The sequence below is a fragment of the Nomascus leucogenys genome, chromosome 18 (assembly GCF_006542625.1).
Source record: "Nomascus leucogenys isolate Asia chromosome 18, Asia_NLE_v1, whole genome shotgun sequence".
Taxonomy (NCBI): domain Eukaryota; kingdom Metazoa; phylum Chordata; class Mammalia; order Primates; family Hylobatidae; genus Nomascus; species Nomascus leucogenys.
This window is the reverse complement of record NC_044398.1, coordinates 42,324,726-42,395,344: the sequence shown is the minus strand read 5'-3', so window position 1 is coordinate 42,395,344 and position 70,619 is coordinate 42,324,726. Positions and strand designations below refer to the sequence as shown.

Here is a 70,619-nt window from a genome sequence, read left to right as displayed (position 1 = left end):
GATCACATTTGACTCAACACAACACAATTCCTCATGAAAATAAAGTGATCAGCCAACTCCCAGACTAGGTAACATAATGAGCTCCTGTCTCTACCAAAAAAAAAAAAAAAAAAGCAGGTTTGGTGATGTGTTCCTATGGTTGTAGCTACCTGGGAGGCTGAGGTGGGAGGATTTCTTGAGTTTGAGAGGTCAAGGCTGCAGCAAGCTGTGACTGTGCCACTGCATTCCAGCCTGGGTGACAAAGTGAGAACCTGTCTCAAAAAAAAAATTAAAGAAAAATGATGCTAGATGGAAATGCAGAAATGCAAGAGGGAATATAAATATAAAATATAAAAATTAAAAATAAAAGGACCTACAGGTGATTCAGATATTGAGGTTAGCAGATAAGGGCTTAAAATGAGTTATTTAAAAAGATTAACATATCCAAGATATAGAGGAGAAGGTGGAGGAAACAATGCAGAACAATTTCACCAGATAATTTGAATTTAATAAAAAGAATCTAGTTGAAATTCTGCAGTAGAAAAACATTCAAAATTAATAATGGAAAAGAATAGATTTAACAAGCAGATTAGACACAACAGAAGAAACATTTTGTAAATTAGAAGACAGCTCAATAAAAAATATCTGAATGAAACCACAGAGAGATTAAAAAAAAAGAACAAAGGGGTGTAAGAGTCATGAGGTCCACAGCGAAAAATGCATATATAACTGGAGACATATAAGAAAAAAGAATGGGGCAGAAGAAATATTTGAAAAATAGTGGTCAAGAACTATCCAGAACTAAGAAAAAGACTTCAACCTGCAGATTCAAGAAGCTCTGTGAATGACAAATACATTAAATACAAACAAAACCATACCTAAATATATCATAGTAAGACTTGAAAATCAAAGACAAACAGATAATTTTAAGAACAACCAGAGAAAATAATTTAAATTAGTAGCAATAAAACTGAAGTCAAATTCTCAATAGAAACAATAGAAGGTAGATTATAAGAAAACAATACTTAAAGTGTTGAAATAAAATAACTGTCAACTTAGAAATTTATACCAAGAAATATATTCTTCAAAAATAAAGATAAAATATTTTGGTGAGATATTTTGCAAAAAACATTGAGTAACTCTACTTCCAAGTAACTTCACTAAAAGAAACACTAAAGGGAGTTGTTTAGGCAGAAGAAAAGTGATGCTAGATGGAAATGTAGAAATGCAGGAGGGAATAAAGGAACATATAAGGAAATATAAGTGATTGAATATTGCCTGTACAAAGCAATAATAACAGTTTCTTATGAAATTTAAAATGCATATAGAATTAAGATGCATGCCAAACTTAAGATAAAAGGCATGCAGATGATAAAAGAAGTGAAATTGTTCTAAGGCATTGGTATGATCAGGGAAATAATAAAAGTAATTATATTGGACTACAAATACCTAAGAATACACATAATTATTAGAGTAACAACTAAAAGGGTAAAATATTGTATGGCGAACAAGTTAAGATATATATATTTATATAATATTTATAAAATTAAGTAATATTTAGTAATTTATAATAATTAGTATTAATGTAATATAATTAATATATAATAATATAATTAAAATAAATAATATATAGTAAATAATAAATAGTACTGTATGGTAAATATATAGTAATTATATAATTACTATATGTAATAACTATAATTAAATAATATATAGTACATTCATATATTTTAAAATGTATTATATAGAGTATATATAAATACACTATATATAAAAATTATATAATTAAATAATATATTGTACATTTGAATAGATTATATAAATATCTATATAGATTAAGTAGATTATATAAATATCTAATATATAATATTAGATATATAAATATATAAATATCTAATATGTAATATTAGATACACTATATAAATATCTAATATGTAATATTAGATACACTACATAAATATCTAATATGTAATATTAGATACACTATATAAATATCTAATGTAATATTAGATACACTATATAAATATCTAATATGTACTATTAGATACACTATATAAATATCTAATATGTACTATTAGATACACTATATAAATATCTAGTATGTAATATTAGATATACTATATATAAACATCTAATATGTATATTTATGTAGTTAATTATTGAATATTATACATATAAGATGTTTATATATAGTATATATAAAGTTAAATCCTTCTCCCCCAAAAAAAGAGAAGAAAAGAAAAGAAATATATCAAATAGAAAAAAGTTAAACCATATAAAGAAAAAAGACGGTATATATAAACATATTTATCTCTGTAACTATGTTAAATATAAATAATGTAATTGTGCCAATAAATAGACAATCAAACTGAATTAGAAAAGTAGAAGACTAATTCACCTACATGCTATTACAAGCAAACAACTTGTTAAGGACACAAAGTTTAAAAGCAAAATTGTGGGAAAAGGTATTAAGAAAACAGTGAAAAAGGGAAACTGATATAGAAATTAATGGCAAAGGACACTTAAGGCAGGAAAAGTCACTAGAGAAAAAGGAATATTTCATAATTAGGAAAGAATCAATTTACCAGGAAGATATAACAATTCTCAATCTATATGCACCAAATAATATAGTTTCTAAGTATATAAAACAAAAATTGACAAAATAGAAGAAGAAACAGAAAAAACACAATTAAAGTAGGAGACTATAATACGCCTCTCTCAATAACCAATAATATAATCTAAAAAGGATATATAGTAAAGATAAACATTCTGAAAAGCTTAACTGAGAAATGTGACCCAATTGATGTGCATAGAATCCAACAACATCAAAATACAAAATCTTTCAAGTATACATGGAACATTCACCAAAACTGGCCATATTTGGGGTACAAAGTAAATCTCAATACAAAATAATCAAAATTATTCAAAGTATGTACTCTAAGCATAGTTTATAGAGGAAAATTTCTGGCCTTAAATGCATATTTAGAGGAAAAAGTACATCTGAAATGTTATTTTTTAACTTTCCTCTAAATAAGCTAGAAAAAGAAAGTAAATCAAACTTTTTAAAGGCTAATAAAAAGATAAAATAGCAGAATTCCATGAAATTAAAAAAACAAATGAAAATAGAAAACTCAACAATTTCAACAAAATAGGACTTTTTTGATATGTTAATAGAATTGATAATGATAGCAAGACTGATAAAGAAAAGAAAAAAACAAAAATTACAAATAACATGAATGAAAAAAGGGACATCATTCCAAATACTACAGATATTTTTGAAATAATAAAATGATATTTTGGCAGTTTTTTGCTTAATTCATATATATCATTCTCTGGGTTCTTCCCTGGAAGGACTATACCAATAGGAGTTCTTTGTTCTCTGTTCTTCCATTTGGGGGTACCCTGACAGATTGGAGATTGGAAGGAGAGTGAAGTCAGGGTATTTATTCTAACAGCTTCCTCCCTACTGTGTCATTTCAGAGGAATGGAGGCTGGATGCCTCCATCAAATGCCCCAGCTCCTCTCAATGGTCATCCTCACCATACAATTATCCTTCCCCCTATGACAATCATTCCTTCCCCTCTTCTCCCCTCTTTAAGCCTAAGGGTGGTTCCAGCCCCACTGCTACTAGCCCCAGGGTGCTGCACTGTTTCTTGTGATTTTCCCACGTCTTGACCATACCTTTAATAATTTTCTTTATAAGAGATAGTTTCTTTAATAAACCCTCTACAGACAATACTAATTGGAACATAGCAACTGTTTCCTGCTGTGACTTTCACTGATACAGCTCCTTTGTCCCCAATATCCTTCTCCTAACATATTACTTTATCTTAATTAGCAATGTCACATTTCAATAGGTTGTCCAAGCCAGAGATGTAAAAAAATCATCCTAGCGCCCTTCCCTTCTCTTATCCCTCATACCTAGCCATTGCTGAGTCTGTGTGATTCTTGCTTTTTTTTAAAAAAAAATCACTTTTGTTGCTCCCCTCTTCTGTCGTCACAACCAATGGCCTCATTAATCAGGCCCATATCTTTTCTCTCTGAAAAAAAAAAAAAAGCTGCACTCTTTCAATTGGCACCTGCAAGGTTGTTTGCTCTGTGCTCTACTTGTGCACTCATCAGTGGAAGGATGAAGGGGGCTGAAACCTCACTTCTCCTCCACATTAAATGTTATATGTCTTGCAGCAGGGTCCTGTTAACTTGGAGGAAAGGATTCCTTTCTTATTCATACAAAAACAATGAAACTAGTGGTGGTCCTGAATTTAGCAACCTACAACCCATGTAATGTTCTGACCACCAATATAATCCAGCCAATTGTGGGATCTAGTAACATAATCTAGAGCCTTGCTTGGCATAAAAAGCCCACAAAGATGTGGTCCCTGCTTAGTTCAGATTTTACTAATCTCTACTTTGTATTATTCTATTCTCCAGCTATGCTTACCCCTGGCAAGTCCCTAAATGTGACATTCTATCCTAAGCTTTCATATCTTTGTACAAACTGCTCTATCTCTGGAATACCCTTCCTCTGCTCCTGTGCTGTGTGGGCTTCAAGACGGTCCCTAGTCATCTCTGCCTCCTAATGTTCACATCCTGTGTGATTCCCTCCCTTGAGTGTTGATGGAGGGGGGGCTCTAAGTTAATTCTAACCAATAGAACGTAGCAGGCATAATGGAATATCACCTCTATGATTATGTTACATATGATTGTAACTTCTACCTTGCTAGCAGACTGTCTCTTGCTGGCTTTGATGAAACAAATTGCTGTCCTATGAGCTGCTATATGAGGAGGCAGGCCCACATAGCAAAGAACTATGAGAAGCTTCTAGCCAACAGCCAGAAGGAAATTAAGGTCCTCAGTCAGTAGAACACAAGAAACTGAATTCTGCCAATAACCACATAATTGTGGAAGAACATCCTTCCCCAGTCAAGCCTTGAGATGAAATTGCAGCCCCAGCCACCATCTTTTTTCTCCCCAATTGTTTTCTTTTCCTTTTTAATTGACACATAGAAACCATACATATTTATAGAATGCAGAATAATATTTTGACTTATGTATACAATGTATAATTACAAAATCAGGGTAATTGGCATATCCATTACCTCAAACACTTATCATTTCTTTGTGTCGTGAACATTCAAAATTCACTCTTCTAGTTTTCTGAAAATACAAAGTAAATTATAGTTAACCATATTCATGCTACAGTGCTACAGAACACTAGAACTCATTCTTTCTATTTAGCTGTAACTTTGTATCAGTTAGCCCTCTCCTTATCTCCCCTCCCTTTTACCCTTTCCAGCCTTTAATACCCACAATGCTACTCTCTACTTCCATGAGTTTGGTTTTTATTTAGCTCCTACATATGAATGAAAACATTCAGTATTTATCTTTCTGTGCCTGACTTATTTTGCTTAACATAACATCCTCCAGCTCCATCCATGTTGCCATGAATGACAAGATTTTATTTCATATTTTTTTTGAGACAAGGTCTCTGTCACCCAGGCTGGAGTATGGTGGCATGATCATAGCTCACTGCAGCCTTGAACTACTGGGCTCAAGTGATCCTCCTGTCTCAGCCTCTTTGAGTAGCTGGAATTACAGGTGTGTGCCACCATGCCCAGTTGCTTTTTGTATTTTTCCTAGAGACAGGGTTTCACTATGTTGCCCAGGCTGGTCTTGAACTCTCAAGCAATCCTCTAACCTCAGCTTCCCAAAGTGCTGGGCTTACAGGCATGAGCCCCCGTGCCCAGCACAGGATTTCCTTTTTTATGGCTGAGTAGTATTCTATTGTGTACACATACCAAAATTTTTTTAATCCATTCATCTGTTGATGGACGTTTATGTTGATTCCATATCTTAGTTATTGTGAATAGTGCTATGGGGGTGCAAGTATGCCTTTGATATACTGATTTCATTTCCTTTGCAAAACACTCAGTAGTGAGATTGTTGGATTGTTTGGTAGTTTTAGTTTTTTGAGAAACCTCCACACTGTTTTCCACAATGCCAGCCAACATCTTGATTGCAGCCTAGTGGGAAGCCAGGAAGCATAGGACCCCGAGAAGCTATGCCTGAACTCTTGACTCATAGAAACCATAAGATAATAAATGTGTGTTGTTCTAAGCTGCTAAGTTTGTAGTTATTTGTTACGCAGCAATAGATAACTAATACAGCCTCTGAATTCAGAAAACTCTTGGTCATCCGAGGCTGGGATGCTCCTTCCTCTTGATTCCAGTACACCAAGTGCATTCCCCATCATGCTAGCCAGAGACTTGAGAGCTGAACTCTGTCCATTGTAATTCTAATCTTTCTTTCTTTCTTTCTTTCTTTCTTTCTTTCTTTCTTTCTTTCTTTCTTTCTTTCTTTCTTTCTTCATTTCTATTTCTTTCTTTCTTTCTTTCTTTCTTTCTTTCTTTCTTTCTTTCTTCTTTCTTTCTCTTTCTTTCTTTCTTCTTTCTTTTTTCTTTCTTTCTTCTTTCTTTCTTCTTTCTTTCTTCTTTCTTTCTTTCTTTCTTCTTTCTTTCTTCCTTTCTTTTTTTTCTTTCTTTCTCTCTCTCTCTCTTTCTTCTTTCTTTCTTTCTTTCTTTCTTTCTTTCTTTCTTCTTTCTTTCTTTTTTGAGATGGAGTCTCGCTCTGTTGCACAGGCTGGAGTGCAGTGGTGCCAACTCAGCTCACTGCCAACCTCCACCTTCTGGGTTCAAGTAATTCTCCTGGCATCAGCCTCCCGAGTAGCTGGGATTACAGGTGCATGCCACCACGCCTGGCTAATTTTTTGTATTTTTAGTTGAGGCAGGGTTTCATCATGTTGGCCAGGCTGGTCTGGAACTCCTGACCTCAAGTGATCCACCCTCCTTGGGCTCCCAAAATGTTGGGATTACAGGTGTGAGCCACTGTGCCCAGCCTCATTTTTATTTCTATGTTCCTTTTCTCCACACTCTGGATGTGTCTCCTGAGCTCTCTTTTACATCATTCTGTTGTCTAAAATATCTGCATTGGTCTCTGCTGCTTTCAGTGTGGATTTCAATTGCCTGGATTTCAATTTTAGATTTTTTGCAATCTTTCCTAATCCAACTGTTTTCTTATTTTGTCATTTTGCTTTCTGAACTTGGCTTCTCTCATATTTGTGAGGATGAGAAGCATTTTGCTGCATTTCAGTAGATAGTTTTCAGAAGTATTGTACCAGGTCTGGTGCCAAACTCCCATCGTTTCAGTCTTGCTTCTGATTCCAGCAGTGACTGAGGCAAACAACTTAGCATGGGCTTTGACTCACCTCACACCATGAGCTTCTTGCTCCAAATATGCCCTGCACATCCTTTACTTTCTATTTTTGGATGTCTTTGTCATCATAGACTGCAGCCCTCTCTCCAGCACACAAGAATCATCACAATCTGGAAGTATGTGGGGGATTTAGTGTCCTGGGCAGCAGCCCTATCTATCAGAGCCAATGGATAAAGACTGCTGCTCCCTGTGGGTCCTTAGATAGACAAATGGGAGAGACACTCTATAGGCTCCTTTGAATGTCCTGATGAAATTAAGTTCCAGTTGCTCTCAGCCTTTCTTCCTTTTATCACTTTCCCAGGGACCTCCCTTCCATTCTCTCAGATTTTCTCCCAAATAAATTATCCTATATATATATTCTTGCTCAGTTACTGTTTTGGGTAGCATCCAAACCAAGCCAAGTATATTCTTCCTTTCTAATGCCAGGACAATTCTTTTTTACTACTCTGTAGTATTTGCCAGCAACCTAGATGACCTGGAAGCATCTTCTTGCCCAGAGCCTCCTGATGAGAGCCCAGCCTAAACCTTGATTTTGGTCTTGTGAGACCCTAAGCAGAAAACTCTGTTGAGCCCATCCAGACTTTTGACCAATAGACCTATGTTGTTTTAAGCTACTTAGTTGGTGTTACCTTGTTTTCTCATTGATCTTGAATCATAGGAGCAGGCCAAGAGATAGAACCTGTACTGGGTTAGATAGTGTCTCCCCAAAATTCATGTCCTTCCTGAATTTTAGAATGTGACCTTATTTGGAAATAGGGCCATTGAAAATGTACTTACAGTTAAAATGTGGTCTTATTGGAATAAATGGGCCCTTAATCCATTCTAACCGGTATTGTTATAAGAAGAGAAGAGGTACAGACACTGAGACACACCAGAGAGAATGCTTTGGGAAGATGGAGGCAGAGATTGGAACAATGTGTCTATAAACCAAGGAATGTTAAAGATAGCCAGCAGCAACAAAACCTAAGAGAAAGGCATGGAACAGATTATTCTCCTCCAGACCCCACAGGAAGTACATGGCCCAGCGTACACTTTGATTTCAGACTTCTTGCACCCAGAAATGTAAGGAGACAAATTTCTGTTATTGAAAGCCACCCAGTTTGTGTTACTTTGCTATAGCAGGGCTAGAAAACTAATACAGGACCTAACTGTTTTTCTGCTCTTTTTATGTGGTCCTTGTTTCATCAATCAAAGCCTGAGCCTTCCATGTAACAAAGTCTGGACCGTATTCCTTAATCTAGGCTTATTTGTTCATAGGCTGTCTATCATTTTGAGGTTTTGTTGAGAGCATGGGTTTGTATTATCACCTGTGTGTTCAGGAAGATATCAGTGGGCGGTTGAAATAAGCTCTTTTTGAGACTGCTCTAGTAGTCAGGGCTCTCCAGAGAAGCAGAATCAGTCAGATATATATATAGATATAGATACATAAAAGGAGATGTATTTTATTTTATTTTTTGAGACAGAGTCTCGCTCTGTCACCCAGGCTGGAGTGCAGTGGTGCAATCTCAGCTCACTGCAACCTCTGCCTCCTGGGTTCAAGCAATTCTTCTGCCTCAGCCACCCTAGAAGCTGGGATTACAGGCATGCGCCACGGTGCCTGGCTAATTTTTGTATTTTTAGTAGAGACGGCGGTTTCACCATGTTGGTCAGGCTGGTCTCGAACTCCTGACCTCAGGTGATCCATCTGCCTTGGCCTCCCAAAGTGCTGGTATTACAGGAGTGAGCCACCACGCCCAGCCTATAAAAGGAGACTTATCATGGAAATTGGCTCACATGATTATGGAGGCTGAGAAGTCCCATTATCTGCCATCTGCAAGCCCAAGGACCAGAAAAGTAGGTGGTGTAATTCCATTTGAGTCCAAAGGTCTGAGAACCTAGGGGGCTGCTGGTGTCAGCCTCCAAATATGAAGGCTCAAGAACCAGTAGTATCAGGGCCTAAGGGCAGGAGAAGATGGATTTCCCAGCTCCAGGAGACAGTGAATTCACCTTTCCTCTGCCTTTTTGTTTTATCCCAACCCTCAAGGGATTGGATGATGCTCATCTACATTGGTGAGGGTATATCTTCTTTATTCTGTCTACAGATTCAAATGCCAATCTCTTCCCCACATACACATCCAGAAATAATGATTTACCAGCTATGTGCATATTATTTAACCCAGTCAAGTCAACAAATACAATTAACCATCATAACCACTCTGTAACATGATCATTCTGAATGTTGTTGTTGCACATTTTGGAAACTTATTATAATTTTTTTCTAGGACCATGTGAGGCATTAATTAATTATCAAAATAATAAATGTTGATAGAAGATAAGTAAGTCCTTCAATCCACTACATAAACTTTGCCTTGGCTTTGGGGCTCTGGAGGTTTAAAAGGCCAGCTCCAGAAAGGAAAGGCCTAAGCCAGTCAATTTCCCTTCAATTTCAGAAAGGAAATAAAAGAATATATGATTGTCAAGTTGTATTATTTGGAATAACATACCCTCAGCATCAGAAAATGGAGAAGAGGAAACTGAAAAGAATCTGTGTAATGTGCAATAGCCCATATACTTGAGACATTCGTCTACACGGCTGCCAGAAAGATCTATTAAAAATGCAAATCTGGCTGGGCGCAGTAGCTAAGGTCTGTAATCCCAGCACTTTGGGAGGCCCAAGGCGGGTGGATCACTTGAGGTCTGGAGTTTGAGACCAGCCTGGCCCACAGGGTGAAACCCCATCTCTACTAAAAATATAAAATGAGCTGGGCGTGGTGGCAGGCACCTGTAATCCCAGTTACTTGGGAGATTGAGGCAGGAGAATTGCTTGAACCAGGGAGGCAGAGGTTGCACTGAGCCGAGATGGCGCCCCTGCACTCCAGTTGGGGTGACAGAGTGAGACTCCATCTCAAATTTAAAATAAAATAAAATAAAAATAAAAATCTGACTCTATATCGCCCCTACTTAAAGCCCTCTGGTAATACCACAATGACTTCAGGAACATTGGTCACACTTCTTAGCTGGTCATTCATACCCTCCATGATTGGCGCCCTGTCTACTTCCTCATCCTCATCTCCTCCACTCCCAGCACACACTCTAAGTAACAGCCACACAGGGCTGTGCACAGTCCCTTGAATATTCCATGCTCCTTTATGCATTGTGCCTTTGAGCATGTGTTCCTACACTGGCATGGCTTCTCTTCCTCCAACCATCTCAGGCTGAACTGGCAAATCTTTCTTGGCCCACCCAACCAGATGAGGTTCTCTCATCCTTGGTGCTGTGCTGGGGCCAGTGCACGTCTCCATTCTGCATGTATCCCCACCTTAGGCATGATTTGGTTTTGTGGCTCACTTTTTGCTGTAGCTGGGGCCCAGTGAGCCCCCCACTGGCACTATTGGCATGGAGCCCATCAGTGTTTGCTGATTAAAGACACAAAGTGGAGTGGTGGCCGCCCATCCAGAGTCACATCAGAACTGAGTAGCAGCCTGGTGTCTGCATAGTATAAAGTTGTGGAGATAGACAAAACCTGGAGTCGAGTGGGACATGGCTACATAACGTTTTGAAATGAAAAAGAAAAGACAAGCCAGTGCAAACACACAACCTTAGAAAGTATGACTGTTCCCACTTTGCGACTCTTATGCCCATGCACAGTAACCAGATTTGCATCTCCAAGATTATTTTCCAGGAAAAAGAACCTTCACCTCTTGGAGGACAACTGATTCCAAGCCTCAGGAAAAATCACCATGGGTCTGGACTTACTAGTAACAGAAAATGGGGATGCTCTCAAGATGTCAGGGTGATGGACTCCCACTAGTAAGAATCAAACACCAGAATCATAATTGTGTTTAATTAGAAGAGCTTAAGCCAGTGAAAGGTCATGAGTTCATAAAGTACTCAAAAGAGGAGAGTTAATATTATGTAATAAAACAGTAGTTGTAATATTTAAAAAGATGAGTATAGTAGGATTAAAATAAATTTATATATATTTCAATAAATATCAGAATATTAATATGAGAACTTTTTCTCCTAATTACATGTTAATTAAAAGTTTATACACATTTAGCTAAGAATGCACACTTTTTATTGGAGCACAGGAAAGAGAACAAAATAATGTGGTCAGAGTAGATATATGCAATCTGAAAAGCTAAGTTAGAAAATATGGCTTAATAATTCTGCTGCGAAGTATAAAGTTTAAAACCAGTACTTGAGTTAAATTAAGATTTTTTTAAAGGGAAAATTGCCTGTGAGGAACTTTTCTCAAGTAAGTGTGAAGTAAAAAGCAATTTAAATGCAGACAGATCTCATTTTACTGCTTCCCTTTATTGCACTTTGCAGATATTGCATTGCTTACAAATGGAAGGTTTGTGGCAATCCTGTATACAGCAAGTCTATTGGCACCATTTTTTCAACAGCACATGCTCACTTCATTCGCATTTTGGTAATTCTCACAATATCTCAAACACAACAATACTGAAATTAGGCCAGTCAATAATCCTACAATGGCCTCCAAGTGTTCAAGTGAAAGGAAGAGTTGCATGTGTCTCATCTTAAATCAAAAGCTAGAATTGGTTAAGCTTAGTGAGGAAGGCATGTCAAAAGCTATGCAAACAGTGAGCCGAGTTGTAAATGCAAAGAAAATGTTCTTGAGGAAATTAATTTTTTTCTTTTTTTTTTCTTTTCTGAGACAGAGTCTCACTTTGTTGCCCAGGCTGGAGTGCAGTGGCACGATCTCAGTTCACTGCAACCTCCGCCTCCTGGGTTCAAGCAATTCTCCTGTCTCAGCCTTCTGAGTAGCTGGGACTGCAGGTGCCTGCCACCACACCTGGCTAATTTTTGTGTTTTTAGTAGAGACGTGGTTTCACCATATTGGTCAGGCTGGTCTCGAATTCCTGACTTTGGGTGATCCACCTGCCTCAGCCTCCCAAAGTGCTGGGATTACAGACGTGAGCCACCGCATCCGGCCAGAAATTAATGTTTTTTAAAAAAATCATCATTCATGGATTCAGTGATTATATAAATGACAGGAAACTGAAACAACCTTAAGGCTGATATGAAGAAAGTTTTAGTGGTCTGAATAGAAGGTCAAAACAGCCACAACATTCCTTAAGCCAGTGCATAATCCAGAGCAAGGGCCTAACTCTCTTCGATTCCATGAAGGCTGAGAGAAGTGAAGAAGCTGCAGAAGAAAAGTTGGAAGCCAGCAGAGGTTGGTTCATGAAGTTTAAAGGAATAGGCCATCTCTGTAACATAAAAGTGCAAGGTGAAGCAGCAAGTGCTAATGAAGAAGATGCAGCAAGTTATCCAGAAGATCTAGCTAAGATCACTGATGAAGGTGGCCACACTAAACAACAGATTTTCTTTTTTTTTTTTTATTTCTTTTTTTTTTAATTTATGAACTTTTTAATTTTTTAAACTTTTTGACACTTTTGTGATAACACTACGCTTAAAACACAAACACTTTGTACAGTTGTACAAAAATGTACACAAGTTGGCCTAGCCCTACACAGGGTTGGGATCAACAACATCATGGTCTTCCACCTCCACATTTTGTCCTAGTGGAAGGTCTTCGGGGCAATAACACACATGGAGTTGTCATCTCCTATGATAACAATGCCTTCTTCTTTTTTTTTTTTTTTATTATACTTTAGGGTTTTAGGGTACATGTGCACAATGTGCAGGTTTGTTACATATGTATCCATGTGCCATGTTGATTTCCTGCACCCATTAACTCGTCATTTAGCATTAGGTGTATCTCCTAATGCTGTCCCTCCCCCCTCCCCCCACCCCACAACAGTCCCCGGAGTGTGATGTTTCCCTTCCTGTGTCCATGAGTTCTCATTGTTCAATTCCCACCTATGACTGAGAACATGCAGTGTTTGGTTTTTTGTCCTTGCGATAGTTTACTGAGAATGATGTTTTCCAGTTTCATCCATGTCCCTACAAAGGACACGAACTCATCATTTTTTATGGCTGCATAGTATTCCATGGTGTATATGTGCCACATTTTCTTAATCCAGTCTATTGTTGTTGGACATTTGGGTTGGTTCCAACTCTTTGCTATTGTGAATAGTGCCGCAATAAACATACGTGTGCATGTGTCTTTATAGCAGCATGATTTATCGTCCTTTGGGTATATACCCAGTAATGGGATGGCTGGGTCAAATGGTATTTCTAGTTCTAGATCCCTGAGGAATCGCCACACTGACTTCCACAATGGTTGAACTAGTTTACAGTCCCACCAACAGTGTAAAAGTGTTCCTATTTCTCCACATCCTCTCCAGCACCTGTTGTTTCCTGATTTTTTAATGATGGCCATTCTAACTGGTGTGAGATGGTATCTCACTGTGGTTTTGATTTGCATTTCTCTGATGGCCAGTGATGATGAGCATTTCTTCATGTGTTTTTTGGCTGCATAAATGTCTTCTTTTGAGAAGTGTCTGTTCATGTCCTTCGCCCACTTTTTGATGGGGTTGTTTGTTTTTTTCTTGTAAATTTGTTTGAGTTCATTGTAGATTCTGGATATTAGCCCTTTGTCAGATGAGTAGGTTGCAAAAATTTTCTCCCATTCTGTAGGTTGCCTGTTCACTCTGATGGTAGTTTCTTTTGCTGTGCAGAAGCTCTTTAGTTTAATGAGATCCCATTTGTCAATTTTGGCTTTTGTTGCCATTGCTTTTGGTGTTTTAGACATGAAGTCCTTGCCCACGCCTATGTCCTGAATGGTATTGCCTAGGTTTTCTTGTAGGATTTTAATGGTTTTAGGTCTAACATATAAGTCTTTAATCCATCTTGAATTAATTTTTGTATAAGGTATAAGGAAGGGATCCAGTTTCAGCTTTCTACATATGGCTAGCCAGTTTTCCCAGCACCATTTATTAAATAGGGAATCCTTTCCCCATTTCTTGTTTTTGTCAGGTTTGTCAAAGATCAGATAGTTGTAGCTATGCGGCATCATTTCTGAGGGCTCTGTTCTGTTCCATTGATCTATGTCTCTGTTGTGGTACCAGTACCATGCTGTTTTGGTTACTGTAGCCTTGTAGTATAGTTTAAAGTCAGGTAGCGTGATGCCTCCAGCTTTGTTCTTTTGGCTTAGGATTGACTTGGCGATGCGGGCTCTTTTTTGGTTCCATATGAACTTTAAAGTAGTTTTTTCCAATTCTGTGAAGAAAGTCATTGGTAGCTTGATGGGGATGGCATTGAATCTATAAATTACCTTGGGCAGTATGGCCATTTTCATGATATTGATTCTTCCAACCCATGAGCATGGAATGTTCTTCCATTTGTTTGTATCCTCTTTTATTTCATTGAGCAGTGGTTTGTAGTTCTCCTTGAAGAGGTCCTTCACATCCCTTGTAAGTTGTATTCCTAGGTATTTTATTCTCTTTGAAGCAATTGTGAATGGGAGTTCACTCATGATTTGGCTCTCTTAAACAACAGATTTTCAATGTAGATGAAACAGTCTTCTATTGGAAGAAGATACCATCTAGCTAGGACCTTCATAACTAGAGAGGAGAAGTCAATGCCTGGCTTCAAAGCATCAAAGGACAGGCTGACTCTCTTGTTAGGGCTAATGCAGCTGGTGACTTTAAGTTAAAGCCAGTGCTCATTTACCACTCTGAAAATCCCAAGGCCCTTATGAATTTTACTAATTCTACTTACTCTGTTCTGTAAATTGAACAAAATCTGGATGACAATTCATCTGTTTAAAGTATGGTTTACTCAATATTTTAAGCCAACTGTTGAAACCTAATGCTCAGAAAAAAGATTCCTTTTAAAATATTACTATTCATTTACAATGTACCTCGTCACCCAAAAGCTCTAATGGGGACGTACAAGGAGATTAATGTTGTTTTCAGAGCGGCTAACACAACATCCACTCTGTAGCTCATGGATCAAGGAGTAATTTGGATTTGCTAGTCTTATTATTTAAGAAATATATTTTGTCTGTAGCTTCCATACTGATTCCTCTGACAGATCAGGGCAATATAAATTGAAAACCTTCTGGAAGGTATTTGCCATTCTAGATGCCATTAAAAACATTTATTATTCATGAGAGAAGATCAAAATATCAACTTTGGAAGAAGTTGATTCCTACCCTTATGAGTGACTTTGAGAAGTTCAAGATTTCAGTGGAGGATGGCACTGCAGATGTGGTGGAAATAGTGAGAGAACTAGAATGAGAAGTGGAGCCTGAACATGTGACTAAATTGCTGCAATCTCATGATATAAGACTTGAATGCACGAGGAGTTGTGTTTTATAGGTGAGCAAAGAAAGTGGTTTCTTGAGATGAAATCTACTCCTAGTGAAGATGCTGTGGACATTGTTGAAATGACCACAAAGGATTTAGAATATTCCATAAACTTAGTTGGTAAAGCAGCATCAAGGTTTGAGAAACTGACTCCAATTTTGAAAACAGTTCTGACTGACTCCAATTTTGAAAACAATTATACTGCGGGTAAAACGCTATCAAACAGCACCATATGCTACAGAGAAATCTTTCATGAAAGAGTCAATTCATGTGGCAAACTTCACTAAGAATTTGCCACAGCCACCCAACCTTAAGCAACCACTATCCTGATCAGTCAGTAGCCATCAACATCAAGGCAAGGCCGTCCTTTAGCAAAAAGATTGAGTCTGTGAAGGCTCAGATCATCTTCGGCATTTTTTTAGCCATAAAGTATTTTTAATTAAAGTACACATATTGTTTTTTAGACATCTTGCCTTGCACACTTGACTACAGTATAGTGTAAACGTAACTTTTATATGCACTGGGAAATAAAACAATTTGTCTGACTCACTTTATTGAGATATTCATTTTTTTGCTGTAGTCTGGAACCAAATTTGCAGTATCTCTGAGGTATACCTACAATTGTGTGTTTTATTGCTTCTAAGTAGATAGGATTCACTTACTGGAAGTCTTTAGAAGACCTGACTCAATAATATAAAAATTTATTAGTATTTTTTGCAAGAATGGATATAAAACATACTACCAGGACTTACATAACAAAACATATTACCAAGACTTACACATTTGACAAATTATTGTTTTTTCAAAGTAGTCATATGTGAAAGTTATATGTTCATTACAATGCTGCGATTGCTCAAAATATTGTTAGAATACTAATTTATATATTTAGAAATTGCCTCTAGAGCTAATAAGTTTCAAGAATATAAGTTCCATCTCTTATCTGTTTTCTCTTTTCTCTTCTTCCTCCCTCCTTTTTTTCCTTTCTTTTCTACTTTCTTTCTTATCATTAGAAATAACATTACTCCTCCCTCTACAAAACACACACATTAAAGACAGAAAGGAGCCCTGTCATTACAGCTATGGGCAGGTTGTAACTAGAGCTGAGAACTTCTAATGGTAGTCCCTGAAGGCCCATTCATAACCTCGAGATACCTAGGGCTGCCCTGGCTACCCTTCCTAAGTCCCGGTGGTTCAACTCTTTCTTCAGTGATCTTTCTTTACTTCTCTTTATTTTGCTTTAGTTAGTGAATGTTGGTTTCAGCACCTTGAAGCCATAGGATCATAACTGAAACAAGTTTAATTGCCAACTTTGGCTTCATCTGGTCTTAAGACCAGAGAGAAAAAATGACTTGCCTAAAGGCACATCGATTTTCCATAGCAGAACTGGATCTAAAACTCAGGACTAGTGACTCCAATTCAGAGATTATTCTCTTACATCACACTGCCTTTCAGATTCCACATCCCACTCCAGATGCACTCAACTGCTGACCATGAAGAGGTTCACATGTGTAGGCTCTGTGGTACAGCTTAGGCTTTTGGAAGAGGGGAGAAGAAAAGCAACAGGAGAAGGATTAGAATAAGTACTAGATGAGATGGTCACTTTATGAAATTCAGTGCTCACAACTGACTTCTCAGTGATGACTTCTCATCTACCAGGCAAAGGCGAGAAAGAAACTAAGTATTATTCTAGGATCCCCTTTTCTGTTTCCCTAGGCTGTTCCTAGTCTCTGTTTTGCTACTGGAATGTAATTTACTTTTAATTTACATTTCAACTGTAAATAGAATGTCTGTCTGCACATGATAAGAAGTTCAAACAGCTTACCTATGAAAAGTAAGCTGTTCTCCCAACTCTGCAGCTCTTGCCTCAGTCTCTACAGCTGCATTTCATTCCCAAAAGGTCTGGCCTTGGATTCTAGCCATCCTCTCAAAGTCCAGGCACCTGTTCTGCACAGATTTTCAGGGAGACTCCTTGGAGAGAGTGCTTTTAAGCAGAGTGATGGGTTAAAACTTGATGGAAATAGACTAAGGGGAGACTGCCAGGTAAGGAAACAGGGAAGATAAATGTAGACAAATCTTTCATGGAGCTGGCTGTAGAAAAGAGCAAAAGAGAGAAACTGAGAAAATAGCTATTATTTATTTAGCAAACACTTTGGATAATTTCTTTTTCTTACCAGGATAAGAAAGGGACTTGCCTATCCTCCTGTGTCTTTTAAGTTATTTAAAATCTAAGTTACAGTGGAAATAGAAATGGCATTCAGGTAATTTGAGTAAAATGTGCTCAACTTTTAAAATTATGCTTGTATTTTCAGACATTTAACCGAACCCTAGTTGATTGTGAAGAGTAGTCTCTACATTTTGAGCATGGTATTTTCAAAGGAAAACACAGGTTGAGCATCCCTAATATGAAAATCTAGTATTTGAAACTTTTTGAATGTCAGTGTGATGCCACAAGTGGAAAATTCCTCACCTGACCACATGTGATAGGTCACAGTCAAAACTTTGTTTCATGTGCAGAATTATTAAAAATATTACCTTCGGGCTATGTATACAAGGGATATAATAAACACATGAACTTCATGTTTAGACTTGAGTCCCATCCCCAAGATATCTCATCATGTGTATACAAATATTCTCAAATAATGATAAAAAGTCTGAATTCTGACACACCTCCAGTCTCCAGCATTTCAGATAAGGGACACTCAACCTGTGCAAGTTGAATGTGGAGAAACTACAGGACAGGCTGTTTTCCATGATCTTTCCTTTGCTGCCATCTAGTGACAGTTTTGTGTAACGCCAAATAGAAAAAGTCTGTCTTCTAACAATGAAGTCTTGATGTGGCTATTTCCTCTACCTATGCAGCGCCCTCACGGGACTGAAGTATTTCCAACTGAGCCTGGGAATTTAATTTGCTGGTTTGCATCAGCAGTGACACTTAATCTCCTCAAGAGCACTTACTAAACTACACTCTGGGTCCTGCACAAAGCGAGGCAAGCTGACCTCTGAAAATGACATATGGTACAACTACAGCACAAGCAAAGGTCATGAGAGCATCATAAAAAGCCTATTATCGAACAAATACATGACACTACATTGGAGCCAGATGCCTTAGTGGGAAATGAATCTTTTCTATAAAAATATGCAGCCATGTGTATACGTTGTTTCATATTGTTGGTACTTTATCTTTGGAAACAATCTCTGGAAATACAATTTCTGGATCAGAGAGTAAATGCATATATACTTCTGCTAGATATTGCCAAATCCCTCCTCAGTATGGGTTGTAAATTTTGTATCCCACCATCAGTGCCTGAGTTTGGCTGGCTCTCCACGGCCTTACCAACAGAGTAGGTTTTACACTTTTGATCACTTTTGATACCTAAGAAATAGTAGCTCCTTGTAGTTTTATTTCTCTTATTATTGTCCTTTCAGCCAAAGTCTAGCCAGAAAAAGAGAAACCAGGCCAATTATTCTAATAGAGAAAATGGAATACAGGTGCTGGGTTAAACTGAATTGGTGAACTTACCAGGCAAAGAAGAAACATGGACATAACAGAAAGTCTAACTAGCTATATTAAACTATGTGGAATACACAGAATGGCCTCAGTTTTCTCACTGAACATGAACTTGTCTTCATGACTGTTTGCCCCCGAATCATCATATTGTCCCCTCTTTGAATCACCTGCCTAAATTCTGATATTTAGCATTTTAATCTCACTGAATGGAGAGGCTTCTTGTATCCTAGGGGACCCATTTAGATTGCCCTGAACATAAAGATATAACCAGGGTCTCTCTGGGATTTAAGGTTATTCATCTCAGAAGCTTCATTTAAATTGGCACACCCATACTGAATTCCTGAATTCAAAAAATCTGTGCCTGAGATGTCTCTTGACAAATTGGGAGGTAGCATAACACATTAGTAACCTGGTGTTATGAACTTGGCACAGTCCCTGAAATGCTCTACGATGTAATCGACATTTATGACAAAGATAACATACAAAAAGAAACTTACAACTACGTCAGTTGATGTATATTGATGTAAAAGTTCTAAATAAAATACTGTCAGATATTAGAACACCAGAATTATAAAATGCCATTACTTAGTAGGACTAAATTGCTGGATCTATTCTGATACATTACCAACCATGTGGATCAAAGGAAAAAAATTATCATCTATAAAAAGACTATGAAAGATTTGATCTTGCTATATTTAAATGCAATGATTCTAAGCAATAGACCTATTTGTGCTTGGCTTTACTGTAAGGAATGCAGCTATGAATTATGTTTCTGTCATTTTTGCCTCTTTCCATCACTCAGCAGTAAAATTTATCCATTTCAAACTGGTCTGGATTATTTTGCACTTCTTCTGAACAATAAAACAAGAAAAAAGTAATTCTTTTACCAGATGTCACAATGCTTTATTTGAAAAATGACAGAAAAGAATCTCTTAGTTATCAGTTTACTACAGAACTCTGAATTTATGAAACAGCCATTATACTTATCCCTAAATGAGACTAAAATAGGCAGTCCCCCTATTTTACCAGTGTGGTGAGAAATCCTACTTTGGAGTCCCCTCAACATATCTAGGGTTACATTACAATCTAGTGCTTCGTGTGGACCGGGGAATTGGAGGAAGGTCCTCTGGTCTTCAGTTCATCATGACTGCAATTGGGAAATTCAATTGTCCAAGCTGGTTGGTCTGTTTGAAATCAATGTGGAACAGGGACCAGAGGCTCTTGCTCTTGGAGGTGAGTCCTCCTGGCACCCACTCAGCATCCTCTCATGGGTCCTGTCACACTCAGACTCTGCATGGTGGAGGGACAATCACTCCTTTCTCCCATGTTTGAAGACAGCATATCAGTCTCAGGACAGATTTTCAACTTCCAGGGCTGGTATCACAGGACATTCCGGCAACTCTATGTGTGGGGACTTTCACCCCAGGCCACAGAGTCATGGGATACAAATAAAACACACAAACAAGCTTTAATGCTGCCTTTAAGTCTCAGTAAGGAACAAAGAGAAGGGTCCGAGGCCGAAAAAAAAAAAAAAGGAAGTATGGAAGTATTACAGGGTATTGGCTAGAAACAGAATGTGGGGGAGGCGAGGCAGTGTTTCTCAATTATGAACCTCAAAAAGCTGTTTTTTCTCATCAGGCCACTAAAAGGATAGAACTTTTAAGACTGATGATTGGGTCCGGAGATGCACAAAAACAGCAGGATGGGTGCATCAATCAGGACAGGTACCAAATCTACACTGAAATCTGTGGCCTATCTCAATAGTTTATTTCTCACTCATGGGATACCCAAAGCAGGTTGGCAAGAGACTCAAGAACTACCTAAATGTCAGCTCCACTTTGGCCTGGGAAATAGGAGCACAGAGAATCACGCAACAGCTTTTAAAAACATCACTAACTCAAATGGCCAGACCTAGTGTTGTTTCTCACAGCACTGTAAGGGTACCAGGAAACATGGGGGGAATATCTGGGTATTTGCTCACCAAATATCCCTCTTTCTTCTTTCCACACACAACATACCTTCTACCCAAGGAAGACAACCCCAAATCCCATAGTTACTACACTCTGAAAACCCTGGGACATCTCTAGATCAAGGCCGGCTCCATCTATCTCCCACTGGTCCAGAGCTGTATTAACCAAAAACATCCCTTATCTGTGCTCCTCTCCACATGTTCCCCAACACAGTGGAGGAAGAGAGTAATGCATCCCCATGCTCAAAACGCACAGGAGACCTTAGTCTGTGATAATTCTGCTGTCCTGAAGGGCATACTGCTCGTTAAATTACTTTGAATATCACTACTGTGCACAGCCCTGTTTGCTGTCAAAATGAGCAAATTCCTGAAATGTAAGAAAGAAGTGTTGGTCCTAGCCAGAAGCTATTGCATACACAAAACTAACGTGAATAGCATTGATAGATCCTCAAAAGGGCCCCAGAGCCACAATCCTGCCAAGGAGTGACTTGGATATAACAAGGCGGCCAAAGATCACTTCTTTTGTAAAAAATTGTGATCACCTCATGTTTACAAAACACCTTGTGAATATCTTGTTGAATGACACTTGTCAACAAGGCCATAACAAGGCCAACTTCTATGGCCTTGCACTCAAATGCAAGGCCAGGAGGAAGGCAAAGTTCAAGTTTGAGGAAATCAAAAACAGGCAAAACAAGTGATCCATCCAAAAACTGTGATTTTAGATCTATTGTCTAAATAATTAAAACAATTCCCCAGAAGAAAAATAAACAGAAGGTAGTAGTATACAAAATATTTCATTTTTTATTTTCATGAATAATTGTCATTAATACAGCAGAAACCGATATGATTATAAAAGATACCAAAAAATCAAAAGAATGTTAGCATTCAATAGAAATTAAAACCTGAGCTGAGGGCTCATTAGAGTCTTGACATTTGGCACCATTCTCATGGAAGTGAAGAAACATGTTTGCTGGACTCCTTAAAACAATTCATGTAACACAGAAAGAGTTAAATTTCAAAGGAGCTACAATGCACTGACACATTACATGACTCTTGTTGACAAAAACATTTAAGCAGGGCTATCCAAAGCTCACAGTCTTGAAGGCAGGGAGGTGTGTAAATTGTAGGTTTTTAATTAGCAGGAAGCAAGCTGAGATTTTTCTTGGTAAAATAGTTTGTTTATTCATGTAGATCTAAAAGGCTGGCTCAGTTTGTCAGAGCACAAGAGAATGCCAGAAGAGGTCAAGGGCATGGGGATGGATCGACATGAATCTATCTCAACTTGTGGAAAACAAATGACACACCAGTTACCATCACAAAGAACTCTATTAGTAGGAATAGGAGACTTGAGGTCCAATTCAGTTCTCATTTGGATTCTATAGTATCTCTAAGAATTTGGTTAAACAAAACAAAACAAAACAAAACAAAAACAGGGAAATCCTCACTCCTTTAACAACTGTCCACAAGGAGAAGAAATAAAAGATAACTAATACAGATAGGCCTTACTGATTAAAAATCTGTGAGCTTGAATACATTTTAATATGTTGAATCTAGAGTCATAAACCAATGGTTAATATACTACAAAACTTTACAAACAAAATCTCATCTGTTGCAGAACTTCAAAAGTAGTGGAATTAATTTCTTCTCCCTTTTAATTTTTTTCTTCCACAGAAAGTCCTAAAACTGAGTAGTCATTGGCATGCCTCCACTTTCACAAATGTATCCTCAAAACATGATGGTTCTTCTCAAAATGTATCTGCAAAACATGATGGTTTTTGAAAATGGAAGTAATTTCAAACGAGGTCAAGGATGTCATGCTCCCTCAAAACATATTTTCAGTTCTTTGTGCTCCATGTCACATAAAAAAGAAATGAGGGTAGCTGGACTCATGTAATTTCTTTCAGCTCAATAATGTCATTAAATTCCCAATGTTTTCACACTAGCAAAAGATCCAGTATTTAAGTGATCTACTATAAAGCATCTCTATTTCTAAAAAAGATTCATTTTTTACTTTTTATTTTTTCTTAAGAGGTCTCAAAAAGCTGTCAAAAAGCCCTATGCTTAACGGAGACCAGCCACAGACTTCCTTCCTGCACCAGCTTTCCAAGAGGGTAAGTGAGTCTTCACCCTGATATTTTTGCCCCGGGTTTTACGAGGCTTCTCTTCTTTATGCACCTTCATGTGCTGCCTCAGATGAGAGCTCTGACTGAAACATTTGCCACATTCACTGCACTGGTAGGGTTTCTCCCCGGTGTGGGTTCTCTGATGTTGAATAAGGTGGGAGCTTTGGCTGAAACACCGGCCACACTCATCACACTGATAGGGTTTTTCTCCGGTATGAATTCTCTGGTGCTGAATGAGATTTGAGCTCTGTTTAAAGCTTTCTCCACACTCATCACATTTGTAGGGCTTTTCCCCAGTGTGGATCCGTCGATGCTGAATGAGATTAGAACTCTGAAAGAAACTTTTCCCACAATCAGCACATTTATGGGATTTCTTTCCAGTATGGATCTTCTGGTGTTGAAAAAGAGTTGAACTCTGACTGAAACTCTTTTCACATTCAGTACATTTATAGGGTTTGTCATCCAAGCTTCTTCTGAGTCTACTGAAGCTTGAGTCAAATCGAATAGTCATGCCCCACTTCTGCCGCTGCCGGCCTGTTTTGCGCTTGTTCTCATAGGCCTTTCCTTGGCTTGAGCTCCGAGAAATACCCGCTTTAGGCTTTGCTAACCTCATGGTGAATAACCAAATGTATTTGTAAGAGAGTTTACAGGCTTCTTCTGAACTAGTGTTTCATTTCCTAGAGGTGTACAGCTCAGAATTTTCTGTGTGTAGAAGGAAAAAAAATTAGAGATGACCAGAAAAAAATTATAGATATCTGTTAACTATTCAATTTTAATATCTCTTCAACCCACCAAAATTGCATTCATGTTTAAATTTAAAAAGTATAAATGCAAACAAAGATAATATGGGGGGAAATTTGGGGATAATACTTGCAAAGTAATTCTAACAATTCCACAGTTTAAATATCACCAAATTTTGACTGAGTTTACCACTGGAGTTTCTGTCTATTGGGACAGGACAAAAAAAAAAGTGATCGGGTGAAATACAAATTTTCCAAGCATTACCAAATGAGTACATAATTTTGAAGAACTAAAAAGTGGAGATAAGGTAAATCTTAATGGGAATGGAGTAACTCCAAAGACAATCAAAATTTGTGTAACAGAACATTACTATGTTTTAATATTTAGTTCCGTGTTAAACTTCTACTCACTAGTAACTGCCTAAGGTATCCAAATGAATAAGATATGACAAATTACACTACTTTATGATATATTCCTGTTTATCTGTATTTAGCATTCGATTTCCATAGCTCTAGATGACAGCTTAGCTCTAATTCTGTAGCATAAAGTGTTTTGAAAATTCAAACTTCTCTACAGGGAGTGGTAGGTTTACTTAGTCTATGAAGACACGTTTTATTATTGGTTTTTATAGATCCTAATGATCCAAGAAAGCAATTTGTTGAAAACCCAAAAGTATTGTTTTCGGAGACAGAAAAACTGCAAAAGAACTTTTACCAGATAGTGGAATGAAACTGAGTATAAAAAGTATGGTAGGTAGGACACAAGAAAAGGAGAGAGGGGAGAAAATGAGTTTACATGTAAAACTAGGATGGAATTTTTAGAATACCCAAATGCTGCAAAATTCAAAATTTCAAATAATTTTATTTATTTATAAGGCTGACTTGTGGCTATTTAAAATAACAGCCAAAACAAACCAACAAAAACCCCTACAAACCCCACATAGGTGGCAATGTCGGAAAATCTAGAACTTCAAAAGCAATAAAATTATTGGAACTATTTTTCATTATCTTGTGTCAGAATGTGGAATTTAAAATAGAAACAATTACTCTGGGTTTCTTTGCATACAAGCATATAAAGCAAATAAATGAAAACAAAAACATCATTTTTCTTGCCTTCCTTTCATCTTATTGTATAATTGAGACTTTAGGCCCAGGACTTTATCTGGATATTTAATAATTACATCAGCTGTAATTATGGTCAGCATAAGAGCAAGCTGCATATAACACAAGATTACAGTTAGGACTACCCACTCCTTAACTTAAGCAAATATTTACAGAACATCTACACCACAGGACACATTGTGTTAGGTACATGGTGTTAGTGTTGTTGAGTTTTTTTCTTTTAATAACTATAATGGTCATTATACATAAAAGCACATGCATTTAATACAATGGAAGTCAGATCTAGTCAGAAACTCAGACTGTCAAATCCACCTACGGATGAGGCAATCATACTACTATGTGCCAGACACTGTGTAACTTGGTTCTGTGCTAGCTCTTTAATTCTCCTGGCACCTTTATGCAGTTATTTCCGTTTTAAGTTAAGGAAACGAGGGCACAATGCTAGAAGGCCGGGGTTCCCAGACCCTAGCAGTTTGACTCCAGAGCCTGTACTCTTAGTGGCAGCCACATCTTCCATTGCTCAGTCCAGCGCGACGACCCGTGCTTTGCATAGCTCCCCAGCAGGGGCAAGCACGAAGTTAAACCTGAGTGACAGAAGCTGCTGTTCCTGCACACCCAGCTAACTGGAATGTGCCTCAGTTTCCTCGTAAAATGGGGAGGGTAATGATAAAGTGGCAACACCATCAGGATGTTAGAAGTTGCAATGAGTCTGAATCTGCAAACCGCTCAGAGCAGCCCTGTGCTGCCTAAGCATTTGTTCCATGTATCTAGTCCTCGAACTCTCCGAGCGACGGAAGGGGCCCGGGCTGCTGCTCACCCGCCCGGTTCCACCCGCCGCGGGCCGCGCCTCGCCGGGGCCCCCAGTCCAAGCCTCCCCTGTTCCCAGCACTCCGCGGGCCGCTCCTCATTGATCCTGCCCGCCCGCCGCGCAGGCCGCGGCCCCACCCTGGGGCCGCGTGGCCCTCCCGCCCCCGCCCGGTGGCCAGGCCCTGCCCGGAGGCGGGAGACGTCAGCCACGCCATCGCCCGGGCCCGCGCCGCCCTCGTTGCGGCCGGCGCGCTCCCGAGCGGACCCGAGTATCCGACGCGGGCCCCGCGCGCCCCAAGTGCCCCAAGCCCACTCACCGCGCGAGACCAGCCACCACCCTGGCTCGCTGGACGCCTCCCGCGCCGCCGGAAGTGAGGGCCTCGCCGCGCTCTGGCGCCGCCGCGGTCGCTCTAGGAACATGGCGGAGCGACCCTCTATGGTCCCGGGCCCACCCGAAAGCGTTGTTCGTTTTTTCCTGTGGTTTTCTCCTCTCCCCCACTCCGAAGGCGTCCTGTGACCCCCGGGACCTCAAGAGCTGTAACCGCCCCTGTGTGTGGTCGAGGCTTTTGAAACCAAACTCCAGCCTAGAAACTGCATACTTTCTACACAAATATTGAGATTTTTGAGAGCCTGGTACTTTTTCACGAAGTCAGCTTGTTTAGTTATCACCAAAAAGCTCCTGCAAGATGGGAGCGGTTATACTCCATTTACAGGAAAGGAACCAAGGCTCAGAGAAGAAATTTGCTCCGTTCACCGTGTGTAAGCGGACGACCCAGAATTGGAGTGGTTCTTTGTGGCTCCAAAGTCTGATTTCAACACACCCCTTTTGTTGCTCATTATTAATGATCTCTCTTTGTTCTTATTCCTTCCAGGCTCCTCCTCAGCCATCCTGGCCTTGCTCAGTCATCTGACAAGCTGACCTCTGTGTTTCCCCACTCCCTGGGGAACTCCTCCGCCTCTTGGCTTCCAATGCTATTGCTGCATGCTGAAGACTTCCGCATTGGTAACTCCAGTCTGACCGTGGGACGTAAATGTTATTGAACTTTAGACTTGTATATCGAACTGATTACTCAAGAGCTGCATTTGCATGTGTAATGGACATCCCAAACCTAACATACCCCCAGAATGAATTCCTGATATCTACCTAACCTGTTCTTGCAACAATCTTCTTCCCGGGGATGGATGAAGATCCCATCTTCTTTCCAGTTGCTCAAGCCGAAAACCTTGATGTCATTGTTGTCTCTTCTTTTTTTCATCCAAAACTAACCTGTGATTTATCCGCAAATTCTGTTGGCTTCATCCTTAAAATATATTCATTATCGAGCCACTTTCAACACCTCCACTGTTAGAACCACCAAGCCACCTTCATCCACCTTCTGGATTATTATATTGGCTTCCAGACTGGTTGCCCTACAGTCTATTCACGGCCCCAGAGTAATCCTCTTAAACCTAAGTCAGATCATGTCATTCATTTGTTCAAAACTTTCAAAGGCTTCCCAACTTATTAGAGCAAAGTCAAGGGCCTCACAGTGGCACTCGATGCCTGTTATGATCTGCCTCTTTAGTTCTTTATTGTGTCTGCAGTGCTAAAAACAGTGCTCAGCAGGGCACAGGCACTCAGTAAATATTTGTTGAATGAATGAATTTATAAGATGCCTTATTGTTTACAAAGTGCTTTTACATCTTGTCTTCTGGTTATTCATCTTCACCATAGTCTCATGAAGCACAGATTATCTGTCTTGCAAATCAGTAAACTGAAGCAAGAGAGGCCGACCTGCCTGAAGTAATACAGTGGGTTGTTGGTGGAGGCTAAACTAAGTCATAGGTTCATTCTCTTAAGTTGGGGCTTTCTGCTCTGTAGGGAGCTGTCTCTGCATCTGGCAAAGCACAAAGCTGAATGAGGTCTGGACAAAGAAGCTCCACTCGCAATCTAGAGAGTATCTGGACTATTGCAGTGATTAAATGAGGTAATGTAAGGCACTTAGCACAATGCATAACACAGAAGAAATGAGAGTCATTGCTGTTACTTTTATTATTAAATTATTGTTAAGTTGGTTGATGCTGGTGGTTGGAGAGTTTGGGGGTAAAGGGCAATGGCCAGAGATCTAGAAATGGTTTAGGAAAAGTGTCAGGAGCAAACATGACCCATTGGGACTGTCTGCTGTATGTACACTAAAATAAAAAGATAATTTTAAAAAACGATTTTGTTAGTAAGGTAGTTACTAATTAAAACTAACTCTTTTAATGTCTACATAAAGATGGATTATCCCTTTTTCCTATACCTGGAAACAACTGGGCCAGCCGTAGAAGGCCCAGAGGTATGTCAACTAAAGCACTGGGTAAACAAAGATGGATTTTTTAAAAACAGAGAGACGAAAGTCAGGAAATAAAGGGGTGTGTGTCCCTAAGTGCGGACAGAGTCCTAGGCAGTAAGGATGGAGAGGAGGGAGAGCCAGAAAAAGATATGAGGGAGAGGAGGGTAAAGAAGATATGAGGGAGAGGAGGGTAAAGAAGAATGGGAAAAAGACAAGGAGAGAAAGCAGGTAGGGTTTTATGCCTTCAGCTTAGCTATTAGTATAATAATAGTTAACACTTATTGAGTGCTTATTGTGTGCCGGACACTGTTTGCAGCATTTGAGGATCTCACGTGAGATTCCTGAGGCATGATTGTTCCTGAGGATTTGCTCCACCTTCTCTGGTTTTGGTCCATGCACTTTGTGGTGTGACTCCGGTGCCTCCTGGTGAACCACATGCCTGTCCCACTGATGTTGACGTGACCACTGATTTGAATTGGCTGACTGCATGTGACTGGATGCAAGGGGTACACCACATCCCAGAAGAAGCTTCGAGTCATTGTATTTCTGCCAGGACTCTGCTCTTTCCCTCTGCCTTGAGAATAGCATGTCCCAAGTAGGGGCTGCCCCTTTAGTCTAGGACCCAGGATGATAAGACACATGGAGCAGAGCCACAGAAGCTCACATGTAACCACAACAGTCCCACGTAATGTTAGAGAAACAAATGCTCTTGTCACACTGAGATTCTTGGTAGTATTATTGCATTAAAGTTGACTAATGTACCTCCCAACAACCTTAAGAGATAGGAATTGTTATTATCCTGTGATCTTGTGAAATACATAGTTGGTCTTCTCCCCGTTTCCTGACATACAACTTCTAAAATCCTTAGAATCTCCAAAGTGATGTCTTTTATATGCTAATGAGTTGACTGATGCCTGACAGCCCCTGGGTAGCTTCAGGATGGTGCTGGTCACTGGAAAGACCACGACAGGATTAGAAAGATGGCAATTTCAGCTCCACCCCCTCAACATGCCTTCAGGAGAGCAACTGAAGGTGAAGTGGATCATCAATGGCTGATGGATTAATCAATCATGCCTGTGTTACAAAGTCTCCATAAAAGCCCCCAAAGGACTGGGTTCAGAGAGCTTCTGGATACCTGAACACATGGATGTTACTGGAGGGTGGAACCTGGGGTCGGGGGGTGCAAAGGGGAAGGAGCATGGAAGCTCCGCACCCTTTCCTTCATACCTCACTGTATGCATTTCTTTTTCTATATCCTTTGGAATATCATTTGTAATAAACCAGGAAATGTGTTTCGCTGAGTTCTGTGAACGCTCTTGCAAATTAACCCAAGGAGGGGGTCATGGGAATCCCAACTTGAAGTGGGTAGTTCAAAAGTTCCAGAGGCCAGGGCTTGTAACTAATGGGAAGGGTGGAGACCATCCTATGGGACTGAGCCCTCAACCTATGGGAGGTGATGCCATCTCCAAGTAGTGACAAAACTGAATTAAAGGACACCCAGCTGGTGTCCCTGCAGAAATGATTGCTTGGTTGGTGTGTGGGGAGAATTCCCCCACCCCATTTGGTCACAGAAGTCTTTTGTGATTATTGCTACTGAGTGAGAGAATAGTAGAAAGCACTTTGAGTTTGTTTTCTTCCACACAGAATCCCCCTTTCACAGATGAGAAAACTGAGGCAAGAAACTCGCCCAAGGTCATGCACATTTGTAAGTGGCAAAGCCAGACTTTGAAATCAGAAAGTCTGGCTCCAGAGCCTATTAACCTGTCTGTAACAGTGTATCTCCCAAATGGGATTCTAGGCAATTTTTATGCAAATTAAATTATTGAAAGTGGTCACACATGATATTTACAAAACACAAGGGAGAAAGGGAACAAGGGCATGGGAGGCAGGGGGTGGACACAGTCTGGGCATCTTTCTGCACATATTTCTGGGATTCTGGCCCAAGAGAGGGCAGATCCCTTAGTGGCTGGGGCGTCTCTGGGAAACTACCCAGCAGGGACCAGTGTGCCCCTGAGCCCAGTGGTATTTGAAGGGTTCATTCTAGGAAGAAGAGTCTTCTGGGGTGAGAAAAACCCTGGCAAGACAGTTTCATTTTCCTATGTCTTTGTCCCCTGCACCCCACTGGCTTGCGCACACACGCGTGCGCGCGCGCACACACACACACACACACTGTCTCAGCAGGGAGCACTGCTGCCTTGGGTCTGTGTTTGGCAACATGGATCCCCAGCCCAAGTGCCAGAAAGGCAGTTGTAGGTGTGGCTCATATGCAGTAACAACAGTGGTCCGTCTCCCATCAAGAACTCTCAGCCCGGGGATCCTGCACAATGGTTCTTTCCACCAAGCCTGAGACTTGGCTTTCTGTTTCCTTTGGACTGTCTGGGAAAGAAAACCCTGGGAGTTCCCATTCCTAGGTCTGAGAAAACATCTCTGTTAAAAGTTGACCAGGAGGGCATAGGGCCCTACCCTGCACAATGTGAGTCTCAGGCAGGGCACGTGAGCAGCTAGCCTGATCCCAAACAATCGCAGCTCTCAGGGCCTAAATATAGCCCATGCATCTGCCTGTTTTTATACTCAGTTTCTTGGCTCTGATCGACCAAGCTTCCTGTCTGATCACCACTGAGGAACTGAGGGCAGGGGGCTGCTGCCCACCACTGCACCTGGCAAAGATATCCCGCTGCCCCTCCGCAGCTGCAAGGCACCTGCGTCCTACACACCCGGGACACATTTTGCACTGCTGGTCCCTCCACAAATCATCTGGTCAGACTGGATAAGCTTTGGGCCTTGTTTCCATGGGACTAAGGGGCCAGGTGTATCCTGGGTGAACCCTGGCTCTATTTTGCCAGTGGGAAGGTCTTTATTCCATTTTCTGGTAAACATTCCAAGCAGGTAGCATATGGTTATCACTGAGGAAAAACAAGATGTTTTTGATCCCTTCTGGTAATTTGTTCTGGGCAAACAAACTTGTTTTTCCTGAGTCCAGTCGTTTTGCAATCATGCTGATTTCATCCTGTGCTGTTTATTATTCTCTCTGGTTCTTGAGGCCTCGCCTGGCAAGACAGTCCTATTTTAGGAGACAACACTCTCCCATAGCAATCTTTGCTTTATCTTCGGATACGTTTATTACCTGAGACACTAGGTAGCCAATGGGGCATATGAGAAATACCCTAAGCTCTGTGTAGAAAGAAAGCGGGAGCTCCCCACAGGAACAAGTAGGAAACCACAGAGACCAGCCTCTAATGTTTGAAATTATGGGGTTGAGGTGAGCTGAATTTGCAGCTTTTCAGATTGTCTCTGAACAGCAAATATGATGTTGATAAAAAAAAAAAAGGTGTGAACTCCTCGGCTGATTGCAGAAGTGTACCTTTTCCCTTTTTCTGAGCCACTTGCTAGTGATTTTTCTGACCCGTAACGTTCAGAAATTAGATTGATAACACCTACTTTAAAAGTGACACTTATCCAAAAGGCCTTAAATAATACTGTAATAACTTGCAAAAGCAAACCAACCAACCAAACAGGCTGGTGCTTAGAGAGGGTATCCTGCTCCACTGGCTTCCTGTGTGCCAGGACCTGGCCTGCTCCTAGCTGGCAGGTGCATCTTGGCCTGTAACACCACATGCACTTCTTAGCCAACTCTGCCTCAGCCTCCACCTCACTCCCAGGAGCTTTGCCGGTTCACTGCTCAGCTGATCTCCTGACCCTCCCAGTGTCTGGCCTTCTTCTCCTGATGAGAAGACCCCTAGACACAGGACAGACTGGCTCCATCTTTTTGCTTCCAAGGCTGAGCACAGGCCTGGCACAAGGCAGTCACTCAGTTACAGCTGAACAATGGGGCAGGAGCTGTCCTCTACCTGAGGTTGTAAATAATAGCGTGGGAGTACAATTACCTGGGAGCTCCTGTTTGATTTGTTTTGTACCCTCTCCTAGGCCCTGCTTCCATCCCACCTGAGGCCCTGGCCTGGAAGATTCTTGGGGCCCTCCTGATGCCAAGATTCTGTGACTCGGGGTGACTCTTGCTCATCATCCAGGTCACCTCTACGCTCCCACCAGTGACGCCTGTGTGTTCCATGGCAGCCTCTCCTCAGGCTCCACCCTAGTCCCCAGGGCATGCACAGAAATGAAGGAGTCATGTTGGCTCCTAGAGCAGCGAGTTGTGGCTCTTCTGCCAAACATGATCACACATCCTTTAGGATAAGAGTTTCAGAAGTTAGAGCCAGGGGTCAGGGTGGAAGCACAGAAAGCAAAAAAAAAAAAAAAAAAAATCTTGGTTCTCACTTCTTCAGTTCAATACAGCACACCTTTATTGAGCACCTAAGGATCTATGCTGCCAGAGGAGGGCAGAGTCGACAAAACAGTGGGCAGGCCTCTCCTGCAGCTCTCTGTGTCTGTGATTATGGAGCTGGGTTGGGGAAATCCTGCTGTGACATTTACCCTGACAAGCATTTCCACACAGCATGGTGGCTTCCAAGCTATGCTCTTGATGGGCACCTGTAAGGAGCTTCTACATGCATTAGAGATGGAGCCTCTCCTATCTTTGCAAGCCTTTGTGGTTCTTCCCTTTAAATCTGCCATCCACGGTCCTCAACAGGAGAATAATTTGGTCTTCCGTTTGCTCTGTTTTAGACAAATACTTCACATGACTGATGTAAACTGTTGCATAGTTTTGCAAAGGCTTTCTCATTCATTCCTGAAATTCTCCATCAGTCACAAACACAAATTGCTCAGTATCTGGGGAATTCAAAGCCCTTTCCTCAAAACAGACATTTCTCCCTATCATTCTTCCTTCAGGGGAAGTACTGAAAGTCATTGAAAGTCATCCCCACCCACTAGAGGAGAGAAACGCAAGCCCAGAAAAGGCAAGAGGTACACAGGCGTCCACAGGACAGTGGTGATGGGGCTGAGCACTGCCTTCTGGAGCTGCTGCTGGGCATTGAGAGGGCAGCACCCTCTCAATGCCATGTGGACCCTCCTCAATGTGATTGAATGACCGTGTTTCTTGCAGCAAGCTCCTTGTAAGAATCGCTTTAGGTCTCTCTGATGAAGTAAAGACTGATTTCTGCAGAGAAAGTGAGATACTTCTGGCCTTATTCCTGGTCTCACCTCTGTGCTGGGGCTGAGCTGTGCGAGGCTCACAGGGTGACATGAAGGCTTAGAAGCCGGGGACGCTGTGACGAGGTGATGGCTGAAAGCAGGCTAGATCTCATACCTGCTGGCAGGCCCTGCTTTTCCCAGCAGCATCCCTGCGGGGCAGCATGATATGAGGGCAGACAAGAATCTCATATGAAGGAAGAGGACAGGGGTTTGTGGACCCACAGGGGCTCCGGGACAGGCACTAAGCAAGCAGATGAAGCCTAAGCCACAGGGGCTGGGCCAGCACTGCTCTCCAGTGCAGGAGAGGCATGGTGTGGACAGGGCTGGCCACACAGATCTGACCCAGCAAGTTCCTGGCCCCTCAAGCCTGGGTTGGCCTGTGGGTGCTCATCTTGGAGCCAAGAGCTGGCTGTGGGAATCATGGTGCTCAGGCTTCAGACAGGTAGACGCACAGGCACTCGATTCATCAGGCGGTGGCCATCAGTCAGTGTGACCGGCCGGGGCCAGCCACCAGGGCTCAGTGTGCACCTGCCACTGCTGGGGACTTTGGAAGAGGCAGGTGTTGGCCAGTTACTTGGCCTCCACCAGCTGCTCCAGGCGCTGCAGCATCGTCAGACGCAGGGCTTGGAACCTGGAGGGAGACATCGCCAAGAGGACTCACTGAGGCCAGACAGGGCAGGGAAGTGGGCAGCAGAGCGAGGGACCTGCAGATGGCCAGCTCAGGAGATCCCTGCAGCAGCCTCATCTCTCCTCTGCCAAGGAAAGGGAAGGCTGTGGCCTGCGCCTCATGAGGTGCAGTCAAACCGGGCTGCGGACTGCATAGAGCATCAAAGCAGAATGTTGTCATTTCTATTGCAGACTCTAATACAGACAACAGCACACTGGAGTGGACAGGGCGGTAGGGCAGAGATCAGGAAGCCCATGTTTCAGCCCAGATTCTGCCATAACCTGTGCAGCAACCTTCCTTGTGCTGAGCCTCAGCGTCTACTCTGCACGTTGAGTGGACCCACTAGTTGACCCCCAGATCCCTTTCAGCTATCAAATCCTATGGGGTCAGGACTGACTGCAGAATCAAGATTCCCTCTGACTTTGGTCTCCTCTGTCTGTGTGGGATCTGGCTGCACAGACAGGAGCCTGTGGAGGATGTGGCTTTCCACGGGTTATTCAACCAGAGGCTAACATCCATTCTTTCCCCACCCAGCCCTGGCCCTCTCAGTGAGCTCCTGCCCTTTCCTTCCTAGCTGTCTCCCCACCAGCCCTGGTGGGGTGCCCTCCACAAGTCTTGGACCACACTTCACTTTGCTGAGGGGGAGACGTCATTGGGACTACAGCCTGGCTAACCTCATGCAGCCGGGCCCTGGCGTGGTGTCCCCAGGAGCTGGCAGGTGAGACCTGCTCACCTTTTCATTGAACTAGCCTTCTGCACCTGAAAACATCAGCTGAGGCTGGGAGTTCCAGCATCTGCCACTTTGGGGAAGGCTCAGAATTCCCACTAGGATGAAAGGCCCTAACCAGGCCAAGTCTGCCTCAGCGTGCCTGCTCCTTGGAGCCACATCACCAGCAGAACTCAGAAGCTTGACCCAGTGCCCACTTGGGTTCCTGCCTGACTTTCCTGCCAGGTGTTCTGCAGCTCATGCCTGCGCTGGTGAGGATGCCAAGACTGGATGGGTGATCGGGGCTGTGTCCCACTGCTTTGGCAAGCTGTCACCCCAGAGTGGTGGCAATACCAAGCAGGGGGCCAGAGGGTGATGCTGGGGAGCTAGGGTTAGCAGGCCTTCCCGTGCCAGGGTACTGGTGCCCATGGAGGAGAGATACCTCCCAGCTGGCACTGGTGCTGTGCCTTGCAGACCTGCCCTGATGTTCAGGACCCATGACTGGCTGTTTAAGTGCTGCTTACTTCATGGTCAGTTTGATTATTTCTCTTTCTTCCTCTTCTTTTAATTTTTCAACAAAACTGTCCAGCACCGGCATTTCAAACTTAATGTACTGAGCGACCTAGAAAATCCAAGAACATTTTAATGTGCTTTAAATTCGAAGCCAAAAGTATGTTTTCTTTTCCTCAAGGCTTCCATAGTGGCCCATCCAGCCAACATCTTGTATCCACGGAAGGAGCTGCCACTTTTCCCACCCCACCCCGACACTGCTGTGTTGTGTACAGATGCCAGGACGGGAGCCTATTATTATCTCAAAGGCAACTGTTATCCCTGGGAGGAAATATTAAACTGAATATTAGGAAGAGCATTCAGTACAGCAGCACTGTCACATTGGGTGCCCTCTGGGCTGGGGGGTAGGGAGGTGGGAGCACCATTGTTTCTAACAATGGAATGCAACTGCAGCAGCCTGAGGGATACGGGGTCACTAGGCCTCCTACTTGAGGTTCAAACCCTGTAAGCATCTTCTATGCAGAGGAGTTTGGAAATGCACTCACTGTCTGATCAGAACTCAGGCTGTTGGTAAGACTTAAATAGCTCCCTGTCTTCCACAGGTGCGAGGTAGGGCCTAGTTAAAAAGCCTTTGCGTAGGTCTCTCACATAATGACAACAAAATACATTCCAATGAAGGAAAAGACTTTACTTCCCTAAGAGGAAAAGGATAGGGCCATGGTTTTATAGGACCCAAATTCTTCTTTCCTCTAAGCTGCTGGCGCTGGTGGTCACTGATGGGAAAGGGAGGGCTGGCGCCTCCCTGTGGTAGGCTGGGAGCCCTTTGGGAGGGTGTGGAGCTCCTGGAGACATCAACTGAGAGGGCTCTGGCCAGGAGTCCATGGGAGGCCCCGTCACCCAAGAACCCCTCACCTTATAGCAGGCCTCCCCAGCCTCGGCCCCCACTCACGTCATGGGGGACTTCCACACCCAAGTCAGCTTCCATCAGGAACATCCTGGCGATCTTCTCACATGGCCCATGCAGGATTCTGGAAATCAGCGGGTACTCGCAGTCTTTTAATTTTGTCCGCTCTGAAAAAGAAGGGGTTTACAAAAATCATGGGAAATTAGGATCACCTCCGTCTGTTCCAGATTAGGAACTGATAGAAAATGCGCGTCTAGGGGCGCAGGGAACCCTAAGAACACAGACCTCGCTAACAGCGCTGCCCTGAGAGATTCCTGCTCATGCAGAAGGGAGGCAGAACAGGGCCCCCAGATCTGCCACTTTGGCATAAGGATTAAGTGGAGTGGCTGGCAATTGAGAAGAAGAAAATACAAGTGAGGCTCTTTGCCCTCCCCTATTTGCCGAAAAGCAGGACATAAATTTGTCAAGGTGTGCCCCTGCCCCTCTCTAGGGAACGATGGAGTTAATTACCAGAGACAACCGGAGCCCCTCCTCAGCCTGGAGAGGGCACCAGAGGAACCTGCACAGCACGTCCCGCTGAAGCCCTTCCCTTCCCGCAACTTCCTATGTGGTGACCTTCCCGCCCTTCACCTCCCCAGAAACTCAGGCCCTTCTTCTCTGTCTTGTCACTTCTCTAAAAACTTACTGCTCTTTTGTGAATATGCTATTTAAGCCCAAATTCTAACCACTCATCCCTGGATATTCCAAAGGGCATGCATGATGCAAGTGTTAACAAACTTCTGTTTGTTCTTCTCCTTAATCTGTCTTTTGTTAATCTAAATACAGGGCCCCAGCCAATGAACCTAAATGGGTAGAAGGAAAAGATATTTTTCCTCCCCTGCAGTGTCATTCAGCAAAGGTGCAGCTTGAAGAGAAACAAGATCTGAGGGGCTGGAAGAAAGGAAAGCCGAGATGGGAGGGCCAGGGCCTGATGTACTGTGACACGCACCCCACCCTTCCTGACTCAGCACCAATGAGCTAGGGACCCATCCATTTCTCTGGAAGAGGCGGAGAGGAAGGCTTCCTATAGCTTGGTGGGATTCTCTTTCAGAATCCTGAAAGAATTAAACTTAATGTACTGAGTGACCTAGAAAATCCAAGAACATTTTAATGTGCTTTAAATTCGAAGCCAAAAGTATGTTTTCTTTTCCTCAAGGCTTCCATAGCGTGCCTGGGTTTGGGTGGGGGAGAAATGTTCATGCTGGGAGGCAAAGTGTGCCCCAGCCCACTAGGCAAGCCAGCCCAGAGCCTGTCTGGGAGGGAGTACAGTCAGTGGTTGGTGGGGAGGGGGCTTGCTGAACAGGTAGAGACCTTTTGCTTTTATGATCCAGAAGTGGGGCAGGTACTTACCCCCAGACTCATGAACGATGTAGAGTGCGAACTCACTGGGGCCGTCTTCCACCTGCACAGGCAGTCACAGGAAGTCAGATCACAGTGCTTGGAGATGGGAGAGAACTGAGAGGGTCCCCTGACAGTAACTACACCCCCAGTAACACACACACAAGTCACAAGGAACCTGCCCTCTCCCAGCCTCCTCTTGCTTGAAATCCGAGAAACAAAAGCTCAGCAGAGGGAACCTTGCTAGACCTTCTGCCCAGGAGCCATGGGCAGCTTTCCCCAGAATCCCAACCCCAACAGAATAGCAGACCACTGGCATCCTGGGGCAAGGCCGCTCCTGGCCAGGCTTACCCTAAATTTGTTCAGCAGCAGGGTGAGCACCTGCAGGGTTGTCATGGTGCTGTTGACCCTCACATTGGTCACGGATCCATAGGCCGGAGTAAACACGGAGGTCTGTACCAGGAAGGGAGAGAAGTTCAGGGCAGGCCCAGAGGGGACAAGGGGCTGACATCACGATGGTGAACAGACCCAGGCAGCAGGTGACGCTGAGATCTGGGAACACCTGCACCTGTCCATTCACGCTGATGCACACACAAGCTGTTCCCAGACCTGGGAGACACTCGGGGAAGCTGTAGTAGTGCACGCCTTCCAGAGGCCTAAGGAAGATATCTGCACACCCAGAAGGGCCAGCTCTCTGGACCCGAGGAACCAGGGCCATGGAAGTCATTCACAAGGGTGGGGGAACCAGTCTCTCCTTCACTCTTTCTATTGATTAAGTCACCAGTTGTCTGTTGATTCTAAGGCTGAAAGTCACCCAATCTGTCTCCTCCTCTTCATTCTCCCAGCAGTCCCTAGTAGAGGCACTAGTCAGACCATATCAGCTTCCCAGCTTGTTCCCTGTTCCCTTCTGGTCTCAGTCCCTCTAATCCGTAGTCTGCACCGCTGCCTACAAGAACAGACTTCTAAAACCCTTGCACCTCCAGGTGACGTCTAGCCCAGCTGCATCCATACAGTCTGGGCTCCCTTCCCTACCCTGCTCCATACCACCTGAATCAGAGTCTGTGTTTGTAGAACACAAGGCAAAGCGATCTGTGCAGTTCAATGTGAGAAGCACTGTTTGAAAGCACGGGTCTAAAAGTATCTGAAGGCTTCCTGGGGACTATGCAATATCATCTGTAGTTCTTCTCATTGTCTCGCACATATGACACTATGGTTGCCTAACAAGCACCATGTGCTCCAGTCACAGAGCTTCTTCACAATTTGGCTGGGGGGCGGGGGGACACATTATATTTTTGCAGGTGTCTTGCCTTTGCCTAAGAGACACCATATATGAAATCAACCAGGACTCTACCTGACACATAATAGGTCCGTCCTCAATAAATCCTAGCTGTGTATTCAACCCGCTAAGATTTTACGTACAATCATTGATTTAATATTCATAACAACCCTTTGAGGCACCTATAACTAGTCCCCTTTTCTTAGAAAGGAATCAGAGGCTTTAGGACGTTAACCAGCTTGTTCAGAGTCACCCATCTAGAAAAGACAGAGCCCTGACTCAAAGGATTCCATGATTCCTGAAAACCTACATGTTACCCCCTTGGTGCTGGTGCCTCTCAGCGAATGTGACTCCTCTGCAGGTGAACATGTCCTTGCTTTTCAAACTCAAGTTTAGATTCGCATATTCCTCCTCTGAGATCCTAGCTCTGTTTTCCCAAGGAGGTAGCTGAGGCTCAGAGAGTTCAAGGACCTATTCAGTATCCCTGCTCTGATAAGTCCAGGCACACCTGGGAGCCATTGTGAGTTCAGGTCCAGACCATCACAATGAAGCGAATATCTCAATAAAGCGAGTCACACAAATGTTTTGGCTTCCCAGGGCGTATACAAGATATGTTTATACTATACTGTAGTTTCTTAAGGGTGAGACAGTATTACATCTAAAAAATCTGCATGCCTTAATTAAAACTACTTTGTTGCTAAAAAATCTGACACAGAGACACAAAGTGAGCACACAGTGTTGGAAAACGGCACCCATAGACTTGTTCAACACAAGGTTGCCACACACCTTCAATTTGCAGAAAACGCAGGTGCAGCAAAAAAAAAAAAAAAATTGCAGATTTTTACAAATGGAAACCTTTCCATTTGTAAAAATCTGCAAGGTACAGTAACAAGAAGCACGATAAAATGAAGCATGCTGTGCCAGAGTCAGACTCAACCTCGACCTGCTTCCCCCAGCTCGATTCTAATTGAGGTGCAGAATGACTGAGTTACACAGAAAGCCAGGATTAGGATTAGGCTTTCTTGTCCAAAGAAATATGGAAGAGAGGGTCAGGTGCAGTGGCTCACACCTGTAATCCCAGCACTTTGGTAGGCAAAGGTGGGCGGATCACGAGGTCAGGAGTCCAAGACCAGTCTGGCCAATATGGTGAAACCCCGTCTCTACAAAAAATATAAAAATTAGCCAGGCATGGTGGTGCACACCTGTAGTCCCAGCTACTAAGGAAGCAGAAGAATCGCTTGAACCTAGGAGGTGGAGGTTGCAGTGAGCCCAGATCGCGCCACTGCACTCCAGCCTGGGCTACAGAGTGTGACTCCATCTCAAAAAAAAAAAAAGAAAAGAAAAGAAAAGAAAAGAAAAGAAAGAAATATGAAACAGAGGAGTTAGGCTATTTCAAAGAGACAAAAAGTCTTGTTAACAAGACACTGTGTTTCTTCTGCATGAAGCCTTTTCTCAAGATGATACCAACCAACTCCAAGTAGGCACAAAGGCCCGGTGGCTACTTTCTTATCTCTAACCACAAATGGTTTCTGTCTAACAGAACGCATTTGAATCCAATAGGTCAGGCAGTAGAAACAGCTACAAAGTTTCACCCAGTCTGGAAATAAAACCAACATTTCTGGGAATCAGAACGGTTTTGGAAAATGACCGAGTGAAGTAATAGTGCACAGTTCTAAGAAACAAAACCTGGAACTATCTCAGAAATTCAATGCTAGGAATTATTTATTTTTTCAATTGTTGCCTCTGACTCAAGGAATCTGTGCCCTCATTTCTAAGGACATTAGTTCTGTATGGATGTTGAGTGTGGTAAGAAAGGGCTTTTGGCATAGTGCTTTTCTTTGGGACTCCCCTTACTCACCCAGGAGATGGGGGAGCTACTGTCCCAAGTGCTTAAGACACTATTCCGTGTCCTTGAAAGCAGTACTTTTTTCTGGAAGAATGGATTCACATTCCACAGGCAAATCTGTCACTAGGAGGAAAAGCTGCCCTCACTGGGTGACAGGCTGAGACCCCGTGTCGTCTGACTGAGTAGCTCTTCTTGATAGTGTGGTTCAGTCGGAAATAAGAGGCTGTGATGAAAACCCTCACTGTTCATTTCAAAGGCTGCAGAGTGCTCGGGACATGGTGTTCCTATGACACTGGCAATCACTACAATAAGGTTTAATGTACCAGACACACCTCTTAGTGATGAATGAGACCCTTCGAGGAGAAGCGAATGTACCAATGCTAAACTCCACCATTCAGTAATTTGAATCACGGAGCAAAACATCCCCCACCCCTTTTTTTGGTATGGAACATAGAACTGGAAAATACCTAAACCCACGCACATATTTTGGAAAATTTTTGAATAATTCCTTAAACTAGCATATCAACATTTATTTGAATGCTAACAATGGGTACTCAACACATTACACACTAAACCCCTTTTGGAACAAGATTTAAAGAATACTCAAGTCATGTTATGTGTCCTTGGGCTAATCTACACCATTGTTAATCTCTGCCTAACTTCAATCCTGGGTCCCCTTTACTCTCTCAGGAGACTCTACCTTGGAATAGTCCTGGATTTTTCCAGATTTAGCAAAGGCAACCCTATTGTCATTCATTCACTCACCACAAGCCTAGCAGGGGGTGGAAGGGAGATCCTGAGATGAAAGCAGGATCCCTTCAGCTTGCCCAGCAGAATTCCAAAGTAGACATTCCAAAGCCCAGGGCACCCCAAGTGTGGCTTGAATGGACCCTGGATGGCCTAACCTGGGACACCTGCTCCTCAGATTGGACCCCGAGACCCTCCTCCTGAGCCCCCTCCCTGCTATAAGTCATCCTCTGTCAAGAAGGGCAGCTGCTTCAACTGGAAATCTCGGCTTGCATTTCCCAGTGCTGCGGGCAAGATATGGCCTGCCACAGGATGCTCCATCCAGGGCCTTGCCCAGCCAGCCAATCACTCTATTTATGGTAACAATCAACTTCTCTTGTTACAGTTCAGTTTGTTTATAGAATGATGTAATTTCGGGAAAGAAAGCTTTTCCTGAGGTCAGTACAATACAACCTTGGACAAAAGGCTGTGTGCTGGGAATCTGGGGTCATCCAGGTTCTCTGGGGCACAGACACATGTGCCCTGGGCACACCCCTGCTTAATTATTCGGTGAGAGTGATGGCTGGATACACAGTGTTCCCAGGGATCAACCGATGGAGTTCGGGGGGAAGCCTCCTAGAAAGCGCCCTCGTTGAAGACGTGGTCAGCGTTACTGTCTGCCCAGGGCATCCCCAGCTTACTTGCCAGAAATCTGCATGACTTTTGAGGATGTACTGACAGTGAGCATGTGCTAGAAAATGCTTAGGTCATAAACGGGGCTGTTATGTGGATGCAACCTGGCAGGAGGTTTTTCCTCCTGAGGGCACAGGAATGCCAGCAGCCCCGACACAGGTCATGGTGCTTGCTGTGCCTGTGCTCAGGCCTGGCTCCCCATGCGCCCAGGGGAGAGGCCAGGCTGCGGCGTCACCTTATGATTGTAGAAGTGGCCGTTGATAGAGAACCGGTGTCGCCGGATACGCTGGGCCTCACCAGGGGCACGGCACTTGGGCCTCCTCTGGCTCATGCAACTGGCGTCGCTCTTGGTCCGCATCAGCTGGGGGGCCTCCTCTGCCTCCTCCAGGGGCCCTGCATGAGAAATGGGTGAGAGAATGGCAAGGTGGGTGATGCTGACAGAGCAACTGCCTGCTGTCGGGAGGTCTGGCTCCCTAGAGCCCTGTGGTCACGTGCATTGGGGCAGATGGGGACGTGAGGGCCATTTCTGGACTGGAGACTGGATATTCCCAGCTTGCAGATAGGAAGGTGAGACCCAGACAGGGTAACCTGGATCACAATGTCACATGGCCATACCCCTCTTGGTCTCTGTCTTAGGGTGCCCACGGAGGTCTTTGGTGGCCCCAGCCCTGTCTTCTGAGCCTCTGCTCTGAAACAGGCCTTTTACTGAGTGCTAAGGGAAGGGGAACAAAGAGGATGAATGAGCAGGTACAGAGGGTGAGGACGAGGTCCCAGAGGGAGGCGAGGGGCTAGGAGAGCACAGTGCCTTCTGTGGATGCTCCTCTTTCCCATAGCACACACAGGGCGGGAGACTCAGGCCACCCCCACACTGTCACTGTCACCTCCCAAGCCTCTGCTCACTTTTCCATGAAGAGGAGCGAGAATGAGGGCAGAGCACCTCCCAGGCAGGCACCTGGGTAGGGGTCCAGCAGGTGAAGCCCCTCTTTTGCTGGGGCGCAAAGCTGTCCTTCGGAGATTGTGGTTTGAGCCAAGCCCCCCTGCTCCTACCCTGGATGAGGCAGGGGTCTGGGCAGCTTGCGGGCTCCGCTTACCCGAGTTGTCTGTGGAACTCTCAGCCTTGTGCACTGGCTGAATGCTTGGCCGCTGGGCTGTGACGTTCCCGTCCTGGGGCGATGGCTCCTTTCTGAAAAGAGACAACTGCAGTGCTGAGATGGCTGCTGGCAGAGAAAGGGAGCTCAGGCCAAGGAGAAGAGACCAACAGCCTCTGGGGTAGGACACAGGCGGGAAGCAAGGCAGGCTGAGGTGAGGCCTGGATTTCAAACCGAGAGAGTCAGTATGAAACAATAAAAGAAAAGTAGAGGCCTCCCCCAGCATCTGCTGGATGGAGAGTGAGCCTGGCCCTGCAGACCTGAGGGCTTGTGCTGGGCTGCATTGCACAGACACACGGACCCATGAACGTAGTCAGGGCCTGCGCATTCTTAGGCACCAGGCTTAGCCAGGCCAGCAGCTGTGTGCCAAACAGGCTTGCTGGGCTTCCCGAAGGCCTGGTGGGGTGTCAAGCAGGGACCACCTAGAAGGGCCCAACCTCCAGGCCTCTTGGCAGGATGAACCCCAGGCCAGCGTAGCCAGTGCTGGGCTGGAGAAGGAGTGGGTATGATGGGACAGAGCCCTGCAGCCCAGGCGACCTGGGGAGGAGAAGACAGACAGGATCCTGGAGAACACACGGGCACAGCCGCGACTGCTGTCTGTGAGTGCTTTACCTCGAAGAGGGGCGCATGTGAGTCACACTTGCAGCCTTCCTAAGGAGTCTGACTTTATGCTCTAATTCTGTGTGGCTCAGAATTCGCTGAGTGACTGGGGACACCTAGAGATGTGCCGGGGCTGTCAGGGTGGTGGATGCTGTCACAGCATGGGTTTTATGTGAAATCTGAAGGGGGCAAAGCTCTGAATGTGTGCCCTCTACAGGAGTTACTACTGCAGAAGCAGGCAAGGCCCAGCCACTAACTGCGTCTTTTGGGAGTGGGCTGAGGAGGAGATAAATGCACATTGAACGGTAAGGCAGGCAGGAGACCATTTCCTCTTGACGGAAACATTATTCTGATATTAAACAAATGTAATGTGAAATTCTGATAAATGTATTTTTAAAATTTTGACATTAAAATGAAAACAGAGTAGTAAGAGGCTAAATTCATGTGAATTTTAAAGATAGAACAAGAGATGGCGAGACATGCTCGGCTTGCATAGGTGTTGGGGGCCCCCCTGGCCATAGTCGTCCCTTCTTGCCAGCAAGGTGGCTTGCAAGAAGATTTGAGAAACAGAAATGGAGGTCATGGGAGCCTGGGATGTTCTCCAGAAAGGAGGGAGAGGCCACCCTGGGCGAGGCTGTGGACTGAGATAGTCACAGGGTATGGGGATGAGGCTGGGTCACCCTCCTGTGCCAGTGTCCCATAAGGGAACAGGGCTCCCTCCCTGAGGCTCAGGATATCCCCAACCCGCACCCCAGACAGGGAGCTCAGGCTGAGTAGGTGTCAAAGAAGCCACTGGGTACTCACGGAGGGCAGCTGGGCCGTCCAGGCATCCATGAGGTGGAGGGGAGGTGCACCTGCTCCCGGTCATCCTGCATCTGCAGCCGGATGGGCCGCCTCAGCCCCCAGGCAATGTTGAGGAGCCCCTCGATGATCAGAGTCCCTTCTTCCTGTGGGGGTCCACACATCAGCCCTTCCCCCAGAGCAGCTGCCCACCTTCCCTGTGCCGCCTAGGGATGGGATGCTCTGAACACTCAGGCATTGCACATCCCTCCTCCTGAGTGGCCCCATCCCCTCAGGAAGGACCATCAGCCACTACGTGCCCTGGGGCGCGTGACCAGGCCCTGTGGGAGGAAGCCTGAGATGTGCTCAGCTCATGCCTGGCCAGGGGCACAGCCCAGAAGGCAGTGGCTGAGTCAGGTGTCCCACAGGAACCCAGCTGCTGGCCGGCAGGCATGTCCACACCGTGGTGAGGAAGTGGTTCCAGGGACGCACAGCCTGTCTGCTCGTGCCAAGCAGGGGACCTCTCTGCCCACACTGCACCTGGGAGGGGGTCCTGCGCCACCAGGTGCTGTGGCCACCAGGCCCGGCAGAGTCCCACGCCCACCAGAGCAGAAGTGGGTACTCTCTGTCCTAGCTGTCTCAGCCTCACCCTTCTCCCGGTGCCTTCAACAGCAGCAGCATCCACTTGCCAGGGCTGACAAAGGGTCTTGCTTTTCTCACCACTGCTTAGACATCACTAGCCCTATATCCCATACCATAATTTCTACAACAGCCTTCATCCCATGTCCCCAATCTGCCTCGGTTTCCCTAGGTCTGCAGGTGACATGGCTCCTCTCCTGCTGCCAACCTGGGGCCCTAATCAACAGAGTCCTCTGCAGGCACCTTGCTAGTGCTGGTCGGCACCCCTTGGGCCCTTGATTCAGTGCCTCTGACCTATTCCAGGCCTCTATCTCTGCAAGACCACCCCAGGCCTCTGTGCCAGTCCCAGTCACTCTGTGTGTAAGCCTGGCCAAGCTGAGTCATTTGCCAGAATACTTGCCAGCAACCTCGGCTGCCCTCTACCCAGAGCCTCAGTCTCGAAGCTACGCACTCCTAATGTGCTCTGACACTAGTCTCTCCACAATTAACTTTGAATATCATTCTCTCATTGCCATCTCAACTAACATTTAATTTTGTTATTTATTTATGTTTTATTGTGGTAAGGACATTTAACATAAGAACTACCCTCTAAACAAACTGTTAAGTGCACAATACTGTATTGTTCACTGTAGGCACAATGTTGTCCAGCCCATATCCAGGACTTACTCATCTTGCATAGCTGAAACATTATATCAGCTGCACAGCAACTCCCCACTTCCTCCTCCCCTGCCCCAGTCCCTGAAATCACCATTTTTACTCTCTGCCTCTATGAGCCTATTTTAGATTCCTTATATAAGGGAATCATGCAGTATTTCTGACCCATATTTTAGATTCACAAATCCCATTTCTCTCTCTTCGTTGGCACTAAAATCCCTGTGAGAACAGGGACGCCATGGAAACTTCTTTGTATCCCTGGCAGCACTCAGGAAGACCCTGCACAATGTGGATTTCATGGTAAGTTAGAAATGGGGTTTCTAGGTTCAAACATCCTGCTATCCACAGAGAAAATAGTGTATCCAAAGGTTATCAAAAATACACACAGCTTCCAGATATGACCTTGCACTATCTGCTAAAAAGGAAAACAAACAAGCAGAAACCAGAGCTGTTTTTGATACTCACTGGCGCTCTACAAGCACAGATGTGTCACTGAGCTTCCTATGAAGGAGAGGCCAGCATGATCTACGGAGTTCAAAGGTCTGTGGGGGGGTTCTGTTCTTGCCTCTTGGTGTCAGGTGCCTCTCAGTGGAGAGAGCTTGTGGGGATGGCTCACTCACGGAGACCCACTGCCCTCCAGCCCCACCTTGGACCTCAGGCAGAGGGAGATGGAGCAGACATAGCCCTGGCCACGAGGGGCTCAGGCTTGGACACAGAAGGAGGTGCAATGGAGCTTCCTGGAGGAGGTGCCTGTGCACTGCACCCTGGAAGACGAGTGAAGGGGGACAGGGAGGAAAGCTGAGCAGGTGGCCCTGACCTCAGGACCTGCCTGGACAAGGTCGGGGGCTTGGCTGTACTGGGGACAGGCTGGCTTGCCATGACTCACGCCAGACATCCCTACACAGGTGACGTGTGTGCCCCCAACATAGCCGCCCACCGCTGTTCACTCTCCCCCAGCTTGGCCGCATCTGAATGGAGGGAAAGCCCTGTCAGCCAGCAGCGAATTCTCCGCCTCCCTCCTCCTTTTATTCTCTGGACTAATCTGCTCATTGCTAATAAATTCAAAGAAGAGCCAGCGAACTAGACAAAGGGTCTACAAAAGATATAAGAGCTTGGGCAAGGTGAGAAGTGCCATGTGCCACTGAAATCCTGGTCACTGTCTCAGGCACTCCCTGCCCCGATGCCTTTGCGCACATGGAGTTCCCACCTAGAATTCAAGAACTTGGGACTGACGGTCCCTCTTTCTTGCCTAGGGAGTCTGGGGTCTGCCCAGTACTCAGAGCTCAGGCTTGGGCTAACTCTGGAGACTCCTCTTTCTCCCCCACCTGCAGCACAAGCAGGCGTGTCCCAGGTGGGGCTGTGGCTGGGGCAGAGGATCTGTGGCCTGTCTGGGGAGTGCAGGAGCTTCCCAGGGGCTGCCTTTCTCATCCTTGGCAGCCTCCTTTGCTGGCATGGTCACTCCTGGACAGATGCAGTGGCTTTCTAATGCTGCCCAGGTGCTCCTTGGCAGCCCCCCAGCCCCAGCCCCAGCCCAGGCCCAGCAGCTGCAGCGATCCTTTTAAGCAGAAGCCAGACTGCAGAGCCCTTGTTCAAACCCTGCAGCGTCTTTCCCTCCCTCCTAGAGGGAAACACAGCATCCACCCCAAGGTCCGCTGACCCCCTCCTACATGGGCCAGTCTGCAGGCCCCTTGCTGTGCCCTGAGCACGTCCGTCCCGCGCGCCCTCACCACAGGGGCTTTGCACGTGCTGCCCCCGCCACCTGGAATGTGCATTTTCCCATTTTTTTCTGGTTTCTGCTCCAATATCTGCTCTTAGGGAAGACAGCCCTGACCACTGTACCTGCGGCGGCAGCCCACCACAGGGTGCCACTGTGCTGCTTTCCTTCAGGCAGCTCTTGCTGTTGCCTGAATCACAGCACCCATTCACCTCTGGCTTGATCTCCTCCCTTACTAGCATACGAGCTCCAGGGGGCCACACCCTTTGTCCGCTGCTACGTTTGCTGTGCTTAGTGCAGTCACAGCACACACTAGCACCTCACATCTGGTGAACACGTAAACAAACAAATCCCCAGAAAGCACTCCGCAGACCGCCCTTGGTCCCTTGGGAGCAGGGTGTGAATCTCCTAGGAGCAGGCCTAGGGACCCAGCCTCAGCTGCCACCAGACTGGGGTCCTGTGCTACTGATTTTTCATCAAAGTTGCCAAAGACCTGGCCCAACTTCACAGGAGTCATGATGGGGTGGTGTAATACAGAGTGGGAAACAAGCTTTGGGGCAGGGGTGGCCCTGGGGCTACCTGTGAGGGCCCAGTGGAACCCCTCCCTCTCCCAGTGCCCCTACTTGACCAACAGTGAACCCACCCCTTTCCTGCCCTGCAGCGTAAACATTCCCCAGCCTCCTACAGGCAGAAAAACACCTCCTAGCTGGCAGTTGGGCCAGGCCCCACCCCCCAAGCTGTTTTCCTAAGAGAGCCTTCCTGAGCAGGCTATTTTTGGTCCTCGTGACAGTGATTGATAGCTGCTGGGAAGGTATAAAAGCAGCTTGCCTACCAAGGTTCTTCACACTGCTCAGGGAAGAGCCTGCTACGGTGGACTGTGAGACTCAGTGCACTGTCCTCCTCCCAGCGACCCCACGCTGGACCCCCTGCCGGACCCTCCACCCTTCGGTCCCCAAGCTTCCCAGGGGCTTCCTTCTTCCTTTGGGCTGGACTATCCCTGCTCATCCATTCTCCTGCCACCCCCAGACCTCCTTGGCTCCAGGTAAGAGGGAGAAGCTGCCCTTGGGTTTGAGACAAAACACAAGGGCTTTGTTTATCTTTGAGGGCAATTCCCAGCCTGAACGTGCACAGCCTCCCTATGGGTTAGAGAGCAGGGCTGTCTGTAGAGGGCTTTGCATTTACAAAGGGATTCAGGGATTATTTCATGCGTTTCCTACAACATCCCTGCCAGGGGTATTTATAACCCTGTTTTATGGATGGGTAAGTGGAGGCCTGGAGAGGTGGCCTTGCCAAAGGTCCCAAGGTCAGCGCATGGCCGATCCTGGTTTTAAACCCAGCTTTGCTCTGACCAGTGTTTGTTAGGTTGGGTTCTCTTATCTGTGCATGTTCTGAAACGATAATGATAAAATCTTAAGCCTTTGGGGTTTTTAACCTAAGCGGGAAGAAAGAGCCCAGGAGTCTGAGCTCTGGTCTGGGCTCTGTAGACTTCGAACTGCTCTCAGGGCACCGGATTCCTACAGGCAGCCCCAGAGGAGTGTGGGGACACTGAGGGGCGGTGGGACGCATGGCAGGCCCTCACCACCTGGCCTCTGTTTCCCAACAGGTTGCCGCCACCTCTCGCCAGAGTGATGAGGTCCCGGCTTCTGCTCTCCGTGGCCCATCTGCCCACAATTCGGGAGACCACGGAGGAGATGCTGCTTGGGGGTCCTGGGCAGGAGCCCCCGCCCTCTCCTAGCCTGGATGACTACGTGAGGTCCATATCTCGACTGGCACAGCCCACCTCTGTGCTGGACAAGGCCACGGCCCAGGGCCAACCCAAGCCACCCCACAGGCCAGCCCAGGCCTGCCGGAAGGGCCACCCTGCTGTGTCCCTGCGAGACATCACCGCACGTTTCAGTGGCCAGCAGCCCACACTGTCCACGGCTGATGCTGTGGACCCCCTGGACTGGCTTTTTGGGGAGTCCCAGGAAAAGCAGCCAAGCCAGAGGGACCTGCCAAGGAGGACTGGCCCCTCTGCTGGTCTCTGCGGTCCACACAGACAGATGGACAGCAACAAGCCCAGGGGGGCCCCCAGAGGGAGGCTCTGTGAAGCCAGGATGCCTGGGCACTCCCTGGCAAGACCACCACGGGATGGGCAGCAGAGCTCTGACCTAAGAAGCTGGACTTTTGGGCAGCCTGCCCAAGCCATGGCCTCCCCCCACCACCCCCGCCCCGGCAGTGTCCTCAGAACTCTCTACTCGCACCTCCCGGTGATCCATGAACTCTGACCCCTCCCCAGTAAAGGCTTCTGTAAACAGCACGCTGGTCTGCATCTCCTCCAGTCTCCTCCATGGTGGTCACTGCCCCGGCAGGTCTCTGGAAGGGAAATGCTTTTCTGCAGAGGCCCCTGCTTGGGCAGTTCACAGTGAGACTGACCCCCTCTGAGTATGATAACAGCCTGTCTCACATGAGAAGATGTTACTGATCCCGTTCACTCTGATCCTTGCTGGCTGATCACCTTGAGCAACTTACTTAACATCTGTGTTCCTCAGTTTCTCATGGGTAATATGGGGATGATTACTGGCACCTGCCTCCCAGGCCATTCTGACGCATAACCGCATATAGGAGCCCATTGGCTGAGTAGCTACCGTCATTGCTGGTGGGGAAACTAGTGGTAGGGGTGTGAGGCTAGTGGGGTGTCAGCCCCCCAGGTGTTTCAGAACAAGGCCTCAGGCACTCCTAAGTCCGCCTCTTGGCCCCCACCTTCAAAGCCCATGTTCTGGGAGGCCCAAGAGAACACACGGAGTCTTAGCAAATGCACTGATGTATTCCAGGAGGACTGTCCCCTGGCACCACTGGGGCACTCTGCTGGCTACAACTCATACGTCCTGTGGTGGCACTGGGAGAGTTCCCCCATGATGAGGGCCAAGATAGAATCTGTATCACTCAGTCCTACCATCCCCACCCCCACACCGCCTCCACCCAGGGGCCTCATGGCATGGTCAGGGTCCCAGCTATGGGTGAGAAGCAGGGCACTGTCCAGCTGTCCTCCACCGGGGAAGTCCAGATGTCCTAAGGCCCAGGCCAGGGCATCTGGAGTCTGAAGGACCCTAGTTCCTAGAGGCATCTGGCAGCAAGAAGGTGAGGCATCAGGGAATGGGAATCAGGCTGGCACTGATCAGAGGCGAAGGGACAGAGAGAGGAGAGGAGGAAGATTGAGCTGGGGGCAACAGCCAAGCTCTCCTGGGCAGGTCTCTGCCACCTCCTTGCTCTGTGAGCTGTCAATCTAGGTTATTCTGTTTTTTTGTGGCTATTTTTAATTGCTTTGGATTTGTTAAATGTTTATCTGTCTTCTGTTGTGTGTGTTTTCTGGGGAGATAGAATGTAAACCATATTAAAAGGAAAAAGTTTCAGACAAGCAATTACCCAGTTTCCTTACCTATAAAATGGTGACATCGACAATGTTCTTCACACCCTGCAAGGGCTGGGAACCTGCGCATATGAACTTGGAGCTGCATTTACGAGCACTGTAGACAAATGTTTGTATCTGTCACAGCCCACTGTGTCTCTGTGGTGGTCTCAAACCTGCAGGTCCCTGACTTTGGGCAAATGTGTGGGGCAGCCTTTAGCCAAGGCAGCCTTTAGCCAACCATCATCCTCAGGAGAGATCCAGAGGGCCCACCCACCAAGGCAGAGGGGGCGAGGTCCAGGCTTGCTGGGCCCAGCCTCTCACTACAGCCCCTTCTGCAAAGCATCATGAAACTGGGTCAGAGGGAGAGTCCGGCAACTAGGATGAGGTCAGCAGACTCCCCTATGCTCAGAAGCCACCTCGCTGCATCTGGGGAGGTCTGGCAGTTTGAGGAGACCATCCCTGGGCTTCCTCACTAATACCCAGCTATGTGAAAGAGGCCAATGGCACCTTTGGAAGGCGCTCCCTCCCAGTCGAATACAGGTTTGTGGTAGGGGCTTCTGGCTGTGTCCCAAGCTCCTGCAGAGAGGCCCAGGGGAATCCCTTTCCCTTCCAGCTAAGCCTGCTGGTGGGGCCCTTGTAGAGCAGTTACATTCTCCTTCCTATTTGCCACTGGGGTGGGGGTGGGGAGAGTGGAAAGGAGAGTAGAGAGGGGAGCAGAGAGGGGAGTGGAGGTGGGGGTGGGAATGGAGAGGGGAGTGGGGCTGGAGGTGGAGAGAGGACTGGAGAGGGAAGTGGGGGTGGGAGGTGGAGAGGGGAGTGGGGGTGGGGGTGGAAGGTGGGGATGGGAGGCGAAGAGGGGAGTGAGTGGGACACAAGGCCCTGCCCAGAGCCGGCAGGCTGGGAAGCGCTTTGCGGCTCCCAGAAAACAGATGTTCGTGGGGCTGGCCAATCACTCCGGGGGCCAGTGGTCTGCCAGGCCTTCGGAGAGGGGACGGGGCAACCCTCTCAAGGCGGGATGCTGGTTTTCCGCACCCCCGGGAGAGACAGAGCCCCCGGACCAGGGGAAGCCCCTTCCGTTTCTCGCATTGCTGAGGGGTCCCAGGAGCCGAGGAGCGGGACTGGATGTGGAGAGCGCCCGCGGTCACCAGGGGGCGCCCCCAAGCCTCGGAGCCGCGCCCCAGGAGGGCTGGGCCGACGCACAGCACCCAGAAAAGGTCCTGCCGCCTGGGGCTCACTTGCTTGTCCAGAGCCATGGGTTTACACAAGGACATTTCCCGGCGGTCCTTTTTTCTTTTGAGATACCAGCCAGCCTGGCTAAAGCCCTTTGCCATCTTCAAAAGGCACAGACTGTTCTTCGTTGCTCAGGCTTTTTGTTGTAATACAAGCAAAATTATCCCAAAGGCGAGGTTCATGATACAGGAAGTCGGCGCCTCAGCCTCCAGAGAAGGTATCCCTCCTCTAGCCCCTCGGAAGCCGGGAGAAGGCTCACAAGGAGACGCTGGCCCCAGGGCGTGGCCCTGCCCACCTTCGGAGAAGTGGGATGAGACAGTGGAGGAGAAGGCACCCCAAACCGTACTGCTCAGGCTGCCGGTGCTGCGGGTGAGGGGCAGTGACAACATGGGGGGGCGGGCGTCTCTTTCAGGCGGCTCTGGGAGCGCGCCCCGGGTGGTGAGTCCCTCGCCAGCCTGAGAGCCCCTTAGCTTGGGGCTCAAGGGCAACAAACAGCTCCCTGTGTCCCTGAGACCTGTTCACTGATACTGGGTGGAGACCTCCAAAGCCTAATGCTGGAAATGGTATTGCTGTTTTGTAAGTGGCTGTGAGCTTGGGGCCATGGCCAGCACCTTTCATTTACTGCAACGTGACCTTGGACTAGAGACTTAAACTCTGGGAGCCTCCGTCTCTTTGCCTGGAAAATAATCATTCCTATATCACCTTACATTAAACAAAAGAGAGGCAAAGTGCCTGGTGCATTGGAGGTTCCCCGGGGAAGTGTCCATTCCTCTTGTCTGCCCAGCCCTTGGGGCCTGTGGTGCCTGAGGAGAGACTGGCCTGGGATGGCCCTGCCCCTGCAGCAAGTGCCCAGTGGCCCAGGAGGTTGTAGTGGGTGCATCACAGGGTGGCAGTGAGACCTGGAGGGCCTTGGTGCCTCAAGGACCAGTTGTGCCTATCAGCGTCACAGCCTAAAGCCTCGTCTTATGTGGTAATTGTGACCCAGCAAAAACACACACTTCTTCAGGCTGGTACCCCCTGGGCTGTTAAGGCTACAGAGGTTTCCTGAAAGGTACTTTCTGGCTCCATGGAGACCAGGTCAAACCCTTACACTTTCTTCAGCGTTAGGGACAGGAAAATCCCCCTGGTGGGTTAACTTTCTATCATTAAGGGCTGTCAAGAACACCTCTTCCCAGCCTGAGAGTCCCCTACTTCTCTATGTGGGCTGTCCCGCAGCCCACACCAACACACACAAACCACAAACGCAGGGTGGAGGCTCTTGGGGCTTCCCGCTCCCGCGCCCTTGCCCCCGACAACTGTTCCTACAGAGGGGATTATCTTGGGGAATCCCGAGTGCCAAAACTAAGCTCTTACTTGTGGTTTTCAAACTTGACCTTCCACCACAATGCCTTGGAGGGCTCGTTAAAACTTGGACAGGAGGACTAAGTGTTTTCGGTTCAGCAGGCTGGGAGAGGGGCGTGGTAGGAATTTGCATATCCAACCAGTTCCCAGGGCAGCTGGTGCAGGGAGCCACCTGGGATTTAGATCAATCCCCTGAACAGCCAGAGCTGAAGAACAGCAGTGACCACACCCCAGCCTCCACCAGGAGATATGAAGTGGCGTGTGTTAACAGCACAGGAGGAAATCCCTGTGGCGCCATCACCATCTCCCCAGTGCCTCCCTCTGCCCAGCACACTGGAGCTCAGGACTGAGGACTCACCCCAACTCTCTCCAGGCCTACACCTGCTGCTTAAGTCACCCACCAACTCTGCACAGGGACCCACAGGGTGCCTGGCCTGGGGAGTGCAGGATGGGGGCAGGCAGGGTGAGACAGGTGTCACAGAAGCGAGCGTGAGGAGGTGGGTTGGCAGGAGAGGGAAGGGAGCAAGCCGTGGGGCCTTACGGCCTGGGCAGGTCAAGGAGGCAGAGTGTGAGGTTTGTACCATGCCTGGTGGTCACAGGTAGCCCAGCACAGCTTGGACCAGGAGCCAGAAGCTCCTGAAGGGTGTGACGTCTGGCTTGGCCGGCCGAGGGGATGCCTCAGGGGCTGGCTGAGGCCGTCTGGCAGCAGGTTCTGGCCGGCCCTCTGATCTGCCACTGTCTGGCAACCCCCGGCTGCCCAGAGCTGCCTGGATGCCTGGGCTAGCTCTGGCCTGGGAGCTGTAGAAGGGTGTCTGAGTTACTGAAGAGGGAGGACTAGGACTAGTGAGCCAGGACTAGTGAGGAGGTCTTGGGCTTCCTGGGGCTGCCCTGCCCATTCCTGTGTTCAACAACAGAGGAGCACTTGGAATCCATCAGCCTTGGTCAGACGCTGATGGATGGGAGAAAGTCCGGGAGCCAACCCAATCTCAACTGCAGAACCCCCTTAAAGAAACAGCCTTACCACGATAAGACTTGCCATTAGGCGGTACAACTATGTTGAATTAGACCAAGATAGGGCCACAAAGCCCAATCAAGATTCCCGCATGAAACATCAGAGGATGTGAATGACCGCAAGACTAGGGCTCCACTTGCCCTGCCCAGTGGGTGGTCCCCCAAGCCTAGGCCCTGCAGAGTCCAGCCAGTGCCCAAGGGCTGTGTTTGGCATCAGACATGTATTTAGCCCACATGATGTTTCAAGATTTGGGAAATTCCTCATGAAATTCCAAATAATCTATCCTCTTTTGAAAAATCAGAAAGGGTCTGGCTGCACCAGGCCCACGGTCCTGCACAGTAGGGATGGTTTGATCTGATGGGCGGCTGACTCCTTGAGTGGGGACCCACTCCCCACACCTGCGCTGCCTGCTGTGAACATCTGAGCCTGTAAGCCCCTGTGTAGCCCCACACCCCACTTTACAAATGAGAGCACTGGGGACCAGGGGCCATAGGTGAGACCCTGCAGATAAGTGGCGGGACCAGCAGGGAACAGAGGGGGACTGACTCCTCTCGTCTGCTGAGTGGTGTGATGGGCGGAGGAAGGACCTGCTCTCAGCAGCAGTTCACATGGAAAAAGGTCTCGGGGGAAGGGGGAAGACCCCCAAGGTGATTTCTGCCACTGGGAACTCTGGAAGGGATGCGCTGACCCTCTGCAAGGGAGATGACTTGGCTGCTGGTAACCTGGTCCCTGGCTCAGGGTCAGAGGTGAGTGATGAAAGTGACCATATAATTTATTGTCCAAACTGGGTCACTGCTGAAAGTGAAGGGGATAGTCTTCATCATTACCCTGAAATAACAGATATCAGGCAGGGCCTCCCAGGGTACATGGTGACCCCATGAACAAGAGCAACAGGCTCACCTCTCGGTGTCTCAGCTGGAAGCTTTTGCCCTCATGGTAGCAGTTGTAGGTTTTCAGCAGGCCTAAGAGCTCCGACCTAGAAAGGGAAAGACACACATGTACTCCTGGGGTGTGGCAGGGCCTCAACTTCTGACCTTTGGCTTCGCTGGCCTCTGTTTCCTCATTTGTGACAGGAGTGTGACAGCACCCTTCTCGCCGGCCAGGCATAACCAGACGAGACCAGACTGTGCCGTCGCGATGCACCTGGATGGTTTTGCACATGGCCCTGGTGGGGGGCACAGGGGTGGGACTGAGGAGGAGGTGAGACTCACGGGACAGGCCTGCATCTGGTCCAGGATGTCCAGGGTGCCGACACTTTCACTATCACAGGTAAGGCCCTGGCAGCCTCCCTGCCCTCCACCTGCGTTGCTTCCTCACAGTAAATGCCCTGGACTTGCTTTTGGTATTGTACAGCCTCTTGCTTTTCCCCATATCACTTCCTACAAGGCCTGCTGTGGCTGCTGTGGGCCACCCTGAGGGGTGCCTCCTTCTTCCCCACCCTGACTTTCCAAAGGCACAGCGGAAGGTCATGGTCCTGTGAGTAAGGCCCTGAAGTCTGCAGTAAGCCACTTTCCCTCAATGCTGTCTCCCTTCCCGAAGGGAAAGCCACAGCCCTGGCTAATGTTGGAGGAAGGGGAGGCCTGGACAGCTGCCTGAACCCAAGCTGGGCTTTGTGGGGCAGTGGGGCCAACAGACATGGGATGTGAGCCACACTGGTAATTTCAATCTTCTAGTACATGTTAGGAGGTGATATGGTTTGGATGTGCCCAAATCTCAGGTGGAATTGTAATTCCCAGTGTTGGAGGTGGAGCCAGGTGGGAGGTGTTTGGATCATGGGAGCAGATCCCTCATGAGTGGCTTGGGCCATCCCCGTGGTGATGAGTGAGCTCTCGCTCTAAGTTCACACGAGGTCTGGTCGTTTAAAAGTGTGTGGCACCGCCCTCCACTCCCTCTCTGTTGCTCCTGCTTTCGCCATGTGAAGTGCCTGCTCCCCGTTCGCCTTCCAACATGACTGGAGGCTCCCTGAGGCACCCCTGGAGGCTGAGCAGATGCCAGCACCACACTTCCTGTAAAGCCTCCAGAACCGTGAGCCAACTAAACCTCTTTTCTTTGTAAATTACCCAGCTTCAGGTATTTCTTTATAGCAACACAAGAATGGCCTAATACAGAGGGGAAAATGAAACAGGTGAAATTAGCATTAATAACACATTTTATTGAACTCAATATATCTAAATTAGTATTTGTCAACATGCAATCCATGTAAAAGTTATAATGAGGCCCCGTACACACTTACTTCCTATAAAGTGCCTGCCATCTGGAGCCTCTTGTCTATTGCCCATGCCTCCCAGCCATGGTCATGTGTGGCTTGGGGATCCCCTATTGGACAGGCTCAGAAAGAAGCACCCCATCACTGTCCCCCAGGGCACCCCATCAGATCTCTGAACAAGTGCTCAGAACCCCTCCACCTAAAGGCTGCCCAGGATGAGGGGGATGGCAAATGTGAAGACTCCCCCACCCAACCTGCACACCAAGGCTTACTTCTGAATGGACTTGCTGTCACTGATGGGCACGTGAGAACTCGGCAGACAGTCTTCCTTCATCTTCTCTTCCTCTTGTCTGCAGACCTAGAAGTTACTTGCTGGGAAGACAAGGAAGGGTGGACAGACAGGTGAGCCGGAGGAGTGCTGGCCAGTGCAGCACCCAACACCCGCAGCCCTGGCACAGACACCATCGGCCTTGGCATCACACCGCCTTGGCATAAGGTGGCTGCGGCTGAAAGGGTCTGGCCCAGACCCCCATGGCCACATGTCAGCCAAGCTGCCCTTGGTTGGGCAAGGTCATGCTGAGCCAGTGACACTGGTCCTTTCAGCCGCCCACCCCAGAAGACTCTCCATAATCCCCAAGAATCCAGATCCATCTTCTAAGCATTTTAGACCACCTGCTCCCTTCCCTTGGCAGGGACAGCCTGACTAAAGGCTTCTGCCTCGGTTGCTCCTGCAATCCTCCAGAGCTACCCTGGGCCTCTCTCCTGCCTTCCCACTCAGCCAGGCAGTGGCCCATCATTGGCTGTCCCGGCAGTGGGTTAGTCGGCAGTGTGTTCCCTATGTGCTGTAGACGGTTGGCATCTTCTCTGAGTTATCTCCTCCAGTCCCTACAACAATATTGTGAGGTATCACCATATTCCCATTTTACAGATGAGAAGACAGGGACAAGAGCTGAAGCACTTTGCCCAGGATTACCAGCAAGTAAGCAACAAAGCCACTGTTCCAGCACAAGCATTCGGACCCCTGATTCTGGTCTCTTAGTACCTTCTCTGTATCGATCACGGGCAGTGACTTAAACCCCCAAACCTTCCTTTCCTCGTCTGTGCAACAAGGTAATCTCAAGCCCACAGGATCATTAGTGGATCCACACACATGCTGTTCACACACACTGTTCCACACACATACTGTTCCCTCTTTCCATGCACAGCCTTGACTGGTTTGAGGAGCCGCTCCTGCCCTGCCCAGTTTTCTTTCACAGGCAGGAAATCCCCCAGAGCTTTCTCGATCCTGTTGGCATCTGCACAGCTTCCTGTTCCTCTCTCTCCCCCATGTCAATGTGGCCAAGGACTCTTATCAAGGCCTCCTACATGCTGGGCAGAGAGGTAAAGCTTCACACACACACACACACACACACTCACATACACTCATACACACACACACACATAAAAACACATGCATACACATACACAATCACATGCACACACGCATTCACTCAACACACACACTCACACTTAGCACATACGCTCACATGCACACATATGCACACACATACACAATCACATGCACACACATATACAGTCACTCAACACACACTCACACTTAACACATACGCCCACATGCACACACATGCACACACACATACATGCAAACACACACAATCTCATGCACACACACACACACACACACTCCAGTGCTGACCTTGCCTCCACCTTCCATCTCCCAAGTTGCAGCTCAGGGCTGGGGGTGTTAGGACACATGGGGAGGGGGCACAGCCTGGGGCCACACCACATCCTTCCCACGACAGAGCTCTGCTCATTCACAACTCCCCCACATCTGTTCACACAAACCCATAATGTCTTCCCGACCTGAGTGTGTGCAAATGCCACCGGGGGGGTGGGGGGCTCAAGCTCAGCTCCCCCTGCTGTCGTATTTATTAATGTCCTCAGAACCCGTCCCTGCAGAATGCCTATCCCCTCAGGCACTCGCTCGGACCAGTCCAGTTTGCTCTCTCCCTCCTTGCTTGACACCCACAAATGTGACAAACCTGCCCTCTGTGCTAGCATCAGTCCTGCATGAGCCTGTGATGCAAGAGGCAGGGAAATACAGTTGGCCTGGAGAAGGGGAAGGATTTGAGGGAGTGGGCTTCCTGATGACCTCAGGATCATCCTATCCATACCTCCCCTCTGCCTTGCTCCAGAGTTAGGCACCTCAGGGCCTGGAGAGATGTCAGGCCCCCAGCAGCAAGGCATGGAGCCGGGGACTTATTGCTGCATTTTTCTTGGCCAGGCAACAGGGATTTCAACATAAAGTTTCAGTTCCTCGGCACCTCTGCTTGCCCGTGGAAAAAGTGATCTGCTCCCCTCTCTGGGTAGTTCCTCATATACTTGCAAGGCAGAAGCCTAGGGCAGTCCAGGGTGAGCCATGGAACTGGGTTTCTTAGCCCACACTGCTTCTGTGGGTCTTCAGCATAACGAAGTCTTGTTTTCAGCAAACTCATTACAGGAAGGGCTGGATTTACCCCAAAATAACAGGCGGTGTTTTTTTATCTTGCCTTCCTCTGTATCCAGCTTCCACCCCAACTTCCTGCTCTAAGCCCTGGGCTCACTGAACTGCTCACGGCTCCCCTAAGGGGCCCTATGCTTTTTTTCCCTTAGGGCTTTTGTAGTGCTGTTCTCTGTTCAGAACCCAGAACTACTCCTGTCCTCTGATGTTAGCTCCTCCTGGAAACCCTTGCCAGAAAAGCCCCAGTCCATGTTGGGGCAGCCCCTCTCTGCCCCATCGTCTCTTCCCATTTCCCCACTGGGCCCTGCAGAACCCAGCTCTTGTTTAGACTTCCCTCCCAAGAGAACAGGAGCACGGTGGGAGTGGGGGCAGGGGGTGCTTTTCCACTAGTTTCCAGCCCCAAGCATAAGCCTGGCACATCGCAGGAAGTCCATACATGGTTGTTAAATTGCTGAATAAATACAAGAAGCTTCTAGACTCTCTCCAAGTCTACTCTTCCAGAGCTGTGCACATACAGCAGGAATAAATAATATAAAAGTCTCCAATGGCCACGGAGGTGACTCCACTAAGGGATACTCGTCACGGGGTCCATGGGAAATGGGCACATTCCTTCTCTGACGGGGCAACTCTTTTGGCGTTTCATAAGAAGCCAGGAATCTGGATTTTTCTGGGCTATATTTCACTACTGAAAGGTTGCTGGCTGGCAGAGGCATGCACTGTCCCTGGAATGCCCGTGTGGTCACTCACCACCCTGGCCCTCTGCAGCTAGCTGGGGCTGTGGGCCTCATTCTGACCACTGAGCTGTGAACAAAAGTGTTGTGGGTCCCTTCTAGGCCAGTAGCTTTAAGCCAGTGCACAACCCTCCAGTTCTCCTGTCTCCACTGTGGTGACCCAGAAAGCCACGTGTTTCAAGCCACGTGCAGCTATCGATGGTCAGCCTGGGTCCCTGAGTGACTGTGGACCAGAACCGTCTGCCAACCCACACTGAATATGGACTGAGAGGGACACACTGGATATGGACTATGGACTGAGAGGGACTCTGCTGTGACAAGCCACTGGTGTATCAGGGATTTGTTACTGCAGCATAACCCAGACCAAGTCTCATGCAATATGTAATCCAATCAAAACAACATATATTTAATGTAATATTTTATATTTAAATATGTTTATAAATAAACTAAACACCTTTGCAAGACAGATACACGTAGTCATGAGACAGAAATAATACAGATGGTCGCAGGAGAATAGAAAATTCCAGGCAGCCATTTCACATGACCAGCAAAAGGAAACTGTTAAAATAGGGGTCATAAGAAGCTAGGGGTCATAAGACTAAAAAAATCAGAGTGTGGGCCAAGCTGGCTAAGACCAACTGAACCCAACATGGTGCTGGATTCGACCTAGGTTTCTTCTAGGACCTCTCTATACGCTCATTAACCAGGCAACTCTCTGGGATGCTAAATCACACACCCATAGGCACAGTGACAGTTCCAGAACACCCATATTTGATGTAAAAATGGGTAGCACCACAGTTTCGAGAAAGTTCCACCTTTTCCCAGGAATCTTCTTGGATATTGCACTCCTTGGTTAAAGAAACTCATAAAGGCAGCAGCTCCCAACCCCCTTGCACACTCTCACTTCTCAAGTGTGTACTTTCACTATTTTCTGACTCATATGGGAAGGAATTCAAGGAGTCAAGAGCCTGGACATCAGCTGGGGTCGAAGTTCCACCAGTGTTTGGGGACCCCTCCTAGTCCACTGGACAGTGAGGCTCCAGTTTGTGACTTCTGATTCACGACACGGCATGATTTACATTTACTTCCGGTCTCCTATAGCGTGTGGGGAAGAAGTTCATTTTGCCATATGTAGTAGGAACACTTAGAAGTGGAATTTCCCATAAGTCAGGCAGTGGTTACTTATTCATGGAAGATGCCTTCTAAAGAGCTCTGGGGTGCTTCGTTGCATGCCTTCTCCTCTCTGGGCCTTAATTTTCCCATCTGTACAACAAGAATATTGACCTCCAATGGGTTTGAAATTTTCTTAACTGTGGAACTCTTTGTTCAAATAGAAAATGTATGCAAAACAGATTAAAGGGGATTGCCATGGTTGACAGTGAGGTGGTGGCAGACAGCCTCGTCTCCTAGGGCTCTGGGTAATACTACTTGAAAAGCATGGTTCTCCCTTGCTGGCCTTCAGGAGTGCTTTTCCCCTGCACGCCTGCTTTTTTATAGGACACAACCAATGTGCTGAGTGTCTCCAGCCATGATTGAATGGCACCAGCTGGGGGTGGCTGCTCAGAGGAGAGAAACCAGGAGGAAAGTAAAGGAGAGTCCTAGACTGCAGACGGCAAAGTGAAGGGATAAAGGGCAAGGTGGGCTTGTAGGGTAAACAGTTGGGGCAGAGAACCGAGCACACCATCCCAGGGGAAGAGGGCAGGGGGGTCAGCGAGCAAGGCTGAGGGAGGTGGCTCAGGGCTCACTGCAGCAAAGGGAGCCTCTTCCAGCTTGCAGGGCTGGGTCCTGAGCCTTACAGGGTGGGAACCTCAGCTCCACACAAACAGAGTCTCTCCTTTGAGAGAGGCACACATTTCTGTGTCCTCTAGCACTCATTAGCTTCATGGCCCTAAGCAAGGGAAGGAGATGAAATTTTTTTTTTTTTTTTTTTTTGAGACGGAGTCTCGCTCTGTAGCCCAGGCTGGAGTGCAGTGGCGCAATCTCGGCTCAGTGCAAGCTCCGCCTCCCGGGTTCACGCCATTCTCCTGCCTCAGCCTCTCCGAGTAGCTGGGACTACAGGCGCCCGCCACCATGCCCGGCTAATTTTTTTTTTTGTATTTTTAGTAGAGACGGGGTTTCACCGTGGTCTCCATCTCCTGACCTCGTGATCCGCCCGCCTCGGCCTCCCAAAGTGCTGGGATTACAAGCATGAGCCACCGTGCCCGGCCCAGGAGATGAAAATATTTTATCCCCAACATATATTTCTTTGACGTATTCTTAAATGGCTGCCACTTGCCCATCCTGAGAGAAGTAGCTGGCAGAGTGTCTTCAGTGGGAAAATTTGCATCTGTAGAGAATCTCCATTAATGCAGCCAGGCCCCTCCCCTTTCCAGGTCTTTCCCCACATCCAGGAGAGATTGAGAATCCACACCTTTAAAAGTCTCTCTGAGGGAGGCTTCATCTACATGGCAAGGTCACTTTCACTAGCCAAGCCTCTCCTCCTGCCATAGCCTGTTTCACCAGAATCTAAGCCCCATTCTTTCTGTAACCTGAAAACGGTATATAAGTCTCTGTAACTCACTGGGAAGCTGGACCATCATTCTGAAGGCTCCCATGCATGCACCTGAAGTACATGTGTATGCCTTTTCTCCTATTAATCCACCTCATGTCTGTGATTTTTAGTGAAACTTTAAGGGGCCAAGAGCCTATGGCTCCCACAAAAGTCACTTGGTCTCTCTGGTTCTCACACCCAACACCACAAGAAGACCTGTTTTCCCTGAGCTCCAGGATCACTCACAGAATTCCACTGCAGATCTCAACACTGTGCTTGCGCCCTATTCCCTTTACCAGACTTTCATTCATTTTGATGAATTTCATTCGTTTTGACATCACATCTACAGGAAGCTGCATGAGTACCTAAGAGGTGTCCGAAAGACAGCTGTGGCAGGAGCAAGCTGCAAGGGGGAACATGCACACCCAACAAGAGAGGTAAGGGAGCCATCTCTCTATTTGGAGCATTTTCCTGGAACAGCCTTCTGCATTGAATCTCCAAGTGCACTGGGTGGGGACTTTGAGAATCTCTGCCGGAGTATTTTTCAGGCTTTTGTAAACAGCACAACCTTATCTTGAAATTAGATCCTAGGTAGAAGCCCAATACACAAATGGGTGGCAGCAGGAGTCAGGAGAGGATGGGCTGGGGCTGGCCTGCCACTCAGGCTCAGGCTCAAAACCACAGAGTGACAGATGCAGTTGGACAGGCCAAGTCGGCCAGCAGGCCCTCCCCTCCCCCCAGCCATGCCATTCTGCTGGGAAAGTTCAGCTTTCTTTGTCTGGGCCCGTTCCCCTCCCCCAGGTCCCAGGACACAGCTCAGGCCTCCACGCCTGTTTCCAAGGCTGGAGGACACTCTGTCCCCAACCAGAGTGATCAGCTGCAGCCAGGGCTCTCTGTATCCCAGAGGAGGCCCCCTGGGCAGCATGTCAGCCACAGCTACCTGTCCCAGTGAACAAGCAGTGAGTTGTTCTCCCTTTCCACTTCAGCAGCTGCTCTGCCAGCCGTGCAGAGAGGCAGCCTGCTGTCGCTACTGAGGGACAAAGGCCGCCGGGGGCTTTAGAGCTGCTAGGCATGGGCCGTCTTTCCTTTTTTGTGTTTGTGGGGACAGTTATTACAGAAGGTGGTGACTGTGATTCTTCCAGTCACCCCCGGGGCCCAATTCCTACAGGCCAGTGGCAAAAGGAACAGAATATGCCCAGTGAAGTGAGGCTTTCATGACACGAAATTGAGTCCACTTGAAAGCCTTTTATTTTAAGACTGTGCTGCCTGCTTTTCCTTCTGACAGTGTCCCTTCTTACATAAAACATGGCCAACATAGATGTGGTGTCCTCACTTGGCAAAAGGGAAAACATACGGGCACTCAAATTAAAATGTTCTAAGCATGTCTATGAAGTCTGAGAGCTTGGTTACCTCTGTTTTCACATTTCCTGAAATTATGATTTTTATTTTCTTATTTCAGCATGATTTAAATCAAATAGGTCATAAAGAAAGTGACCTGGGAAGCAAAAGAAAGGAGGACAAGGGTGTGGGGCACAGCTGGGGGCCTGAGCTGCCCCCACTGGAGGAGGACAGCAAGTGCAGACCACAGAGCAGGTGCAGGCCACGCTGCCAGCATTCCTGGGGGAACTAAGTCCCTGGCTGCAGTCTGTGGCTACCACATTCGAATGCCAGCCACAACCGCAGCAGGGCACAGAGGACAATGAACCTTTAAAAGGCCCCTCCTAGCACCTGTTAGCCAGCAAATGGCAGGAGCCTGGCCGGGGAAGAAGTTGCAGTGCCTGCCAGCACCAGGTGCGTCTGAGGGGGTACCCTCAGCCAAGCATTTTTGTGGTGAGAGCCGGCTGTTTGGTTGTAGATGGCAGGCAGCGACTCAGCAGCTGCTGCTCCCACCTCCTTCCACACTGCTGTCCCCTCCTGCTGCCCAGTTCCAATCACCAGACCCCTCCTTTCCACTCCCACCATCATCCCTCTGACTCAACTCACTCCTCCCTGCCCCAGAAGACTCTGCACTGTCCAGGTGGAGGTGATGGAGACCAGGGGAGTCCAAGAGAGGCGGGCACAGAGCTCCCCTCCACTTCCACTCCCACCTTGCCCCGGGCCGACCACACAGGCCCGGCTCACCTTTACTCCCTGCTGCGGTCCTGGAATCTCACTGACAGGTCTCTCTGAGTCCAGTCCAACATCCAGGCCTCCCTGATACAGCTCCCCTTCCTCTGAGAGTCTGGCCCTGAGCACCCATGTAGATCACAGACCAGCCTTCCCAGTGGGCAAGACTTTGGCTTCTGCCCTTGTTTCAAGGCAAAGCAATTTGGGACAAGAAAACCATTTCCAGTCCTCCTGCTCCCCCTTACACCTTAAACATACATTCTCTGCTCCTGGAACCCCCTGAACCACTCCTCAACTTCCCCACCAACCAGACTCGCCTCCCACCTATGAAAGAGAAGATCCACAGAAACAAATATCTTCTTAGCTATAGTCTTCGGGCCAAACATGTGCTTAAAATGGGCACTGGCCAATATCCTGATTGCCTGGGGCTGGGAGTGCAATGCAGAGGAGCAGACCCCTCTGGGTGCCTGCTGCTGCAGGGCTGCTCTGGAGGCTCTCTACGGCTGCCCTCACCTGTGCTGTCCACTGCCCCAGGCCTGTGTGCCACATGTCACTGCTGGGGACACAAGGGCCCTGTGAGACACAAGGGTCTCAGAATCTTTTGGGTCATAAAGTCCTTTGGAGTCTCTTGAAAGCTTAGTGCACTCTCCCCAGAAGACGCATGTATGTGCATGTTGTTGCAATCTGCATGCACGTGCACACACACACACACAATTTGCATATCACTGCAGGGGAATGAGACAGCTCTTGTCCATGTGCTCCCAGATCCCCAGATCCCAGGTTTAGAATCCTTGCTGAAACCTGTCACAGCAAGAAAGAGGAGGCAGAGGAACGTCGTAGAGCCTTGCATGTGAGTTTTGCTGTGGCATTAACTTGGCCTGTGATCCTAGCATGTTGCACCGTCTCTTGGGCCTCAGTTTAGCCAGAGCTGTTGTGGCAACTGATAGAGTCTTCAGGGCTCTTCCCAGCACTGCAGCTATGGTTCTCAATGACACCCTACCCCTGCTTCACAAGGTCAGGCAGGGCAAAGGGAGGTGGTTCCGAGCCTCTTCCTCAACAGTATATCCTAGGGAAGAAGGTGGGACAGCCAGAAAAGGAGACCCTGGGAACTACAAGTTTCTCTTTAACAAAAATAAGAAAACTGTTGAAGCTTTAGGAAGTGCAGCCACTTCCTATTTGATTCTCTTTATTTTAAAACAATTTCCCCAAACATAATCTGTGACAGAATAACCACCGAGCCTTTGCAAGGCTCTGGGTTCAAAGCTCTGCTCTGTGACTGCCTGGCTGTGTGACCTTAAGCAAGTCCAGTTCCCTCTCTGAATCTTGGTCTCCTTATCAATTAAATAACCATAATCCTTGATGACTTCTGTGAAGACGAATGAGGAGACCTGTAAGATGGGCCTTGTGTGGGGCTCACCCATAATGAAAAGAGGCTCCCATTACTATTCTTATTGACACTGGGAGTCGGGGGCTCTGGAGAGACAGTGGGGCCCCAGACATGGGAATGTGAGACCTCCCTGCAGGAGTGGCCATGAGTGAGGAGAGAGTCTGAGTTGACCCCTGAAACCAGGCCCCAGACCCCAGGGGCCTGGGGCAGAGGGCTTTCTGGCAGACCCTCTAGTTAGGGTCTCCCCTTTGAGGCTTTGCACTTCCAGAATCTGAACTCTGACACACACCCAAGTTTCGTTCATGTTCTTTGTTATCTGTCATGGTCCACCTGGTCCTGACCCAGGGGGACCCTGGACCTTGATTCTGTTCTTGACCTCCAGGCCACCCACTGGAGCTTCATGGTGGAAATACAGCCCCATCTCCTGAGTTTCAGATAGACACTTTAATCTGTGGCATCAACCTTTTTATTGTCAAATCACCAGCACTACACACAGAGAGAATTATGGCTAGAACTAATGACAACAGCCTTCACATACACTGACAAAGTGCTGAAACAGCCCATGACAATTTCCGGCCAGCATTTTTTTAACCTAAGTTTAATGAGTTTCCTCTCTCCTCTTCTCTCCCTTCCTCTTTCTCCTCTGACCCTCTCCCTCCCTGTCTTCTCCCCTAACCTGCTGTCCTGGCAGCAGTAGCTAAGGAACCACACAGAGGAACAGAAGGCAGGAAGGTCTACATTTACCTGTTACTTCACCAATTCACTTCTAACTTAAAAAAAAAAAAATGGTTTCTGGCAACAAATCCTGATTGACACCTTAGTACTGTAGGCAGTTAAACTACAGCAAAGCCAGCGAGGGGCTCTTCTGTGAGTGCACAGCATAGCTTTGGAGTCTAACCTGCTTGGGTTCAAATTTCAGAAGCCCAGCCCTTATTTGCTGTGTGACCTTATTTAATTCCTATGTGAAATGGGGCTCCTGAAGCTGTCCTTACTGTGTTTTAAGAAAGTGCTGGCCCTGGCCTGGGCACTGATTCTGGTGTGAGAGGAGGCCTCCCTCCCTCTGCCGTGCCAGGTTAATGAAAACTCTGAGGCATCTTTTGGAATTGGGAAGTGCAGGACGGGACCGGAGTCAGGAGCCCAGAAGAGCAGGGCAGTAGGCAGGCTGAGCTTCGGAGACTAGGGGTGAAGAGCAGAGACTCGGGGGCACAGCAAGCCCTGGGTTCAAATCCTGGCTCCATCACCAACTCATCCGGTAAAGGTGGACAATTTTATAACTCTTTAAGCCTCAGTTTTCTCAAAACGGGATAACGAAAGTGCTTTAAACAAGTGTTAAAGCTCTTGGCCCAGGGCAAGGCAAGCCCTCTACAGACAGCGATTGTGAGACAGACCCCGCTGCTACTATTATCTTGGCGTTTGATTTCCATCAGTGAAATCAGAGTTGTGCCAGAGGCCTCTAGGCTCTCTCCCCAACTCTAGGATCAGTGCTTCTAGGAAACTGGCTAAGGACAAGGTGAACAAAAAAGGTGTGGCCAGTGGCCGCGCTCACCTGTCGTGCTCAGGTTGTAGCCCCTAAAATGCTTAACAGAGGTGCCAGGCGCAGTGCCCACTCTCATCAATGAGCCCGAGGCCCGCAATGCGCCAGGCTGGCAGGGGGAGGGACCCTGCGCGCTGCGGCCGAAGGGCACAAGTACCCAGGCTTCAGCGTCCCTGCCTGGTGGCAGTCCTGGGTCGGAGGGGATGCTCCATGGACGCCCAAGCATTCTCCTGCTCGTTCATCACTCACCGTCCAGTCATCGCGCAGTCCAGAAGCCACTGCATGTGTCGTGCCCTCGCTTGCACCGGAGCTGCGCCTCCAGCGCCTGCTGACCCCCGGCTTCAGCTGCACGGGGCCAGGCCCGCCCCTCCCCCCTCGCCCCGCCCCGCTCCCCGCCTCTCGCCCTGCACTGCCAATGGTGCCGCCCCGGTCTCTCCGTCCCGCCCCGAGCACGCCCCTCACACCGCACCGGCCAATGGCACCGCCCCGTCCGCCCCGCCCTGGGAAGGCCGGTAGGGTCCGGGCGCCGGGCGGTACCCGAGGGGCGGCGGGGAAGGTTTGGGGCCTGTGATCTGCCAGGTGTCCCCAGGCCATTGCTCAGCGCGCCGCGCGCTCCTGAGTTCCCGAGGGCGCCCCGGGACGCGCGGAGAAAGCAGCCCGACTCAGCCCCGAGAGGTTCGGTGTGCGGGCGGCGGCCAGGGACTTTGCGGGGTAACGCGGACTCCTGTACTTCCAACAAAGGCCGCTGCGCAGGCGCTGCAATCACTGCAGTCACTTGTCTGCATGCCTGGTGGGGCTTGGAGTCTGGGGAGGCTTATCAGTGAAGCCCAGAGCATTTGCTATTTATTGCTCAAGGGGCAACTTTGTACAGTCTGGCTGTTTGCTTGGCATGGCCTCTTAGAACTCCTTATCGTTTAAGAAATCCGATCTGGTGAATAAGAAAAAGTTAGTCTTTCTCTCCCAGTCACTGCCTCCTGGACGAATATTTGCCAGCACGGAGGCAGAGAGGACAGAAAACCACAGGCCATTTGGGGAACTGGGAACAGTTCAGTGTTTCTGGGGTGTGGGGGTGGCAAGGCGGGGGATGGGGTTGATGGAAAACATTTGCAATTTCTGCTTCATCTCACCATTCCCAGCTCTGACCTCTGGACCTATTCTCTCCCACCCCTAACATAAATCATTTTAGTTTCATTCAATGTGCGTTTCCTAATATTGTAAGGGTGTCATGGCCATTTTAGAATCTGATATGGATCTTCTAGAAAATGCCTGCATTTGGCCACATGCACCAAAATCAGCCTAGGATTTCAGTCTCATGGGTCCCTGAACCTCGACTTAGAGGGGCTGTGCTAATGCTTGTATGGCTGCTGTATGACTTATGTTGCAACCCCCACTTGGAAAAAGTGACAGGACTGAAGATACCCAGTCCAGGGGCCCTCCCATTTCTGCATTTGCTTGAATTTTTGGAGAATGGCCCATCCTTTGACTGCTCTGAGGGTCCCTGTGGTTGGTGACTTGTCATGACACATTTGCTCTTCCACAGCCCTCATCAAAGCTGAGTCCAATAATTGGGTGCTTCCAAAGGTTTTTTAAAAGTGGGTAAAATTCAATATAACTGTCAACCTCTGAGCATGAGATCCTAAGAATTTTATCACTCCTGATAGGAGAAGTAAACATAGCACCAGGGTGACATAACAGTTTCCCTGGGCTCTCTGGAACTCGAGTGTGAATCGTTCTCTCTGACCTAATTAATGCTGTTCACAGGGCCATGACTGGCTCTGAGTGAGGACTGGGTTTGGGACAGCAACCCCATGTGTCCTGTGCACCCAGTACGGCTCAGACACTATGCTAGTTGGGGATCCCATGCAATTCCCTCAGCACTCCTGGGCAGTTGGTGTTACTGCTTGCATTTTTTTAAATTTCCATTTTTATTTTAGATTTAGGGGATACATGTGCAGGTTTGTTACCATTGTACATTGTGTGGTACTGAGGTTTGGGATTGATCTTGTCACCTAGATAGTGAGCATAGTACCCAATAGGAAGTTTTTCACCCCTTGCCCTGCTGTCTCTCTCCCACTTTTGAAGTCCCCAGTGTGTATTGTTTTTATCTTTATGTCTAGGTGAACCCGATATTTAGCTCTTGCTTGTAAGTGAGAACATGTGGTGTTTGATTTTCTATTTCTGCATTAGTTCACTTAGGATAATGGCATCCAGCCGCATCCATGCTGCTGCAAAGGACACGATTTTATTCTCTTTTATGGCTGTGAGTGCTTGCATTTTACATCAGACACAAGTGTCCATTGTCAGCATCCTCAGTTCCCTCAGAAGGAAGGGTCACCTTTTCTTTCAGGGTTCAGTAGAACTGGGTGTGGTCTCCAGCTCATTTACGGTGGAGGCTGAGGATACTGTTGGTTGCCAGCCAATGTCCATTTCCTTCTTTGGAAAAAAGAAAGAGAGATAGGAAAGAAGGAAAAGGACAAGAAGGAAGGAAGGAAGAAAGGGAAAGAGGGAGGGAGGAAGGAAGGAAGGGAGGAAGGAAGGAGGGAGGGAGGAAAGAGGGAAGGGGGAAGAGAAGAAAGAGAGAAGGAGGGAGGGAAGGAGGGAGGGAAAGGAGAGAGAAAAACCAACTTGTCTGTAGCAGCAACATGCCAGCCCCTAGTTATGGCTCATGTTCACTTGTATTTTTCATACTCTACTTACAACCCAATAGTGGGTCATGAAATTAATTTGGTCGATGATGTGACTAGTACTTAAAAAATGCAAGGGAAAATATCAATGTACAGCACAAATAGTAAATATAAGTTGTGTTTTGTGGAACTTTTTGTTTGCATTGTTTACGTTTCAGTTATGTGTGCCTCTTACTGTGGGTTACAGTTAAAAAAAACAAAACAGCTGTGTAAGTCTTGACAATCCTTTTCGTAGCTTTTTTTTCAGTGAAGCTAGAAGTGGCCGTACTACGACCTACTTTTGGACGCAGAGACAGGGGAAGGTGTGCTGGGGGAGGAGAGATCTGAGGGATGGTGAAGATAACTTTTGCTTTTCTGGTAGAAAGAACAGATGTCTCTCCTGCCTGCCTGTCTCAAATGAGGACATTATGTGTAATGTCTGGAGCATTGGCAGCCATGTTGAGATCATAAAGCAACATGTCCGCATGCTGAGGCTGGCAGAGCATAAAGATCAAAGGTGTTTGGATCCTTCTTAACATCATGGAGCTTCTGCACCATCCCTGCACTGCCTACTCCAGACTCCCTACCATGGAGAAAAATTAG

The 70,619-nt window shown here is 47.0% G+C and overlaps 4 protein-coding genes across 5 annotated transcripts; 2 read left to right on the top strand and 2 right to left on the bottom strand.

Annotated features, from left to right (window-relative positions):
• Positions 1 to 21,725: 21,725 nt before the first annotated feature.
• Positions 21,726 to 26,552, bottom strand: ZNF22 (zinc finger protein 22). 2 transcript variants are annotated; one of them, XM_003271184.3, is made up of 2 exons: positions 26,060 to 26,552; positions 21,726 to 23,775 (listed from the first exon to the last, which is right to left on the bottom strand). In XM_003271184.3, the coding sequence occupies exon 2, from the start codon at positions 23,684 to 23,686 to the stop codon at positions 23,012 to 23,014; it is 675 nt and encodes a 224-aa protein (XP_003271232.1). In that variant the 5' UTR covers positions 23,687 to 23,775; positions 26,060 to 26,552; the 3' UTR covers positions 21,726 to 23,011. The 2 variants fall into 2 exon arrangements, with proteins under 2 accessions (XP_003271232.1, XP_030655092.1); XM_030799232.1 differs by lacking the exon at positions 26,060 to 26,552 and adding an exon at positions 25,753 to 25,852.
• Positions 26,161 to 27,941, top strand: C18H10orf25 (chromosome 18 C10orf25 homolog). Its single transcript, XM_030799233.1, is given in 5 exon segments — positions 26,161 to 26,222; positions 26,224 to 26,344; positions 26,347 to 26,385; positions 26,388 to 26,501; positions 26,615 to 27,941. Coding segments are annotated over 5 exon segments (375 nt in total). The 3' UTR covers positions 26,654 to 27,941.
• A 4,381-nt stretch (positions 27,942 to 32,322) lies between these two features.
• RASSF4 (Ras association domain family member 4) lies at positions 32,323 to 67,728 on the bottom strand. The gene is made up of 11 exons (XM_030799230.1): positions 67,603 to 67,728; positions 56,838 to 56,937; positions 55,260 to 55,335; positions 44,403 to 44,545; positions 42,942 to 43,033; positions 42,086 to 42,243; positions 37,661 to 37,762; positions 37,322 to 37,373; positions 35,978 to 36,099; positions 35,043 to 35,140; positions 32,323 to 33,776 (listed from the first exon to the last, which is right to left on the bottom strand). Exons 2-11 carry the CDS (start codon positions 56,897 to 56,899, stop codon positions 33,716 to 33,718), a joined length of 966 nt encoding a protein of 321 aa, XP_030655090.1. The 5' UTR covers positions 56,900 to 56,937; positions 67,603 to 67,728; the 3' UTR covers positions 32,323 to 33,715.
• Positions 48,125 to 50,786, top strand: DEPP1 (DEPP1 autophagy regulator). Its single transcript, XM_003271183.4, has 2 exons — positions 48,125 to 48,427; positions 48,989 to 50,786. The coding sequence occupies exon 2, from the start codon at positions 49,014 to 49,016 to the stop codon at positions 49,650 to 49,652; it is 639 nt and encodes a 212-aa protein (XP_003271231.1). The 5' UTR covers positions 48,125 to 48,427; positions 48,989 to 49,013; the 3' UTR covers positions 49,653 to 50,786.
• Positions 67,729 to 70,619: the final 2,891 nt, after the last annotated feature.

Bases quoted from the DNA above. Each gene is read 5' to 3' on its own strand.
- ZNF22 (XM_003271184.3), bottom strand. From the start codon at position 23,686: ATGAGGTTAGCAAAGCCTAAAGCGGGTATTTCTCGGAGCTCAAGCCAA.
- DEPP1 (XM_003271183.4), top strand. From the start codon at position 49,014: ATGAGGTCCCGGCTTCTGCTCTCCGTGGCCCATCTGCCCACAATTCGG.
- RASSF4 (XM_030799230.1), bottom strand. From the start codon at position 56,899: ATGAAGGAAGACTGTCTGCCGAGTTCTCACGTGCCCATCAGTGACAGC. The intron at 44,546-55,259 runs GTGAGCCTGTTG...GGACCCCCACAG, and splicing joins TCCAGCTGAGACACCGAGAG to GAAGAAGGGACTCTGATCAT. The intron at 36,100-37,321 runs GTAAGTACCTGC...CTTCTTTTTCAG, and splicing joins CATCGTTCATGAGTCTGGGG to AGCGGACAAAATTAAAAGAC.